Source organism: Oncorhynchus gorbuscha, linkage group LG03 (genome assembly GCF_021184085.1).
Source record: "Oncorhynchus gorbuscha isolate QuinsamMale2020 ecotype Even-year linkage group LG03, OgorEven_v1.0, whole genome shotgun sequence".
Classification (NCBI taxonomy): Eukaryota; Metazoa; Chordata; class Actinopteri; order Salmoniformes; family Salmonidae; genus Oncorhynchus; species Oncorhynchus gorbuscha.
The window spans coordinates 37,538,819-37,610,907 of NC_060175.1; the positions used below are offsets into that span (position 1 = coordinate 37,538,819).

The following is a 72,089-nucleotide window of genomic DNA, read 5'->3' on the forward strand; positions in this document are numbered from 1 at the left end:
GTGTGTGAGGTGTATACTTTGTTTCCAAATGGATTTGTTTAAGACTACCAAGAAACACTGTGTGACACTGATTTACCGCCCAATGCAGTGGAATGTTAACCAACTAAAACAGTTCTGTAGGAATGAGGTTTGTGCAGTAAGCTATAGGCCCAATACATTGTCCCTGCATATTGGCTATGCTTGAATTGCCCTGCCAATGATGTTCTTCTACAGCCATTTTGAAAGTATATTTAAAAAGTGTTTGGTATATGATCACAGTCATAATAGATACATTTTTGTATTACTTGTGTGGCACAGCTGACTGACCATAATAATTTGCTTTTTCGTTTTTTTTTTACTGGACTAATGGTCTTGGTGGAGATGGCTGCCATTTTATGGACTCCTAATCAACTGTGCTATTTTTATTTTTTTTTGCATTGTTTGTAACTCATTTTGTACATAATGTTGCTGCTACCATCTTTTATGACCGAAAAGAGCTTCTGGACATCAGAACAGCATTTACTCACCTCAAACTGGACAAAGATGTTTTATTTATTGAGCGACGCAAAGGATATACCACTTCGTCGAGACAAGGCCTAAATCCCCATAATCCGCATGAAGAATAGACAGAGAAAAGGGGGGCTGAGGGCGGGGCCTCCGCATTATTGGCCAACATGTAATCATTGGTAAACAAACTGGATGATCTACGATTAAGAATATCCTACCAACAGGACATAAAAAACTGTAATATCTTATGTTTCACCGAAACGTGGATAAACGACGACACGGATAATATAGAGCTAGCTGGCTTTAACCTGTTGTGACAACGTAGGCAAACTTAAGTCCGTTTTACCTCATTTCTACCAGCATGTCACATGTGCAACCAAAGGAAATAAAACTTAAGACCACCATTACTCCACACACAGAGACACATACAAATCTCTCCCTCACCCTCCATTTGGCAAATCTGAACATAATTCTATCCTCTTGATTCCTGCTTACAAGCAAAAACTAAAGCAGGAAGTACCCGTGACTAGCTCGATATGGAAGTGGTCAGATCACGTGGATGCTAAGCTACAGGACTGTTTTGCGAGCACAGACTGGAATACGTTCCAGGGCTTCCTGACGGGCCTCCCCAGGTGGGAAGGTTAGGCAACAACACATCTGCTACACTGGTCCTCAGCACTGGGGCCCCTCAGGGGTGCGTGCTTAGTCCCCTACTTTACTCCCTGTTCACGCACGACTGTGTGGATAAGCACAACTCCAACACAATCATTAAGTTTGTTGACGACACAACCGTGGTAGGCCTGATCACCGTGGTAGGCCTGATCACCAATAACAATAAGATATAGGGAGGAGGTCAGAGGCCTGGCAGTGTGGTGCCAGGTCAACAACCGTTCCCTCAATGAGAGCAAGACAAAGGAGCTGAATGTGGACTATAGGAAAAGGAGGGCCGAACAGGCCCAATTTACATAGACAGGGCTGAAGTGGAGTGGGTCGAGAGTTTCAAGTTCCTTATTGTCCACATCATCAACAAACTATCATTGTCCAAACATACCAAGACAGTTGTGATGAGGACATGACAACACATTTTCCCCCTGAGGAGACTGAAAAGGTTCGGCATGGGTTCCCAGATCCTCAAACAGTTCTACAGCTGCACCATCGAGAGCATCCTGACCGGTTGCATCACCGCCTGACATGGCAACTACTCACCATCTGACCGTAAGCCGCTACAGTGGGTAGTGTGGACGGCCCAGTACATCACTGTTGGCAAGCTTCCTGACATCCATTACTTACTGTATATACTAGGCTGTGTTTGAGGAAGGCCCAAAAAATGGTCAAAGACTCCAGTCACCCAAGTCATAGAATGTTCTCTCTGCTACCGCAAGGCTTAACAGCTTCTACCTCAAGCCATAAAGACTGCTGAACAATTAATCAAATGGCCACCAGGACTAGCTACATTGACCCCCCCCTCTTTGTTTTTACACTGCTGCTACTCGCTGCTAATTATCTATGCATATTCACTATACAAATTACCTCGACTAACCTGTACCCCCGCATATTGACTGTATATAGCCTCAATATTGTTATTTAAAAAATAAATAATAAAACAAATATTTTCTTAACTCTATTTCTTGAACTGAACTTTGATTTGATTTGCATCTGGCAGCCAGTCTGAGAGGAGGGAGCAACGAAGACGCTGGGAGACAGGAAGCAGGTGCAGAATATTTAATGATAAGAAAAGGCTGTTAAGCAAAATAGTAGAAGCGTACTGAACGTGAACACAAACCAATACTTCTTGATGACTTAGGCTACAGAGGGCTAAATAAAGGGAGAGTAATTAAGGTGATGGCTGGTAGTAGACCGGGGACGTCATGCAACGGAGCGGGGGTAGGTGTGACAGTAAACCCCCCAGCCGCAGGACGACGACGGCCAGGAGGACAGCCTGAGGGCGAGGAGCGGGCCGGTCCGGATGGTGTAGTATATGATGTAGGGTATGTAAACAAAGTGGCATAGTTAAAGTGGCTAGTGATACATGTTTACATAAAGATGCAGTAGATGATATAGAGTACAGTATATACATTTTTTTTTTACCTTTATTTAACCAGGCAAGTCAGTTAAGAACACATTCTTATTTTCAATGACGGCCTGGGAACAGTGGGTTAACTGCCTGTTCAGAGGCAGAACGACAGATTTGTACCTTGTCAGCTCGGGGGTTTAGTCCAACGCTCTAACCACTAGGCTACCCTGCCGCCCCATATACATATGAGATGAGTAATGTAGGGTATGTAAACATTATATTAAGCAGCATTGTTTAAAGTGGCTAGTGATATATTTTCCATCAATTTCCATCAATTCTCATTATTAAAGTGTCTGGAGTTGAGTCAGTGTGTTGGCAGTAGCAACTCAATGTTAGTGGTGGCTGTTTAACAGTCTGATGGCCTTGAGATAGAAGCTGTTTTTCAGTCTCTCTGTCCCTGCTTTAATGCACCTGTACTGACCTCGCCTTCTGGATGATAGTGGGGTGAACAGGCAGTGGCTCGGCTGGTTGTTGTCCTTGATGATCTTTATGGCCTTCCTGTGACATCGGGTGGTGTAGGTGTCCTGGAGGGCAGGTACTCTGCCCCTGGTGATGCATTGTGCAGACCTCACTACCCTCTGGAGAGCCTTACGGTTGTGGGCGGAGCAGTTGCCGTACCAGGGGGTGATACAGCCCGACAGGATGCTCTCAATTGTGCATCTGTAGAAGATTGTGAGTGCTTTTGGTGACAAGCCGAATTTCTTCAGCCTCCTGAGGTTGAAGAGGCGCTGCTGAGCTTTCTTCACGACGCTGTCTGTGTGGGTGGACCAATTCAGTTTGTCCGTGATGTGTACGCCGAGGAACTTGAAACTTACGACCCTTTCCACTACTGTCCCATCGATGTGGATAGGGGGGTGCTCCCTCTGCTGTTTCCTGAAGTACACAATCATCTCCTTTGTTTTGTTGACGTTGAGTGTGAGGTTATTTTCCTGACACCACACTCTGAGGGCCCTCACCTCCTACCTGTAGGCCGTCTCGTCGTTGTTGGTAATCAAGCCTACCACTGTAGTGTCATCTGCAAACTTGATGATTGAGTTGGAGGCGTGCATGGCCTCGCAGTCGTGGGTGAACAGGGAGTACAGGAGAGGGCTCAGAACGCACCCTTGTGGGGCCCCAGTGTTGAGGATCAGCGGGGTGGAGATGTTGTTACCTACCCTCACCACCTGGGGGGCGGCCCGTCAGGAAGTCCAGTACCCAGTTGCACAGGGTGGGGTCGAGACCTAGGGTCTCGAGCTTGATGACGAGTTTGGAGGGTACTATGGTGTTAAATGCCGAGCTGTAGTCGATGAACAGCATTCTCACATAGTTATTCCTCTTGTCCAGATGGGTTACGGCAGTGTGCAGTGTGGTTGAGATTGCATCGTCTGTGGACCTATTTGGGCGGTAAACAAATTGGAGTGGGTCTAGGGTGTCAGGTAGGGTGGAGGTGATATGGTTATTGACTAATCTCTCAAAGCTCTTCATGATGACGGAAGTGAGTGCTACGGGGCGGTAGTCGTTTAGTTCAGTTACCTTAGCTTTCTTGGGAACAGGGACCATGGTGGCCCTCTTGAAGCATGTGGGAACAACAGACTGGGATAAGGATTGATTGAATATGTCCGTAAACACACCAGCCAGCTGGTCTGCGCATGCTCTGAGGGCGCGCGGCTGGGGATGCAGTCTGGGCCTGCAGCCTTGCGAGGGTTAACACGTTTAAATGTTTTACTCACGTTGGCTGCAGTGAAGGAGAGTCTGCAGGTTTTGGTTGCAGGCCTTGTCAGTGGCACTGTATTGTCCACAAAGCGGGCAAAAAAGTTATTTTGTCTGCCTGGGAGCAAGACATCCTGGTCCGAGACGGGGCTGGTTTTCTTTTTGCAATCCGTGATTGACTGTAGACCCTGCCACATACCTCTTGTGTCTGAGCTGTTGAATTGTGACTCTACTTTGTCTCTATATTGTCGCTTAGCTTGTTTGATTGCCTTGCTGAGGGAATAGCTACACTGTTTGTATTCGGTCATGTTTCAGGTCACCTGGTTAAAAGCAGTGGTTTGCACTTCCAGTTTCACGCAAATGCTGCCATCAATCCACGGTTTCTGGTTAGGGAATGTTTTAATCATTGCTATGGGAACGACATCTTCAATGCACTTTCTAATGAACTCGCTCACTGAAACCGTGTATTTGTCAATGTTGTTGTTGGAAGCAATGCGGAACATATCCCAGTCCACGTGACCGAAGCAGTCTTGAAGCGTGGAATCAGATTGGTCGGACCAGCGTTGAACAGACCTGAGCGCAGTAGCTTCTTGTTTTAGTTTCTGTCTGTAGGCAGGGAGCAACAAAATGGAGTCGTGGTCAGCTTTTCCGAAAGGAGGGCGTTATATGCGTCGTGGAAGTTAGAATAGCAATGATCCAAGGTTTTACCAGCCCTGGTTGTGCAATCGATATGCTGATACAATTTAGGGAGTCTTGTTTTCAGATTAGCCTTGTTAAAATCCCCAGCTACAATGAATGCAGCCTCTGGATATGTGGTTTCCAGTTTGCAAAGAGTCAAATAGAATTTATTCAGGGCCATCGATGTGTCTGCTTGGGGGGGAATATATATAGCTGTGATTGTAATCGAAGAGAATTCCCTTGGTAGATAATGCGGTCGACATTTGACTGTGAGGAATTCTAAATCAGGTGAACAGAAGGACTTGAGTTCCTGTATGTTGTTGTGATCACACCACGTCTCGTTAACCATAAGGCATACGCCCCCACCCTTCTTCTTACCAGAAAGATGTTTGTTTCTGTCAGCGCGATGCATGAAGAAACCAGCTGGCTGTACCGACTCCGTTAGCGTCTCTCGAGTGAGCCATGTTTCCGTGAAGCAAAAAACGTTACAGTCTCTGATGTCCCTCTGGAGACTGTAACGTTCTTTGCTTCACGGAAACATGGCTCACTTGCCTTGTGTCATGATATATGTATGAAAATATCCTCAACTGACCTTTTGTACTGTTGCATCATATGAAACCTTTTATAACAAATATAAAATGCTGGACTATAGAGCTAAATTTAAAAAATGTTGCTTCACTCCAAAGAAATACTGAATGGAGTGTACACCTCCATTCTCTACAGAAAGTGAATGGGCCTCATCCTCATACTGGAGTCAAACTCACACAGTGATTCATTAGAACAGAAGTTATTTGAAAGTTTAACAAAGGACATCACATGCTATACTGAACAAAAATATAAATGCAACATGCATCAATTTCAAAGATTTTACTGAGTTACAGCTCCTATAAGTAAATCAGTTCATTTAAATAAATCAATTTTGCCCTAATCTATGGATTTCACATGACTGAGAATACAGACATGCATCTGTTGGTCACAGATACCTTTAAAAAATGTAGGGGTGTGGATCAGAAAACCAGTCAGTATCTGGTGTGACCACCATTTGCCTGATGTTGTATGCAGGCCATGGAAGAACAGGGACAGCTTCCGAGATCCTTGTGACATGGGGCCGTACATTATCATGCTGAAACATGAGGTCATGGCGGCGGATGAATGGCACGACAATGGTCCTCATCTCGTCACAGTATATCTGTAAATTCAAATTGCCATTAATAAAATGTGATTATGTTCATTGTCTGTAGCTTATGCCTGCCCATACCATAACCCAACCACCACGGGGCACTCTGTTCACAACATTGACATCAGCAAACCGCTCGCCCACACAACGCCATACATGCTGTCTGCCATCTGCCCGGTACAGTTGAAGCCAGGATTCATCCGTGAAGAGCACACTTCTCCAGCTTGCTTGTGGCCATGGAAGGTGAGCATAACCCCACTGAAGTCGGTTAGGACGCTGGACTTCAGTACACATGGAGTTGTGAAGCTGGTTGGACATACTGACAAATTCTCTAAAACAACATTTGATGCAGCTTATGGTAGAGAAATGAACATTACATTCTCTGGCAACAGCTCTGGTGGACGTTCCTGGAGTCAGCATGCCAATTGCACGTTCCCTCAAAACTTAAGACATCTGTTGCATTGTGTGACAAAACTGCACATTTTAGAGTGGCATTTTATTGTCCCCGGCAAAAGGTGCACCTGTGTAATGATCATGCTGTTTAATTAGCTTCTTGATATACCCCACTTGTCAGGTGGATGGATTACCTTGGCAAAGGTCATTTGTTCCTAGGCCGTCATTGAAAATAAGAATTTGTTGTTAACTGACTTGCCTAGTTAAATAAAGGTAAAATAAAAATAAATAAAAGGAGAAATGCTCACTAACAGGGATATAAACAAATTTGTGCACAAAATTGTAGATAAATAAGCTTTTTGTGCGTATGGAACACTTCTGGAATATTTTATTTCAGCTCATGAAACATGGGACCAACACTTTACATGTTGTGTTTAAATTTTGTCCAGTATATTTATTATTGGTACTAGAATATGAATGGAAGGGTTAAATGGAGAGCAGGTGACATGATGAGTATAGCAATTCTCAGCAGGGGATGCAATCCCTGTCATAACACTGGTAAGCTGAATTCATAAAACTACAGAGTTCTCATTGTGACAGAGACAAACACACAGACTATGTCTCTGTCTCTGTCTCGCTCTCTTCATGTCCCTCGCTCCCCCACTATCTCTTGTAAAGTAGGGTCCACTTGTCCAATAAACCCCCCAGAGCAACTCATTTAGAGAAAGAACTGAGAAAGTAAGGGATGAAACAGAAAAAGCAAGGGATAAAAAAATTACTTCTCTGCCAGAAGAAATTACATACAGTTTAAGTCGGAAGTTTACATACACCTTAGCCAAATACATTTAAACTCAGGTTTTCACCATTTCTGACATTTAATCTTAGTACAAATTCCCTGTTTTAGGTCAGTTAGGCTCACCACTTTATTTTAAGAATCTGAAATGTTAGAATAATAGTAGAGAGAATGATTTATTTCAGCTTTTATTTCTTTCATCACATTCCCAGTGGGTCAGAAATTTACATGCACTCAATTCGTATTTGGTAGCATTGCCTTTAAATTGTTTAACTTGGGTCAAACGTTTCGGGGAGCCTTCCACAAGCTTCCCACAATAAATTGGGTGAATTTTGACCCATTCCTCCTGACAGAGCTGGTGTAACTGAGTCAGGTTTGTAGGCCTCCTTGCTCGCAAACAATTTTTCAGTTCTGCCCACACATTTTCTATAGGATTGAGGTCAAGGCTCAATGTGATGGCTACTCCAATACCTTGAAATTGTTGTCTTTAAGCCATTTTGCCATAACTTTGGAAGTAGGCTTGGGGTCGTTGTCCATTTGGAAGACCCATTTGCAACCAAGCTTTAACTTCCTGACTGATGTCTTGAGATGTTGCTTCAAAATATCCACATAATTTTCCTGCCTCATCATGCAATCTATTTTCTGAAGTGCACCAGTCCCTCCTGCAGCAAAGCACCCCCACAACATGATGCTGCCACCCCCGTGCTTCACGGTTGGGATGGTGTTCTTCGGCTTGCCGGCCTACCCCTTTTTCTTCCAAACATAACGATGGTCATTATGGCCAAACAGGTCTATTTTTGTTTCATCAGACCAGAGGACATTTCTCCAAAAAGTACGATCTTTGACCCCATGTGCAGTTGCAAACCGTAGTCTGGCTTTTTTAATGGCGGTTTTGGAGCAGTGGCTTCTTCCTTGCTGGGCGGGCTTTCAGGTTATGTCGATATAGGACTCGTTTAACTGAGGATATAGACACTTTTGTACCTGTTTCCTCCAGCATCTTCACAAGGTCCTTTGCTGTTATTCTGGGATTGATTTGCACTTTTTTCACCAAAGTACATTCCTCTCTAGGAGACAGAACGCATCTCCTTCCTGAGCGGTGTGACGGCTGAGTGGTCCCATAGTGTTTATACTTGCATACTATTGTTTGTACAGATGAAAGTGGTACCTTCAGGCGTTTGGAAATTGCTCCCAAGGATGAACCAGACTTGTGGAGGTCTACAATTTTTTTTATCTGAGGTCTTGGCTGATTTCTTTTGATTTTCCCATGATGTCAAGCAAAGAGGCACTGAGTATGAAGGTAGGCCTTGAAATACATCCACAGGTCCACCTCCTCCAATTGACTCAAATTATGTAATTTAGCCTGTCAGAAGCTTCTAAAGCCATGACATATTTTTCTGGAATTTTCCAAACTGTTTAAAGGACCAGTCACCTTAGTGTATGTAAACTTCTGACCCACTGGAATTGTGATACAGTGAAATAATCTGTCTGTAAACAATTGTTGGAAAAATGACTTGTGTCATGCACAAAGTAGATGTCCTTACCGACTTGCCAGAACTATAATTTGTTAACAAGAAATGTGTGACTCCAACCTAAGTGTATGTCAATTTTCTGACTTCAACTAAGTCTTTAAATAGCAAATTCATTCATGGAAATTAATTTAGCCCTGAGCATTTTCTTTCTTTCTTTCATTCTCTCTCTCTCTCTCCCTCTCTCTCTCTCTCTCTCTCTCTCTCTCTCTCTCTCTCTCTCTCTCTCTCTCGCTCTATCTCTCTTTCTCACTCTACCAGGATGACACAGACATAAGCTGTTGAAAGACAAGTTGAAGCTAATCAGATAACCCTGATTTTATTTATTTATTTAACCTTTATTTAACTAGGCAAGTCAGTTAAGAACAACTTCTTATTAACAATGACGGCCTACCAGAAAGCAAAATGCTTCCTGCAGGGATGGGGCTGGGATTAAAAATTAAAAATAATGTACAATATAGGACAAAACACACATCACGACAAGAGAAACAACACCACACTACAAAAGAGAGACCTAGGATGACAACATGGCAGTAACACATGAAAACACAGCATGATAGGAACACAACATGACAACAACATGGTAGCATTACAACATAGCAGCAGCGCAACATGGTAGCAGCACAAAACATGGTGCAAAAATGATTGGGCACAGATAACCCAGAATCTTCTCAGGTCAGCTATCATGTGAGTCAGGCTTCACAGTAGGCTATGGGATGTAGGAAGAAACTTGATTATGCACATTACCAATGGCTTTCTTGCACTGCCCCCGTGTGATTTCAGTGTGATTTCATTGTTGTGTGCGTTCATCTTGAAAAAAGAACATTCACGTACAGGATCGGACAGTTTCTATGGATGGTTTGTAATATCATTCTCTAACCAGTAGATAGCAGTACAACACCGGCAGATTATATTACTGATCCAGCAACTGCTGTGGCTGGCCTGGATCTATTTCTGCCCCTAGCCACTTTACATAGCTCTTAGTCCAGGGGTACGAAATTCCTGGTGTTGGGACCTGGCTTTCATCCACTAATGTCACAAATTGCCACAGTTCGCTGGCCTAAATTTGTAAGTGATTTGAGGCAGAAGAAATGTGAGGGTATTTGTGCATCGTGAAATGGAGTAGCTGTTCCCTGTAGTTGAAGAATTCATAAAGGCTGAAGTATGAAATGGCTCTGGATGCAAGGCATGGTGGCAGAGAGGATCAATTACATTTTCTTATGTACCTGAGGTTTACAGAAAGCTGAAACAATGAAATATCTCTGCTCTGGCATGTTGGGTAAATGACAAACTGTTTATTTTTGGCAACCTTGTAAACAACCTTTAGCAACCTTACACCCCAAAATCAATGTTTCCCCCCCCCCCCTCCGAGAAATCAGAAGACCTTTAGAAAGATTGGCATCTAATTCCATCCATTTTAGGTAAGCTTAAACTCAGATGCTGGATCAATGCAGAATGGACAAAAAGCATAATAAGGGATGATGTCGAGGGGAGAAACTATCTCACCTGGTTACCATGGAAACATGTCTTCTCCTTATTCCAGTATCATCCCTAAGCCCAGAGAGACAGAGGTCCGTCTGATCTCACACAGAAGACAGACAGCATACATTTTTTAAGCTGCTTCACCTGATACATTTACAACCCACAGGTAGCATGCACACACCTTCCATACACACCTGTGACGTTCTGACTTTTATTTCCTTTGTTTTGTATTCATTATTTAGTATGGTCAGGGCGTGAGTTGGGGTGGGCAGTCTATGTTTGATTTTCTATGATTTGGGGATTTCTATGTTTCGGCCTAGTATGGTTCTCAATCAGAGGCAGGTGTCATTAGCTGTCTCTGATTGAGAATCATACTTAGGTAGCCTGGGTTGCACTGTTTGTTTGTGGGTGATTGTCTATGTTGATTGCTTGTTTCAGAACAGTTCGCATTAGCGTCACGGTTGTTATTTCATTTATTGTTTTTGTATAGTGTTTCAGTGTTTTCTTTATTAAAATTAATGATGAACACCTACCAAGCAGCATTTTGGTCCTCCGATCCTTCTCTCCTCTCCTCTTCAGATGAAGAGGAGGATGACCGTGACAACACCACACAATGCTTCTGACTACTCTGAAACACCCCTCAATGTTTGTCATGTATAAGTTAATTAATTGTTGATTCAATACTATGTTTAAATCCCTGTGTTTCAACATTATTTTCTACAACTGTATCTTGATCATGGATCTATTCTTTGCTGTTACTCAGTGCACTACATATAGCAGTTATAATAATATTGGTCACCCCTGCACCAGTGTCGCCCAGTTCTCAGCTCTACACAACTTCAAACTCTTACTGAAAACATTTCACACACACACACACACACACACACACACACTGCTCGTTGACAACACTTCCCTTTCCAAACCAGCACTGAACATAATCTACAATTTGAGCAAAGCCCTATTCTTCTTTACTACACGTGTACTACACTTTAAATTAGATCAGCTTCAAAATGTTATCACACAGAGGGAATGTGCTGTTGGAACTACGCAAGAACTATGTACAGTTTCTTATTTGGTGAATTATAGTAGTTGTATCAAAAGCTTAAATAAAGATGTTTGACCCTTGGGACCAGCTTGGAAGGATTCACTTCACTTTTTGGCAATGTACTATATTCATATTATTTTTCCAGGTCCTGTGTTACATCTAGCTGTGGGTAATGTATCGCTATTTTACATAATTCATAGCATATCTCAGATTCATCCATGACTGGTGCACAACAATGATTGACACCAGAGGTTAGAGAAATGAAAGGTGAGAGAGCAGAGGTCCATTTGCCCTTATAATAGTATGACTTTACAACAAATCAAAGCAAATCCAATTGTATTGGTCAATTATAAAGTTTAGCAGATGTTGTAGCGGGTCCTGCTAAATATGTGTTACTAGCTCCTAATGGTAAAGTAAAATGGCTGGCCCTCTATTCTTCCACTGATTCCTGGGGCTGTTATTGGGAACTTTCGTGCTCAACAATTGAGCTTATTCATTTTACACACAAGCACAATTCAACCAAATCTGGCATGGGACAAATCAAATAGAACAACTAGGTCTGTGTTTAGTGATGTGGAACGTAAAAGATGCAGATAGAAATGGAATGAATGGAGCTTACATGATTCCCTATTCTATGAGAAATACCCATATTTGTTCTACATCTGAATGACATTGTGCAACGTTACATCCCCCTGAACAGGCCCTTGACCCTGAGTTATCGAAACCTCTACACATAGCCCTTTGTGACATTCCCACTGGGCACAAAATGATTAAATCAAGTAGTTGTTCTATGCAATTGGTGAATGTCAACGTATTGTGTTGTGGAATCTATGTGGAAAATATATTTGATTCGAAAAATGTCCTCAACTGTTGTTTTTAGGGTAAAATTTCAACCACATGATTACATCATCATGGTAACCAATTTTCAGCACAGACAAACTGTCACGCCCTGGTCGAAGTATTTTGTGTTTATCTTTATGTATTGGGTCAGGCCAGGGTGTGGCATGGGGTTTTTGTATTGTGGTGTTTTGTCTTGGGATTTTGGTATATAATGGGATTGTAGCTAGTGGGGTGATCTAGCAGAGTCTATGGCTGTTTGGAGTGGTTCTCAATCAGAGTCAGGTGTTTATCGTTGTCTCTGATTGGGAACCATATTTAGGCAGCCATATTCTTTGGTTGTTTTGTGGGTGATTGTCCTTATTCTGTGTTAGTTTGCACCAGTTTAGGCTGTTTCGGTTTTCATTACGTTTGTGGTTTGATTCGTGTTACGTTGTTTTATTAAACATGGATCGCAATCTACACGCTGCAGTTTGGTCCGACTCTCCTTCACACCTAGAAAACCGTTACAGAATCACCCACCATAAACGGACCAAGCAGCGTATCAACAGGCAGGAGCAGCCCAAAGAGGAGATGCGTAATAAGGATTTCTGGACATGGGAGGAAATCCTCGACGGGAGAGGACCCTGGGCTAAACCAGGGGAGTGTAGCCGCCCAAAGGTGGAACAGGTGGAGGCAGCGAGGAGAGCAGAGTCAGCCGGAGAGGAGCCGGCGATATGAGGGAACACGGTTGGCAAGGAAGCCTGAGAGTCAGCCCCAAAAATTTCTTGGGGGGGGGGGGACTCAGGGAGAGAGTGGCAGTGTCAGGAGTCAGACCTGAGCCAACTCTCCCTGTTTATCGTGAGGAGCCAAGGAGGAGACCAGAGCCGGTGTTGGAGGTGAGCGAAGCAGAGACTGTGAAGGAGTTAATGGGGAAATTGGAGGAGAGAGAAATGAGGGAGTTGCTGTGTTGGTGCTTTTTGCATGGAATTCGCCCGACGGAATGTATCAGGATTTGATGGCACCTGGGTCAGCGCTCCATACTCATCCTGAGGTGCGTGTTAGTCGGCTGGTGAAGTTGGTGCCAGCCTCACGCACCAGGCCTCCTGTGCACATCCCTAGCCTTGCACGTCCTGTGCCAACACTGCTCTCAAGATCTCCAGTACGCCTTCACGGTCTAGCCCATCCTGTGCCACCTCCACACACCAGCCCTCCGGTAGCAGCTCCCCACACCAGGCTTCCTGTGCGTGTCCTCGGCCCAGTACCACCAGTGCCAGCACCACCCATCAGGCCTACAGTGCCCCTCGCCTCGCCTGCGCTGCCGGAGCCTCCCGCCTGTTAAGCACAGCTAGAGCCTTCTTCCTCTACAGCGCTGCTGGAGTCTCCTGTCTGCATGAAGCAGCCAGAGCTGTCAGTCTGCAAGGAGCTGTCAGTCTGCAAGGAGCTGTCAGTCTGCAAGGAGCTGCCAGTCTGCAAGGAGCTACCAGATCTGCCAATCTGCAAGGATCTGCCAGTCTGCATGGAGCTGTCAGTCTGCATGGAGCAGCCAGAGCTGTCAGTCTGCATGGAGCAGCCAGAGCTGTCAGTCTGCATGGAGCAGCCAGAGCTGCCAGTCTGCAAGGAGCTGCCAGTCTGCAAGGAGCTTCCAGTCTGCAAGGATCTGCCAGATCTGCCAATCTGCAAGGATCTGCCAGTCTGCATGGAGCAGCCAGAGCTGTCAGTCTGCATGGAGCAGCCAGAGCTGTCAGTCTGCATGGAGCAGCCAGAGCTGTCAGTCTGCATGGAGCAGCCAGAGCTGTCAGTCTGCATGAAGCAGCCAGAGCCTCCAGTCTGCAAGGAGCTGCCAGCCTGCAAGGATCTGCCAGAGCTGCCAATCTGCAAGGATCTGCCAGTCTGCATGGAGCTGTCAGTCTGCATGAAGCAGCCAGAGCCTCCAGCCTGCAAGGAGCTGCCAGCCTGCAAGGAGCTGCTAGTCTGCAAGGATCTGCCAGAGCTGCCAATCTGCAAGGATCTGCCAGTCTGCATGGAGCTGTCAGTCTGCATGGAGCAGCCAGAGCTGTCAATCTGCATGGAGCAGCCAGAGCTGTCAGTCTGCATGGAGCAGCCAGAGCTGTCAGTCTGCATGGAGCAGCCAGAGCTGTCAGTCTGCAAGGAGCTGCCAGCCTGCATGGAGCTGCCAGCCTGCATGGAGCTGCCAGCCTGCATGGAGCAGCCAGAGCTGCCAGCCTGCATGGAGCAGTCAGAGCTGTCAGTCTGCATGAAGCAGCCAGAGCTGCCAGTCTGCCAGGATCCGCCAGTCTGCCAGGATCCGCCAGTCTGCCAGGATCCGCCAGTCTGCCTAAGCTTCCTCTCACTCCCGAGCTTCCTCTCACTCCCGAGCTTCCTCTCACTCCCGAGCTTCCTCTCACTCCCGAGCTTCCCCTCAGTCCCGAGCTGTCCTTCAGTCCCGATCTGCTCCTCAGTCCAGTGGGGTTCTGGGTGAGGACTAGTAGGCCATGGTCGGCGACGAGTGTGGACTATTCAGGGACGCGAGGAGAGGGGACTGGGACATGACTTAGTGGGGTCTGCGTCCCGCGCCGGAGCCGCCACCATGGACAGACGCCCACCCGGACCCTCCCTGTTGTTTTGAGTTGCGTTCGGGAGTCCGCACATTAGGGGAGGGGGGGGGGGTTCTGTCACGCCCTGGTCGAAGTATTTTGTGTTTATCTTTATGTATTGGGTTAGGCCAGGGTGTGGCATGGGGTTTTTGTATTGTGGTGTGTTTTTGTCTTGGGGTTTTGGTATATAGTGGGATTGTAGCTAGTGGGGTGATCTAGCAGAGTCTATGGCTGTTTGGAGTGGTTCTCAGAGTCAGGTGTTTATCGTTGTCTCTGATTGGGAACCATATTTAGGCAGCCATATTCTTTGGTTGTTTTGTGGGTGATTGTCCTTAGTGTCTTGATGTCCTTATTCTGTGTTAGTTTGCACCAGTTTAGGCTGTTTCGGTTTTCATTACGTTTATTGTTTTTGTTGAGTTTGTGTTTTGATTCGTGTTACGTTTTATTAAACATGGATCGCAATCTACACGCTGCAGTTTGGTCCGACTCTCCTTCACACCTAGAAAACCGTTACACAAACCTTGTATAAAATATGCTGAATTTGTACCTTTGAAACAACGTTAGATCTTCAACATAATACCCACTATAAAAATAAAAAATTGTCTGGGCAGCACCTCCTACTAGAGAGTTGATAAATCTACAGCTACCCCATCAGTCTCCCATTCCTGCTTAGCCTTGATATTTGTCACTGACTATTACCAAAGTTCTATTGTGAGAATGATTGTTGAACAATCTACACTTAATAGATTAACTGTTGCTATCGAAGTCATTCTAAACAGTAGGTTCAACAGAGCAAATGAAATATAACCATACTTTATCAATCAATTATTCTATTTAAGCCTATACAGCATTTGGGAAGTCATCAACAGCTATTGTTTCAATTCAACCCAGGATTCAACTAAAAATAGACGATACATATAGGCCAATGGCTTCAAGCTTTGGTTGATTTCAAATGTAGTCTTCAAGTTAATCATTAATATGTTGGATTCACGTCTCCATCTCAACCTAAAATCTATGTTAAAGAATGGTTTTGGATCAAATCAAACTATAGAAGTGCATTTAAAGTTTGATTTGATTTCATTCTATTCTTTAACTTAGATTTTTGGTTGAAATGGAGACTTGAATCCAACATGTCAATTATTCATTTGTAAACAAACTGGAAATAAAGCCACTAAGTGGCACATATGGAGCTATCCAAGCAGAAAATACATCTCTTTCAAAAGCGTATATTTTATTGCGTTGACGACAAACGCATTTTAACGTCACTTTTGCAATATGGTACACAGCCTATTAAATTGTCAACAAGTTAACAAATGATACGATGGTTTCACGTCTCCATCTCAACCAAAAATAAAAGTAAAAAATAGGATTAAGCCAGTGGCTCAGATGTAACCATTCAAGCAGTAGATACATCTCCTTTAAATGTTGTTATTTAGTTGCATCGTCAACCAAACACAATTCAATTTGACTTTTGTAAGACGGTAAATAGCCTAATCTTATAGGGATACTTCAGGATTTTGGCAATGAGGCCCTTTATCTACTTTCCCAGAGTCAGATGAACTTGTGGATACCATTTTTATGTCTGTGTCCAATGCTAACTAGCATTAGCGCAATGACTGGAAGTCTAACATTAGCAATTGCACTAGCGCTAGTTAGCAACTTCCTTCAAACTGCACGCAGAGACATAAAGACTATCATAGTTCATCTTACTCTGGGGAAGTAGATAAAGGGCCTCATTGCCAAAATCCCGAAGTATACCTTTAAGACTGTCTTAGAAACTAATGTAACTGTATTTATATAACCTTAAAATGAGTAGCACATCATTGGCTACATTTTGAGGATACTGGAAAAATAAATGACTTATGTAGTCATAGTGTGCATGTTCAGGGTCGCAGGGGGGTGAAAATCTTCACAATTGCTATAATAATCTGCACAGAATCTCAAATGGCATTGAGAACTTTCACCATGTACTTTAATAATCTCAATTGCAATCCAGGCCATTTGGTTGAGCTATAATTTGAGGCACAGTGACAACACCTTAAATTGTTGTATAAATTAAAATATCTGACATTATACTCCCATTTGAACTTTGGTGTGCTTTTAAATGGTTGAAAGCACAGTGTTAACACATTTTGCTGACAACTAAACCAAAAATCCGACATATATTTTCCATTCCAATTTGTGTGTGCTGTTAGCTGGTTCAAAGCATAGCGATAACACATTGGGAATTCAACAAACCTTAGGCAGTTTTTTTAAGTGGGTAAAAATAAGTTGAAATCTCATTAATCAACCGATCTACCAAATATTACCCAATTCTCCACATTGAAATTACGTGGTGTGCCCATTGGGTTGTTAGTGATGGACATCGGCTATTTAAAATCCCCTTTTCCCAGAAAACAGTCCATTCTACTTGTGCATCCTCCGTGGAGTTCTCTTTATTCTAATTGTTCTCTATTGAAATGAATTACATTATCATTTCTAGTACTCTGTGGCTGTGTAGCGGAGGCTAAATGCAGGTAATGGAGGCCTTCAAGCGATTAACGGATTCACGTCCTTGGAGATCCACAATAATTCCAGCTCCTCACTTTGCTATGGAGGGAGAAAAACATATACGTGAAATAGATACTACACATATTCTAACAATCAAACAGTCTCAGCACAATCCTCTCATCACGAGACAATCTCTTCAAAGGTCAAGGAGATTTGTCAACAAAAGCTATGAATAAAGACAGTATCAGAATACCCCCCCTCCAAGCTGTATTGTCATCAGTATAAAATTAAGGCATTTATTGTAGGCACAGTCCATGTCCCTCACCTTCAAATACTGACAGGGAAAGCTATACTGTTGATGTAGCCTAAAACCTGATGTATATTTTTCTGTTTCAAATTCTTTGCATTTAACATCAGATAGTTGTTTGGAAATTCTGATACTGGCGGGGAGGGTATTACTATGCACTATTATTCAAACAGTAGAACCAAATTTATACCTGACTGTCTTCTGTGCAATTAAGCTTACTATTTAGTGCCTGGGGATACAGTGTCAGCACCCCAAGCCCTCCTCAGTGGAAAATAAAATAATTACAAATGCATAGCCTTCTATAGACACTCATGTAACTAACTACATGATGGCAGGCCGCGCATATTTCCCAATAGAAAGTTACATTGTGGTCATTTCGAACACAAATTCGGGCAACTTGCATCCACACCGAGGGCCTCTTTTTGTTTTCTTAGCAGTGCATTCTCAACCTATCTTTGAAAGGGGGAGGGTAAATGGGTTGAACCACTGGGTTTGATGAGCAACTTAAACATCCAACCAAAAAGTAAATTATCATTCAAACTGCCCAATGGAAGCTTTGGAGTGTTGATGCTCTCCTCTCAGCGGCGACGATGGGCGGTCTTTTATGCCAAGGGCCACTCCGTTAGGTTGCGCATAGGCTGCAGTTTCAGTTTGTTTTATTCACCATTTTGAGTAGCTGAAGGTAAAAAAATAAACTAAAATCGCGTTTGGAAGACAAATCGTTGTCTTAGATTTAGTTTTACGCTGTAGCCGGGGCGTTGGAGTTGGAAGGTCTCGTTGCGCACGTTGGAGTTGCAGAGCGGGACGATTTTGTTTTTATTTTTCTAGATTTCCTTTCCCCTTTCTTACATTCTTAACCTCTACAGTATTTCTGCAAAATGTCAAGACCAGTGAGGTAGGTTTTTCCTAATATGTCCTCCGCTGAGGCTGTACGGTGTGCACGTTGCCTTTCGCAGGCAACACGCACGTCGCTACCATGTTGTGCATTTTAGTCGCCGTTGCGTTTATTTGATTAAACATTTATGTAAATGATTTTTTTTCTTGTCGTGCACGCACTTGATAGCATGATTCCTTACTATGTGGAATGTTCGCCATGGTTAGGTTGAAATGTCTGTATTGCGCGTACCTTGGCGTGTGTGCGTGCATCTGGTGCAAATCATGCCTAAAAAACGATCCAACGCGAACATCATTTGGTGCACTAACCTTGTGTTTTGTCTGATTTACCATTGTTTTATATGTCCCTGGACTGTGGCATGGCCTGGTATTTTGCGTGAAATGGGAAGGAGACAGACTGGCGAATATGGCTACCCATTCATCCACGGGAGACTCTTGAAAAGCTCATAAAAACCAGGGCTAGAGGTAGACATCAGCTCATGGGATGTGCTATTGTTAGCGCGCAGCCTTGCGACGTCTGCACTAACTACATTTAAAATGCAATTGTCGTATATTTTGATAGTCTTTATTACTAGGGAACAATTACATTTAAAAAGGCCGAAGACCGCCTTGTTGGTTTTCAGTGAAATCGCGGTAGGAGAAGGGGAGAGCGGAGGAACTACATGTTCACTGATGGCAGTAAATGAACACTGGAAGTGTGTCAGAGGGGGCGGAGTGGCTTTAGAAGTCACCACACCCCCCATGCCTAGCTCTTCACTGCCTGAAAAGACCGAAAGGGTCGCAATTGAGCGAAGGAAAAAAATCGTCTTTGTATCTCAAGATAACCACCAACAAATGGACGATACTTGTTGATACAATGTAGCATGCTATCGGAAACGAAGCACGCGCCAGCCGAATGTTGCAACACTAACCGCAAAGAGCCGATTTAACTCAACGGTTTATGATTTAACTCAACGGTTTATGATGATTTGTCACATACAATTACGTTTTAATATATATAAAATACATATTTCGGGCCCCAATTACACTGAACAATGTCGTGTGTAACTGCGGGCTATTTTGGGTGCTGAAATCAGTCGTTTGTACATTTGTGACACCGGTCTAGTCTGCCCACACTAGTCGCCGCTCAATTCCGTCGTAAATCGTGGAGTTTATTTGGCTTCCACACACAATGAAACCGATATTGCGCCCAATGATATGCAACAAAAAAAAGTAGCAATGTGGCGTCGCAGGTAACCCAGGCTCTATTCCTTCCAGGTAATTCGCGGGTCCCAGTCCCTCGATATTTTGTCTCATTACGGTCACTGTTCTAGTGGTGGTCAGCTTTCGGTCTGTCTGTTGCAAGGTGGCGACAGGGCCTGGCCTTGCAATCTAACCGCTTGTAAAATTTCTTATTGCCCGGAGTACTCTTCCTCGCTCGCGTTAGCTAAATTAACCATGTGTGGGACTGTTAGCCAATACTACTACAATAAGGGTGCTTCCAGTCACTATTGTGTGTTGGGAGGTCAGGGTGGTGGCAAAATATTGAGCATGGCCTGTGGTCAGCAGTGTGTCACCTGAAGTGCAGATGCAAAACTTTGGTTTTAGAAGTGGGGGGCATAACCTGACAGGGGTCCTCCCTCAGAATGTTCTTGGGCATCTAATATGACTATTTTGCTGTCACATTAATTGTAATTAAGCGTATAATATGTTTCTGAACACTTCAACATGAATGTGGATTCTACCGTGATTACAGATAATCCTGAATGAATCATGAATAATGATGAGTGAGAAAGTTATAGATGTGGGCTCCTGAGTGGTGCAGCTGTCTAAGGCACTGCATCTCAGTGCAAGAGGTGTCACTACCGTCCCTGGTTTGAATCCAGGCTGTCACATCAAGAATTTGTTCTTAACTGACTTGCCTAGTTAAATAAAGGCTACATTTATTTATATTTAATACCCCCTGTAGAGCTGTTTTTCACACCATCACAATACCAGGGGAGGTTAGAATTTGAAGGGGTATGATATTTGTGCATCTAACTTTCTCACTAATTGTCATTCACGATTCATTCAGGTTTCTCGGGTAATCATGGTAGCATCCACATTCATGTGTGTTCAGAAGTGTTTAGGAACATTCTTATTTACAATAAACATGACTCCAAAATGACAATACATTATTTACCATTAATTTCTACTGGACACAAAATAATCTGAAACAACCAAAAACAAACAGCAAATGCATCCAACAAATGTGTGGAGTCTCAAGCTTGATGTAGTCATTGTGTGCTATGAATGTGGGACCAAATACTTTTTACTACTTTTAATACACATACAAGTGGATTTGGCCGAATACTTTTGGTCCCTTAAAATGGGTGGGGACTATGTACAACAAGTGCTCTAATTTCTAAAGGGTCTCCCAATACAGATGAAAATACCCCCTCAAATTAAAGCTAACAGTCTGCACTTAAACGTCATTGTCATTGTTTGATTTCAAATCCAGGCTTGGGGTATGAAGAAAAGAAGAAAAAATTATTAGCTGTCCCAACAATTGAGGGTACTGTAATTCATTATAGGCCTAATAGTACTGTAGAGCTGTTTTTACTTGTGCACGCTATATAGCTGGATTGCCCTGTCCTGCCCCTAGGGATCCACCACCCTGCAGCGCCCCAACTCAGCACACCCCACTCAGCTTTAGGATCTTAGTGAAACATTCATTAACCAACAGTACGGCAACCCCCCCCCCCCCAGGGCCGTGACTGGGCAGCCCAGCAGTTAGGGATTGCCTGAATAGGTATCTCCACTTAAGTGGGCATGTTTTCTAAATGAACTCCTTTTGTTGTACAGTATTTCATATAAGGCACCCAGACCATATGAAAGTTGCACAGTATACCTTTAATCTTGTAATGAATCAAATCTAGTGATGCATTACATTTCTGCCATCCATTGTGGGAGGATAACCAACCTTCCAATTAATGGTAATGCATTTCTGAGCCACTATAAATGCTAGATTACACTTCTGATAAGTCTCCAGTATCAACATTTCCAAGCAAACAAAAATGGTGGGAAGGGAGAATCTGTAAACATGCTGAATTCAGCCAGCCTTCACAAGAGCATAACATATGCAGATATATGTCCCATTTTTGTGTTTTACACCTCCAGCAGAGGAATTACATTTGAGTCCATGATATTCAGTTTCATTGGCATATATGAATCAAGTCCATTTGTATTTGTCATATGCGCTGAATACAACAGGTAGACCTGTTGGCCTGTAGACCTTACAGTGAAATGTTTACTTACAAGCCCTGAACCAACAATGCAGTTTTAAGAAAAATACAAACAACAAAAAATAAATAAAAGTAAAAAAATTATTAAAGAGCAGCAGTACAATACCAATGCCCAGGCTTTATGCAGGGGGTACCGGTTAGTCGAGGTAATGGATGGTCTTATAAGCTCAGACATAAATGACTGCAGTTTATGAACATAACTGGGCATTCCAATACATCTGTATCCATTCATTATCATTAATAGTCTTCCTCACATTTTTGTTTTGTGTAATTGGAAAAGGCCTATCAACCATTGATACAGTTTGGAAATCAACTTTTGTCAGACTGCCTGAAACTATTTTAAGTATTTAAATCTTCTGGCTTGTCCACTGTTAGACGCAAAGAGAGAATAAAGTGGCGAAGTGGTCTAAGGAACTGCATCTCAGTGCTAGAGGCGTCATTACAGTACTACACTACTACCCTGGTTCGAATCCAGGCTGTATCACAACTGGCCATGATTGGGAGTCCCATAGGGTGGCGAACAATTTGCCCCGCGTTGTCAGGGTTTAGCCGGGGTAGGCCGTCATTGTAAATAAGAATTTGTTCTTAACTGACTTGTCTAGTTAAATGGAAATGTAACTGATTGAGGCAAAAATAATAGTGATTGAGGCAAAACAAATAGCTAAAGTTAGTGAGCTAGCTAGCTAACATTAGCCAACTTTTGACTTGCTCTAATGGTACACCAGCTGGTGAAAACTAGCCAAGTTAATTTACTTCTGTTGAAACAGGACAAAACAAAGGCTACAAAACATTTCCATGCACACAACAGCTGTTAGCTGCTAGCTATCTGTCAGGTAGCAGAGATTTAAAGCTGAACTGGCTGTGGTAGCTACTAGCTAGCAAACTAGTTAATTCACTTCAGACAGAACTTCAGTCGAGAGGGATTGAAACATGTAATGCATTAGTTAATGTTACATGTCAGTTACACTACTAACTCCGCACTGGAAATAAATACTTTTTCCCTGTTATGTCAAACAGCAGTTACCTTGCCAGTTACATCAGTCAAATAAAAGTAGCCAGTTTTTGTTCTGCTTGCCTTTACAAGTCAGAGAAAACACACACAGACAACAGCTGCCATTCGCACATTCTGTGGTGTCCATCTTAAATCCAGGCAGCTCATACTGCCAAACAGCCTATCCGACCACTCTTAAGGCACAGATGCCACGTTTTGTATTACAGTGCAATGATAAAACTGGGGGGGGGTCAAACTTTTAATTTCAGTGTGTGTATGCGTGCGTTCAACCATTCCACTCATCCACATTCCCAAATGAGCCCTTGAAACTGGAGAAGTGGGACACCAGTTTCCTAAAACTCCCTGTCTGTGTGAGGGAGCTTGATTATTAAAACGTATGCAACACATGCTGCTGATAAATGGTTGACCGCTGAGTGTGGTAGAATAGAGGGAGCTGAGATTTGATAACCCGATTGCTCCTGAAATCTTTGGCTGCATTCTGACACATATATTATCCTCTTACTGGAGATAAGAACCATTTAGAGTTGGGCATTTTATATGAACCAGATGGGGTTCATAGTGTTATGTTTGTCTAATCTCTAATCTGAAGACTTCTGTTCGTTTCTAGGGCCAATGCCGATCACACAATCAGTGGGCTAGCATGGTCTTGAGTCGCCAACACAAGATATTATCAGGCCAATATTTCAGCTAGCACAGTATTGTTCAGAGCAGCATGATTTTGTGAAAAGCGTGTTCGTGAATTAGTAGAACGAGGTAGGCCTACATAGCTACCATTATATAATTGGGCCCATCTGGACTCGCATAAAGCATTGGACATTCAAAAGATATTTATCTTTAATCAACCCTGTGTGTTGAGATTGGTGCAGATGAATAGCCACATTAGACTATTAATTTGTACCCTTTAGCCTTATTGTGTCCTCTGTGAGGAGAGGGCTGAGTAAGATGACTGGGTCACTCTGACAGCATGTAACCTGTACGGTAGTGAACGGCTGTGATGATTATTATTTCTGCATGTTTTGTCCTACAACGACAGTCTTCCTAACTGACTAGAAACAGGAAAGGGAATTTCTGATTGGCTGTTTGTTTACTTCACAGGAACAAGAAGGTGGTGAATTACTCCCAATTCCAAGAGTCTGATGATGCAGGTGAGAGGGCAAGTGTGTGTGTGTGTGCAACTGCAACCCCTCTCCCCTGTAGCTAAACTGTGAGTGTGTAACCCCCTTTCCCTTCCCTTGTAGATGAGGAGTATGGGAGGAACTCAGACAAGCCTAAGAAGCCTCGTGCGGCTCCTCGTGAGGTGAAGCGCAAGCGTTCAAAGAACTCTCAGGAGGACAGGTGAGCCCAGAGAACAGCAGCACAAGGCTGAATCCTAACTCGCACTTCAGTGAACATCTCACGTTGTCGTCAAGCATGATTTCGAAATACGAGTTGAGGGCTCAACTCAAGATTAAGTGGTCGCATAATATCCGGCCTTGATGTGTAACTGTATCTGCCTCCTTTGGTGCTTGTTGCTCAGTTGTTGTTTTTGGTTTCAGTGAGGATTCTGATGAAAAACTCTCAAAATCCAAAAATGATTCAGCAGGTAAGCCATTCTGGTTGATTAACAATATTATGTTTGTTAAATCTTCATTTCTGATAAATGTATGATGCTAAGGTTATAGGGGTTTGAGCTATTGAAAGGGGACTAGGGATAGGAGATATTTTGGGACCGTACTAGTGGTGAATGTTTCTGTTTGGGTGCAGATGACTTTGGTAGTGATGAAGGCAACGACTTTGGAGAGGAGGATGATGAGGATGGAGGGAGTGACTTTGAAGCTAAACGAGGGAAAAAGGGAAAAACAGCCAAGGTGGCAAAGCCCACTAAGAGGACACCCAAGAGAAAACGACCTGCAGGTAAGACTCATGCACTGAGGTGTGTGTGTACCAGTTATAATGACTGTGTTATAACCTGACTACTTCTTTCTGTGTGTAGATGACAGTGATGAGGAGGTGAGTCGTAAGGTGCGTACGGTGCGCCAGGCTGCCACCAAGGCCGTGTCCAAACAGAGAGAGATCCTGCTGGGAGACGGGGGCAGCGAGGACGAGGAACGTGAAGACAAAGAGGAGGCCTTCCCAGACCGTAAGTCAACCACTCTACACTATAGTCCTACTGACACAACCACAAAAATGTACACTGAAACTTAGTTATCCACACAGCACTGAGCAGATCTACATGGATCGTAAGTCAACCACTCAGTATTACATTGAGCGTATATCAACCACAGTGCTTTACAAACTATAAATAAACCACATGAATGGCTTTCATGGAGCGTAAATTAAACCAATATGGAAAGTGACATTTGTCAGGTGAAATGACCAATAATCACAAGCTCGTCCTCCTCTCCTCTCTAGCTGATGAGTCGGGCAGTGATGAAGACTTCATGGTTGAGGATGATGATGATAGTGACTACGGCCGCTCCAAGAGCAAGAGGAGCAGCAAGAAGGTGATCAGACGGAGCAGGCCGGAGAGGAAGGAGAAGAAATCCCCCAAACCAAGACTAAAGGCCACCGGTAGGACTGCTCACTATGAATCAATCACCCATATCCTTCAGAACAAAAAGCATAGGTTGTTGTACAGGCTGTTTTTCGATAAAGTTTTTGTATCCTCCCAGCCTCAAAACATAATTGAATGTGTATCCCTAACTGTGTGTGTGCGCCTCTCCTCTCCCAGTGACCCCCAGCCCAATGAAAGGAAAGGGTAAAGGTCGCTCAAGCCCCGCCAAGGCCCCGGAGAAGAGCTCGCCCAAAGAGGAAGAAGAGGAGGAGCCAGAGAGCCCTCTGGAAGAGGAAGAAGAAGAAGAGGAGGAGGAGGTGGTGAAGAAAGACTCCTCCCCCGCTCCCAAGAAAACTAAGGAGGTACCTGGGAAGGAGAAGAAGGAAAAGGAAGACGCAGAGGAGGAGGAGGAGGAAGAAGAGGACGGTTCGGAAGAGGACGCACCCTCTGGGGAAGACTAGCCCCACAGAAGTTCCACCTCTCTCCCCTTCCACATCTTTCTCTCTTAACCTTACGTTTTTTGTTTTGTTTCTCTTGGTTTAGAGGGTTTTATTTTGGTTTCCGTGGTGGCCTGGCTCAATGGTTTGAACCTTGTGGTGTTGTTGTTTAGTGTTAGTTTTTATCTTCCCCTAATGAATGAATGACTGACTGACTGACTGACTGACTGACTGACTGACTGACTGACTGACTGACTGACTGACTGAGGACAGTGTCTGTGCATGAGAACATGTATACCACCATATGGCTGTGAGGGATGGAAGGAAAGAACATGTGAGATTTGACTCTCTGTCCCATCCACCCCATCACTGTCCGCTCTGCTCAGCTACACCTCCACTGGCTCACCTTTCCTCGCATTTCTCATCTCCTTCTCTGCAGTGACTGCATTAGTCTTTCCTACACAAGTCTGTGTGAATATAGTTTGCCTTTCTGAGAGCTCAGTGCTAGTATGGATCCGTCCTCGACAGTCGCTTGGTGTGTAGTCGTTAGTTTTCTCTCTGCAGGTGTGTGTGTAAGTGGGCCTTCTATAAAAAATACACTTTCTACTGCCATTTTCTTTCTACTCCTGTCTCCGTCCCCTCTCCTCCTCAAGTAATCTCTGGTCTGACATGACTGGAATAGGTACAAGCAATGTAGTGTAACCCTTGCTTTTGCCTATCCAGTAGTGTTAGATCAGGGATTACTAATTGAGCCCTGGGTTTGCTCAGCCAGTCTGGGTTAGGGTCTCCCTCTCCATCCTGGTTTGTCAGTGGACTGCTGGTGTTCAATCAAAGCACTTTTTTCACTGTGCATCACTACCCATTGGTTCAGTCGGAACCCACCGCTGACGAATCAGAGAGGGCCACACTGGAGACTCTTGAGGGAGGATATGATGTCTGTGTTTCCTGTCTATTTCCCTGTATCTAGATTGCCCTCACTGAGGTACTCGGCCAACTAACCCCATAGCACTGTGCAGACAGACACTGTGCTTTTGAAACTCTCTCAAACACAACACGTTTTAGCAGGAAGGTTTTTATGGTTGTTATTTTAATGTTAATTTAGTTGAATTAATGCTCTGTTATATTTCCCCCTACTCTGAGGTTATGCCCTGGTCCTGTGTCATGTGGTGATTGAGGGGTCATGGAAGCAGGTCCTGGATCAGCCCTCCGAGAACCTCTTCTTCATGTGTCTTTACCGTGTGCTGGTATTACTACAGTGCAAGGGTGTGATAGAGCACACGCTCAAGGGGTTTGGTGTTTCCTCACCCTATGCCCTCTTCCTTTGGTTTGTGGTTCAGAGATGTTAGATGCTTTGAATGCCTCTGCTGGGCATGATACATACACACAGAACATCCTCTCTTGTTCAACCCTTTGTGCCAGGCATCCCCAAGCTTTTTTTTAAATGAATTGAGAGTGGGTTTTTTTTTTTTTTGAGTCCCCAAATTGATTTTAGTTTTTGTTGGTTTGCGTTACTTCTCTATTCAGATTTTTTTTGTAATGTTTGTTTTTTAAGAAAAGAAATAAAATGTATCTTGATTTTAAAGAAAAGTTGACCCTATCCATCTGTTTTTCTGCTGTGTTATAACTGTCTGGGAGAGCAGACCCAGCCATCCCTCCTTTCTGTTCCACTCACTTCCTTTCTCTCATTCTATTCTCATCTCCTGCTCCTTCACTCAGTTCATACTCACTCCCTCTTTCACAGAAGCTTGATGCCAGCTAATGTTTTGCTCCACACCTCTGCTCTCCTCCACAAACAAGAAACACTAGCTGTATTTCCCCTACTCTGCCCTGCAGAGATCTGATATGACTGGATAGGTGACAACAATATGAAGGAATATAGGTCAAACCACTGCTTATGCCTTCCTGGTTGTTTCTGATCTGCAAATGGTGCAGAGGTGAGAGACAGCATGATATGAGTGCTGTTTTTCAACTCCTCCCTGGGTTGAAAAACTTTTGAGCCAAACCTATGGTATCAAAAAGTGTTCTTGGTCTATATGGATTCATTATTGTTTTAGCTGAGAATGAACTCTACCAGTTATTAAAATGAGTTTGGATGCTTAAAGATTGAATCTGTTTCTTCTTGCCTTATTTTCCTTTGGTCCTGCTGAACTAGAGGAGGCACTGTGTATGGTGTGATACATGTGGATTGGAGGGGATTTTATTGTGTTTAGGGTGAATACTAAACCAATCCCTAGCCCCCTACTCAGACAATCCTGTAGATCTTAAATGATTCCACCCAGTCTGCAGTACTGCCTAGGGCATTAGGGGTCACTTTGAACTTCAGCAAATGACTGCTCTGCCTCTGGTGATGACCAACCGAAGCCATAGATCTGACATAGAAAAAGAGGATGAGGAGGGGGGTGTCTGACATGTAATCAAATAAAAGACCTAGCTGACCAAGATCAAAGCTTTCATACCAGGGGAGGACTGTATGTATATATTTTGTTAGCCTATCCTTCAGGCCCAATGATGTGTTCTGACCAATACCAGATCACTCAAGACCCCAAGACTGCAAACACATGCCCTAGAAGCTGTTTGAGCAGACCCAAACTGACCCTGGTTCTGGTGCACTTTCACTGTTACCCTCCTGACTGCAGTGGATACGTTTATTTGCCTAATTCTGAACTGACCCCTAGCCCTTTGACCATATTGAGTATACCTATTCAATCCTTTTCTACACAAAGGCCTTGGTGTTAGGAGTTCATTTAGATTGGTCATCTTAGTATAGGGCTTCTATCATATTCCTGAATGTCACTGAATGCTTGTACTGTATGGGGTTTCTGTGTTCAGGCAGCAGGGGCTCCAACACAGGAATATGAGATCCATACTGCTGGGCTTTTTTATGCTCGATAACCGAATGACTGTCACTGGTGTCCCAGGTCTGAATCAGGCCCTTAGTAGAGGGGAAGGATGAAAACAAGCAGTGCTCTGGACCTCCAGGCCCAGATTTGAATCCCCCTGTTTAACATGAAGACATAACCATGATATATTATGGATTTGCTCTTACTTTCCTATGCTTTCTTCAGTATCCCTGCATTTCTATTGCTTCATTAATATTTTCTATGTAGCTTACATTTACATCGCTAGTACAATTTAAGCAAAATTGTGATTCTTACAGGTGATGGAGCCGAGAAGCTTTTGTCAGTGGTGTGGAAAGGGAACGTTGAACTGTTGAATCTTTTGCATGTTGTGGAAAAGTGAGCAGTGATGATGATGAAGAAAACAATATTGTGGTCTTAAAGTATTAACGACAACAATGATGTTGACGATGTTTTGGTTTCCCCGGCTTCTAATAAAGGCAACCTACTTTTTATATGGATTTAACTAGTTGTTTTCTGATGTCGACCTCTGTGTTTTATGTGAGAGTGATGTGGGGCTCATAGAGTCATAAATACCCACAAAACCTAGCGGTCAAACAATGAAATGGTTCCCATCATTTTTCCACCATTCATTTTTCCCATAGGGGATTTTAGAAACACTTACAATAAGGCCTGTGTTTTTTGTAGGCTTACCCTGGTGTGACATTTTGATAACCATGTAAATGTCTCACGGACAAGGTGACTTTTATTAATATATTTGCCTGTATTTACCCGACACAAATTAAATGCTAATTAGCTGCTAATGTGGCTATCATAAAGAACTACAAAAGTCATGATGATCTGGACGAGACTGCCAAATCGAGCCAAAGGTAAGATTCTCTGGATGTTTTAAATTGAAACAATACCTTTTAGCAAAGTTGTCAGCTAGAGATGCTGTGCAGGAGGGAGCTTGCAGGGATTTGTAGTCTTGCATGCCTACTTTTATGCTAATTAGAATGTTTGAATCTAAGAGTAAATAGTGCCAAATATTTTTATAAAAGTCACCTTGTCTGAGAGATTTACACGGTTATCAAAACATCACACCATGGTAAGCCTGCAGGAAACATTGCCCTTATTTAAATGTTTTCTAAATTCCTTATAGGATAAATCAATGGTGGAAAAACGATTGGAACCATTTCCCTGTTTGACCGCTAGGTTTTATGGGTATTATGAACCTTCACTGCGGGGCTCTATTCCAGGGGACTTTTCCTCCAAGGGCCCAACCTCGGCACTACACACTGTTTCCATGCAGTCTACGGGTGCATCACAGTAATCTAGTCTAGTGGCCTCATTCCCTTCCTTAACACTCATTTGTAGTCACAGAATAGGTGAAAACAATATGGTAGAATCCCACTGGAAATATTACTTGTCTAGTCATCAGTACAGATGAAGGGAAGGAGAGGAGACAAGAAGAGCAAACCACTGTTGAGTAGACTATTGACATGCACACTATCAATAGACTAGAATCCTCTATGCCCTGCCAATCTGAATCATTCAACTTGATTGAACAATAATGAAACACAAACATCTGATTGGCAGCTGCAAATTCGTTGGTGGACATTTCACATCAATAGGACTGGACATAAAGAGGGCATTCCACTATACAGAAGCTCTGCTTTTGCAGACAATGTACCGGTATGTCAATCATTCTGTTATCATGGCCTATCAATATCAAATGTTTTGTGCATATTGAAATGGAAAGTATTTTGTTATCTAACTTACTTTTTACCCCCAATACAATTGCAGTAGACAGTCAGGCAGACTGTTACATATTCATTTGACTCAGCTACAAAACTTGGAAGCATCTCCAAGTACGCACACAGTCTCCACGACCTCTGCAGAATGAAGCTGCAGGTTCAACCACTGGAGTTTAAAAGGTACAGTAACCTGAAACGCATCTCTAATGTTGTAGAGTTTGATGCGGTGTGGATATACTGCACTTCAGTCAGTCAGTTAACCTAGAGCTCAAACAGTCTTATCATTTTACTGGCAGCGATTTTGTTCTTCATTAGTTTTGATGTATTGTTTGCGATCTTGGTTTGTTAGGCACGGTTTTATAATGCTTTAGCCTATACACTGTAGAAAACATTAAGAACATCCCACTTTTGTAGGCCCGTGGACCTTATTTTTTTAGGGGAGGGGGCCTCAGTTGTGTTCTCAACTTACTGTTGAGAGTTAGAATAATAGAATACACAAGGTGCAATTTCAAAAATGTGGTTGTGCATCAGTAAACATTTTTTTTTACTGGATGTGGGTACGCAGACCCACGAGCCACTGTGGCCCCTCAGGATGAGTTGTGTTTTTTTGTTGCACTCACCCCCATCAAAGTTGCCCTCCCCTTCATCTACACTGATTGAAGTGGATTTAACAAATTACATCAATAAGGGATCATAGCTTTTACCTGGATAGTCTGTCACGCAAAGAGCAGTACACTCAGTGTATAATGTCTTGACATTACGATTTCCAGAATGAGCTCTTGTCTGTGAATGAGGAACTAAAAACAGGTGTTTTATAACAACTTTGTGAGCAGACAAGGTGGGCTAGTATTCAAAATGAATGTGAGTTGTGCTCATTTCACACGTAGGCTACAGAAAGTAGGCCATAACTACAGTCATGTGGACTATTATAGGCTATACAATTTTTCCATATGAATGTTTGCAAATATGTTGAGATGAGTGAAATGTTTTGCTCACACAGTGGCTCGGCCATCCATCATCTCTGCTTTTCCTAACTCTCAGATTTTTCAGTCTGTCTTGATTTAATGGCATTTAACAGTAACAGGGCTCAAACCAGGGACCCTCTGCACACATCAACAACTGACACCCACGAAGCACCGTTACCCATCACTCCACAAAAGCTGCTGCCCTTGCAGAGCAGGGGGAACCACTACTTCAAGGTCCCAGTGCAAGTGAAGTCACCGGTTGAAACGCTATTAGCGCGCACCATCGCTAACTAGCTAGCCATTTCACATCGATTACACTAGAGAGTGCCAGACCTCTGTCCTTTCTCATATAGCCAGAATGTCACAACTCAGAAGATGCACTTTGGACTACAGTGGTGTATCTAAACACTTCACTGCACATTGGGGGCTGATATACTGGCCTACGTTCACACTGGTGAAACCTCAGGGTGCTGTGAACAAGAGTTATCCCTCTTTCCTTTTTGTGTGGAGGGGGTAAACACACACACGCAGACATGAAGAGGCCAGCCGTTGCTACACCCATGATTCCAGTTAACTGACTTTGTTTGTTTGTGTGACTGACCTCATGTGCTGATTCCCCTTCTCCTCTTTAACACTGTAAATGCCTAATTCAGCATTTTTAATTGCTGGCGCATGAACACTTTGATGTGTTTTTCTCCTTCAAAGTGCTTGTTTCAGCTTGAGCACTGTCATGATTTGCCCTACTACATGACTCATTTCTCTGCTCATGTTAAGCATTTCTTGATTTTCCTGACATGAACATTATTCATGTCCATCTGGGATTTCTGTGCCAGTCAAAGGTAGTTGTGGCTCAGAGCTGTGTTTCTTTTGTAACATAATAACTATTAAATCCCTCTCATTTTGGATTTATTGAAGCAGTGACCTCCGACTGACTGTCCTAGTGGTTTAGGTTACTTACCTGTTGTTGTCACTGATACGCTTCGCTGGCAGGTGTGGGACCGGGATGTGATTCTCAGCTTTGTGGCTGCCTCAGTAAACATTCACTCCGGGCATGCTGTGTAGTGACTGACTGACAACTGCTTTACCTCTCTACTGGGATGTAATCAGGTCTTTAAACTGAGAGTCAGACACAAAGAGTCTGTCTGTTTTTACAACAGTGGTCACCAACCCTGGTCCTGGAGAGCTACAGGGTGTGTAGGCCTTTGTTACAGCCTAGCACTAGTCAAACAATCATTATGACCTTGATTCTTTGAGTCAATTGTGTTGGGCTGGAACAGAAGTTGTGTTGGGCTGGAACAGAAGTTGTGTTGGGCTGGAACAGAAGTTGTGTTGGGCTGGAACAGAAGTTGTGTTGGGCTGGAACAGAAGTTGTGTTGGGCTGGAACAGAAGTTGTGTTGGGCTGGAACAGAAGTTGTGTTGGGCTGGAACAGACGTTGTGTTGGGCTGGAACAGAAGTCTGCACACCCTAAAGCTCTCCAGGACTAGGGTTGGAAACCATTGTCCTAAGCGATGTGTTCCTAGGAGTATGTGTCCTGAGAAGTGTGTTTTCTACTATTAGTGAAAGCTGCTGTTCTGCTTTTGGCTGACACTGTCTTGTGGTGGTTAGCCCAGTCCCTACAAGTCAATTCTCCAGGACATGTAATGGGAATGCTGATATTCCAGTTCCCAACCTGAGCCTGAGCCTGGCACTTCTGACAGCTCCCACGTCAGCTGAAGACAGGTGTGTTACCTCACCACAGGTGTGTTACCTCACCACAGGTGCGACACACATCACAACAGGTGTGTTACCTCGGTCAATTTCTGATTACGCCTATAATTGCGTGGCTTATCGGAAACGACACGCACACACACACAGGACTTACTTCCTTCTGAGAGTTGACAGACAAAGGCACATGAGGAGTGGACAGAAACAGCTCTACGAGTGACCCAGAGGAACGTTAGACTGTGAGTTTTGTAGTGATGGATTAGGCCATACTTAACAGAATTAAAGAGGTGTTAGCTATAAAAATGTCTTTATTCATTTAATCATTTAAGTGTGGGAATTAGAAATGTCAAGATGTTTTTTAATAAATAATTGATTTACCTGTAAAAAATAATGAAATGACAGAGAGCTTACTGTGAAATCTTATTATATATACGCTACCATTCAAAAGTTTGGGGTCACTTAGAAAACGTAGAAAACGCTTTTGAGAGAAAATCAAAACATTTTGTCCATTAAAATAGCATCAAATTGATCCGAAATACAGTGTAGCCATTGTTCATGTTGTAAATGACTATTGTAGCTGGAAACGGCTGATTTCTTATGGAATATCTACATAGGCTTATACAGAGGGTCATTATTGGCAACCATCACTCCTATGTTCCAACGGCACGTTGGACATGACAGGACGATGTATATTCCTCATTTAATTGGTCAAGTTGTCTCAATTGTGATGCCAAGTCTTTATAAGTCAGTTTCTTGTTCCTGATATAAGTCCGATAGCTTTATCTAGGCACAGTACACTAGGTATCCACGTATTGTGTCAGGGTTTGATTGCATTGTGTGTGAGGTGAGCTGGCAGCCAGGCTGAAAGAGGAGGACACACCTCAGTGTACACACTGTAGGATATCTCACACAAACAATCTTATCTCTGTGAAATGTCAACGGCGTATTGAGCATACCTGCAAGCTTTTTATTTTCAAAGCCTTTTATATTTAATTCAGCTTGTGTCATGCTGATTTAGTTTTTTTGTGATCCTCAGAAACAACTTTGCAGACGACCATGTAAAACCCTCAAATGTTACTTTGAAAAAGCAGCACCGCACTGTCAACAGGGCTCCCGAGGGCCCCCAGAGTGGCGCAGCGGTCTAAGACATTTTAGTGCAAGAGGCGTCACTGCAGTCCCTGGTTCGAGCTCAGTGCTTATTATTGAAAAAGTCTAAATCTGACTTTTGGCATATAATGTTAATGATATGTTAGAGAAAGGCCATACTGAATGAGTCAGAGCATGAAGAATCCTATTTGTCTTGGTAAAATGCATTTTATAACATAAGGAAGTGAAATTTAATCTACTGATGAAATGACTGAGCTGATCCACAGAAGTACACACACACACACACACACACACACACACACACACACACACACACACACACACACACACACACACACACACACACACACACACACACACACACACACACACACACACACACACACACACACACACACACACACACACACACACACACCTTTATGGGAGAATAAAGGGAGACTGAAATAGATTGCTGACGCTCCCACATTGGATCAACTGTGAATCCTGTCCCTCGGTTCTTTAAAGCAGACATTTCTATCTGCACAATGTGTTGAATGTTAATGGTCGGATGACTGAAGGTACATAAAACTGGCAGGGTGTATGTACACAGTGATTTATTTGATTCCTTCCTGGAAAGCTACAGAATATTCCAGCTCACCTGAAGTGTCTTATTTGAATATATCACATCTTGGAATCTTAATCAATCGTTTTCCATCCTGTTTTCCCTGCGAGTTACAGGATGAGGCAGATAGATAAATGGAACCCTGCTTTCCCCCTCTTCTCTGTCATAAGTGTTAAGCTGTAGCTTAACTCCACACCTGTTTATAACCAGTTTATTCCGGTGGTTACTAAAGTTTCAGCATTTGTGACCAATCTAATGCCCACCAATGAGTCCCAAGTCCAGGCCCACTAGTCGGGAAACACATGTATAAATGATTGTAGAAATAATTTGGAAGCTTGTTGCGTCCAGTATGACTTATGATATTGGATCCTTTTTCATGTTGTGACTATTCATGTTAGCCTGTTCTCCCTTACTTCTCTCAGGGCCCATGTTTCCATGTGTGGATTTCTCTGTTGATTGGCAGAGTTGAGTTAACTACACCTACACTCAGCAGGCATGACCACAAGACTGGAACCCTTTATCTTCACTGACCCTTCTCTACTACCTCCATAGGACAGAGAGAAATAGACGGAGCTAGACATACAACTCTCCCACTATCTCTGTCTGCCAGAAGTGCAATGTGAGTACAGACAACACTATACATGGGGAAGCCATCCAGTCAGCTATCTTGTCTGTTATCCACTATCTTGAGTAAAGAGACATTGGGACCTCCGGACAGCAGCATGGGACACAAACACCAGCCTCCTTTCACTCTGCCCCACGTACTCATTTACATACGCAGGTCACTCAAGGACTACCCCCTGTAAGCCTAGACCCTTAGATTACATGGATAGAGAAGAGCATGCTGTTCTGTCCAAACAGTCACTATAAACTCCTGTATCACAGTTGTCTCAGAAACTGTGTGGGAGAGAGACAGAGAGTAGGGGATAGACCAGAGTGAGATAGATAGATATAGAGGTATAGACAGAGGAAGCATCTTGGAGTCATGCAGGGCCGTGTGTGTCAGCTGTTGCTGGTGAATGCTTTGACCTGTGGTCTGGAGGTGTGTATGGCTGCAGGGACCTTCTACATCCCCCCTCTACTGTTGCAGGCCGGCATGGAGGAACGCTACATGACCATGGTGCTGGGTGAGGCAACACTCTATGACCATATTGTCATTCTTGAATGACTGTAGTGTGAACACTGTATGACCATGGTTTGAATAAATTATTTGTTCTTCAGCTCTGAAGTAGATCTCCTTCTCTTCCTTCCTGCTCTCTCTCTCTCTCTCTCTCTCTCTCTCTCTCTCTCTCTCTCTCTCTCTCTCTCTCTCTCTCTCTCTCTCTCTCTCTCTCTCTCTCTCTCTCTCTCTCTCTCTCTCTCTCTCTCTCTCTCTCTCTCTCTCTCTCTCTCTCTCTCTCTCTCTCTCTCTCTCTCAGGAGTGGGTCCAGTTCTGGGTTTGATCTTCGTGCCCATGATCGGTTTGTATAGTGACTCGTGGCGTGGACGTTTCGGTCGGCGGCGGCCATTCATCTGGCTCCTTTGTGTGGGGATTCTGCTGGGCCTGCAGGTGATGCCCCAGGCCTCTCACCTAGCTGCCTTGCTCTACCCACAGCACCCCCGCTGGCTGGAGAGGGTCCTGCTGGCGGGGTCAGCCTGTCTGCTGGAGTTCTCTGGGCAGGTAGAGCAGAAAATATATTGTTAAATAGTATAAATACACTAGTTCTGTATCTGGGTTAGGCCATTATTGTAAATACAATAGAGTTGAAGTGAAGTAGTTTATGGGCCTGTAATTGCTGTAGTTTACTGGAATTTTGCTTAGATAGCACTGTGATATAGAATGTTTCTGACTATATTTGAATTCTTTATTTGAATTCAAACGGTCTTTTTTGCTCCTTACTGTGTGTGTGTGTGTGTGTGTGTGTGTGTGTGTGTGTGTGTGTGTGTGTGTGTGTGTGTGTGTGTGTGTGTGTGTGTGTGTGTGTGTGTGTGTGTGTGTGTGTGTGTGTGTGTGTGTGTGTGTGTGTGTGTGAGTGCGTGCATGCGTGCGTGCGGTGTTTATAGAAGCTAAATGACTGTTGTGATCCACAGGCCTGTTTCACTCCGCTGGAAGCTCTGATCTCAGACCAGTTCCCAGGAGAGGAGGAGAGCAGAAGGGCCTTCTCTGTCTACTCACTGATGATCAGCCTGGGAGGATGCCTGGGGTAAGGGACCTCTCTGTCTCTATCTATTGCTCTCACTCGCTCTCTCTCTCTATTCCCTAAAGATCAGCCCCAGGTGCTGCCTGGGGCAGGGTAACTCTCCATCTCTCTGAGATAGTGAATTGGACAGAGATCATATCAAAAATAGACCAGAGTCCTCCTGTGTCCTCTCGGTCTCATCCTAGGTACCTGCTGCCAGCCCTGGACTGGAGCCATGCCCCGACAGCAGCCTACCTGGGCGGCCAGGAGGCCTTCATCTATGCCCTGCTCACCCTCATCTTCCTCACCTGCCTCCTCAGCACAGTCTTCATCTCAGAGGAAAGATACACCAGAGGGGGAGAGACAACTAGGAAGGATCTTAGTGTTAGCTCCGCCCTGAGCCGATACTGTGCACACTCCTTGCTGCCGCGGCCTCAGTGTGTGCGGCTGGCGGTGGGGCGGAGTGTGTCGCTGTGTGTGTCGGCGCTTCCACGCATGTACAGTGTGTGTATGCACGTGCCGTCAGTCATACGCAGGCTGTTTGTAGCCGAACTGTTCAGCTGGATGGCTCTGATGAGCTTCATGCTGTTCTACACAGACTTTATGGGAGTGGGGCTGTACCGGGGAGTACCCAACGCTACACCTGGAACACAGGAGAGACTACGATACGATGAAGGTAGGATTTTCAGACTTTTACTTGATTATTATCTTTTCATTTACCACAATGTTTGCAGCAAATTTGTCTTCTCCTTTTTTCCTTTTCACTCATTATCTTAAACCCTTTTAACATTTTCATATTAGATTGTAAATGCATCCATTTCAATACACTCATACACCTACTTTCCCCCGTATCTCCCCAGGTGTGCGCATGGCGAGTGTGGGTCTATTCCTGCAGTGCCTGACCTCAGTGGTCTGCTCCATCCTGATGGAGCGTTGGATAGTGTTGCTAGGCACCCGGGCTGTGTATGTTAGCAGTGTGGTCCTGTTAGCGTTAGCTACAGCTGTGATGAGTTTCTCAAAGAGTGTAGTGATGATCACTGTCATGGCCGCAGCTACTGGATATACCTTCTGTGTGCTGCAGGTCCTGCCCTACACCCTGCTGTGTCTGTACCACTCTGACAGACAGGTGAGACAGATTACCACTACATGTTCTGACAGGGAAGTGATCACAGTAGATAAACCCAATCACACCCTCTTCTCTCTATCGCTCTCTCTTCTCCATCTCTCTCGCTCGCTCTCTCTCTCTCTCTCTCTCTCTCTCTTTCTTTCTTTCTTTCTTTCTTTCTTTCTTTCTTTCTTTCAGGTCTTCTTCTCCAGTTCCAAATCCAGACCTTCTCACCCAGGAGATAGTGATGACCACATCCCCTCCAAGCCCCTTGTTCCCCCTGACTTCATCCACATCCATGGCAACAGGTATCCACAGGGGGTCAATCTCCCCGGGGATCCCCTTCTCTCTTCCTCCTCCACCTCCCCCCATGTGTCCCTTCCCCTGGAGAGAGGAGAGCCCATACCCCTGCCCTCTCCGCTGGAGAGAGAAGGGAGCCCATACCCCTGCCTCAGAGAGGGATGTGTCTAGACATGGCTATCCTAGACAGTGCCTACCTGCTTTCACAGGTAAACACTAAAGCTAGATTCTACAGGTTAGACCAGTTGACCAGTGAACAGATGAGTGTGTGTTATTTGCCTCAACAATAATGGTTATTCTATTGTGTTCTGTTCTCTGGCCAGGTGCTGCCTGCTCTGTGTCTGGGCTCCATAGTGCAGCAGTCTCACAGTGTCAGTGCCTATATGGCCTCAGCCTGCTCCCTCAGCATCATGGCCATGCTCTGCTCCACCTGTGTCGTCTTCACACGCAGTGACCTCCACAAGCTCACAGGGTCAAAGGACAGCGCTCCAACACTGACGGGGCTAAACAGTTAACCCATTGTGGATGTATCTGTGTTGTGGAATTACAGATTTCTATTGATTTTATCTGACCATTATCATCGAATGGATTCCGGAATCCTGTAGAATCCGGTATGGAATCCTGTAGATTTCAAAATATGCCACCTGACTCCTCAAATGCATCAGGTGTTAAAGAACCAAGGGTGGATGATTGCAGTCTTGATATCAGCACCTCTAAGACTGCCTGAAAGGACAGGTACTTCTTGTTTAGTGTGCTGGCACAACCAAGAAAGTAGGTAAATCCTGGGAAACACTGTAATGGACAGTAAAATAGTTTTCCTTTCTAGATTGGTCACCATATATGCTGGTTACAGATGCTTCAAGATATCAGGGGGAATACTGAGACAGGCTACTGTTCCTCTGACACAATAAAGGAGGATAAATTGATACTGCTTATTGCCATGTCTGAAATGTATTATGTTTGCTATTGGTTACTGCAATCTAACATGTTTCAAAGTACACTTTGTTCACTGCTAAAATGTTGCATGATTGCTATCTAAGGCCATGAAAGTATTCTGAAGCCTGTTGTGCATTTGTGTACAGTAAGTTTACTAGATGTATATGTGGATGTATGTATTTATGTGAGCCCCAGGGCCAGAGGGAAAGTTGGAGTATGACTCCCACTCTGCTATTTGCATTGGGGTTGAGGGGTAAGGAGGAGAGGTGATGTGTTTTTGTGTGTTCCCCCCCCCATGTTTCCATGGTAATGATAAATCCTGGTGTGTGTGTGTTTGGGGGGGGTCAGGGGACTCCTCTCAGTGTGTCTGATCCAATGACGTATATAAATCCTCGACTGACGATGCTATGTATTGGCAATTGAGAGGCTTTGAAGCCAGTAGGCCATATTGGCATTCCCCAGTAGGAGCAGTCCTCCATAGAGATGACTGGAATTCTACAGTATTTCAATTAAATGTTTCAAGGACAAAATGACATTACATTTAAGTATTTTTTGGGGGGGACAGTAATATTAGTACCAAAAAAAACTTTACGGTAAATGTTTTATATATTTTTTTCATTTTTTATCTATGTTCAGCGCACATAATATATTTAAAAGTATGCATTCAGGTGTCTGTAATAGAATAAACACGTCAATTGAGGAGTGCCATGATGGCTGTCCGGTGGCTTCTATACAGCACCAGGGTTTTTAAACATCATTGGTCTGATCCGATCCTGCTGTGCTCTGTTGCTAGGGAAGCTATCTGGATCCACTCTCATAAGGAGTGCCATATGTAACATAGTACAGTTAAATACAGTACAATATGAATATAGGCTAAAACTGCTTCTCTAATAGAAATCACCAATCACACTTGTAGGTGACTTTGGCTAGCGTAGAAAACTTGTCAGGTTGGAGGAATAACGTGTAACTATTTAAGACATTGGCTCGACTCTGTTGTGGCTTTAGATTTTTTTTTAAATGAACAGCTAAGAAATTACCTCTACCTTTTCAAACCGCTGCCTCGTCTCTTGTCTGTTTTGCAAGTGTTCCCGGAAGTCTCTTGATGTTGAGCTTCTGGGTTTAAAATCTCTGTGGTACAGTACTAGCAGAGACTCGTCTTCAATCTCACTTGTCTGTCATGTACAGTTGAAGTCGGACATTTAAATACAAATACATTTAAACTAAGTTTTTCACAATTCCTGACATTTAATCCTAGAAAAAAATCCCTGTCTTAGGTCAGTCACCACTTTATTTTAAGAATGTGAAATGTCAGAATAATAGTAGAGAGATTGATTTATTTCAGCTTCTATTTCTTTCGTCACATTCCCAGTGGGTCAGAAGTTTACATACACTGTAACAGCCATTGGTGGAAGAAGGTGAGGACCAAGGTGCAGAGTGGTATGTGTCCATATTTATTAAAATGAACACGGAAATAACAAAAATACCAAAGAGAAACGACCGAAAACAGAAAATAATCACCCACCAAACATAATAGAAAACAGGCTACCTAAATATGGTTCTCAATCAGGGACAACGATTGACAGCTGCCTCTGATTGAGAACCATTCCCCGGCCAAACACAGAAATAGCAAATCATAGAAGAACTAACATTGACAACCCACCCAACTCACGCCCTGACCATACTAAAACAAAGACATAACAAAAGAACTAAGGTCAGAACGTGACAGTACCCCCCCACCCCCACCCCCCCCCCTCCAAAGGTGCGGACTCTGGCAGCAAAACCTGAACCTATAGGAGGGTCTGGGTGGGTATCTGTGCGCGGTGGCGGCTCTGGCGCGGGACGTGGACCCCACTCCACCATAGTCTTTCTCCGCCTCTTTACCCGCCTCCGTGGCCTCTTAAGAGCGGCGACCCTCACCTCGGACTGGGGACCCAAGCCACGGGTCCCGACTGGATGGGAGACTCCGGCAGCACCGGACAGACGGGAGACTCCGGCAGCACCGGACAGGCAGGAGACTCCGGCAGCTCCGGAGAGAAGGGCCATTCCTGCAGCTCCTGGCTGACTGACGGCTCTGGCAACTCCTGCCTGACTGACGGCTCTGGCAGCTCCGGACAGACGGGAGACTCTGGCAGCTCCGGACAGACGGGAGACTCTGGCAGCTCCGGACAGACGGGAGACTCTGGCAGCTCCGGACAGACGGGAGACTCTGGCAGCTCCGGACAGACGGGAGACTCTGGCAGCTCCGGACAGACGGGTGCTCCGGACAGATTTTCTACTGAGTTAGGCCTCTCTTCCTTTTCCTCTCTGCTGTCATTCAGAAACTCATTCCAGAGTCTGCCCGCCAGCTGGAAATCTTTGCCAATGGGTGTACGTGTGTGTGTAGGTTACCTGCCACCCCCATCTGAAGCATAGGTTACTGTAGCCTACTGATGACATTACAAGCGTAGACAAATTCAGAAATTAGGGAAAGATGTTTAAATAGAATGGATTGACCTTATCGACGCTAGGTAAGGATACTATATTTATCATGTTTCACATTAGATTTTTTTATTTTATTCTAGTGCTGCTCTGCACACACAAGCTTCCCAGCTAGCACAGAACGTTATTGTAACATTATCTAAAGGTTCTTCTTTTCATTTTAGAAAAATAAGCCCCCCAACAATAAACCAAAATTCTGGGAAAGTTATTTTTTACTAAGAACCAAAGGAGAACCTTAAGTGAACGTTGCTATTTTGGTAAATTAGTAACAAATTGTTTTCTGAGAAAGTTCAAATAACCTCATTAAATAACGTTATTATTTTGGTGAATTAGAATTTATATGTAGGCCAAATGGGATTTGTGGTTCCCGTTTGGTCTTTGGAAGAAAAAACGTTCTAGGAACGTTCTGGAAATGTTCGGTATTGAAGATCCATTGGATCAAACTGCTGAAAGAGGAGATAAAGTGTGTGGAGGTGAGTGTCCATCATTTCGTAAATAGCTTGCTAGTTTTTTATTCCCCCTCAAAAAACTTGATTTGAACTCTACTTTCCAATTTATTTACAATACAAACGGTCATGTGACACCTTGGTCACCATAGCAAATGTTGACCGTTGGGGAAATGGCTGCCAGGCAGTTGAGCTTGTTTCAAGTACTGCTAATATTAGTATTTGTACAGGTAAGGAGTCAGAGAAACATACAAATCTACCACGTGTTTATATTAACATGTTAGGGGATAATACAGTTATTTTTTAACATGTGTATGTAGATTTCTTTTTTTATGCATAAGTTAGCTAGCTAAGCTAGCATGTTCTCCAGCTGCATTGGCTGCTAGCTAGGTCTGACCATAAAACTATTTTTAAAACTTATTTCCATGGAGAGTGACAATTGACGTCTGATAAACCTCTTGCCATGTCATAAATTGGGTTATAATTTGAGTATTTTGAAACGGATGGCGATAGATTTGACTTGTTGATTGACTAGGCTACTTGGCTAGTACCTGACGATGGTAACCAAGTCACATGACCCATCATGTAAATACAGTGCATTTGGAGAGTATTCACTTTTTCCACATTTTGTAACGTTACAGCCTTATTCTAAAATTAATTTTTAAAAAAAAATCCCTTATTAATCTCCATACAATACCCTATAGTGAGAAAAGCAAAAACAAGTTTTATACATTTTTGCCTATTTTTTATTTTTTTAATGAAATTTGTTCCTACAATCCGGTCTCTATAACTACCCTTATGTATGTTTTCTACAGAAGAGTGCCAACTTAACTTTTAAAAAGTTAATACAAATCAAATCTAATGGATTTGTCACATGCGCCGAATACAACAAGTGTGTAGATTGTACCGTAAAATGCTTACTTATGAGCCCATTCCCGGCAATGCAGTTAAAAAGTAAGAAAATGAACAATAAATATTAAGTAAAATAGTTACACAATAAAATAACAATAACAGGGCTATATACAGGCTATATACAAGGAGTACCGGTAATGAGTTAGTGTACTGAAGAAAGAGGTACTTGTGTTGATTTATTGAGGTAATATGTACATGTAGGTTTGGTTAGGTGATTGAAGTACTATGGACATCTAGCTATGGGTAAAAAAGCAGAATGTCTGGGTAGCCGTTTGATTAACTGCTTGGCAGTCTTATGGCTTTGGGGTAGAATCTGTTCAAAAGCACCTAGGTCCCAGATTTGGCACTTGGGTACCAGTACCGCTTATACCGCTGATTGAGTGTAGTCTGGCCCAGGAGTGTGATGGTGAACGGAAAGGCACTGGAGCGACGACCCGCCCTTGCTGTCTCTGCCTGGCCAGTTCCCCTCTCGCCACTGGGATTCTCTGCCTCTAACACTAATACAGGGTCTGAGTCACTGATTTACTGGTGCTCTTCCATTCTGTCCCTAGGAGGGGTGCGTCACTTGAGTAGGTTGAGTCACTGAAGTGATCTTTCTGTCCAGGTTGGCGCCCCCCTTGGGTTGTGCCGTGGTGGAGATCTTTGTGGGCTATACTCGGCCTTGTCTCAGGATGGTAAGGTGGTGGTTAAAGATATCCCTCTAGTGGTGTGGGGGCTGTGCTTTGACAAAGTGGGTGGGGTTATATCCTGACTGTTTGGCCCTGTCCGGGGGTATCGTACAACTGATATGTACTCCTGATGTGCTGACCTGTTGCACCCTCAACAACCACTGTGATTATTATTATTTGACCCTGCTGGTCATCTATGAATATTTGAACATCTTGGCCATGTTATAATCTCCACCTGGCATAGCCAGAAGAGGACTGGCCACCCCTCATAGCCTGGTTCCTCTCTAGGTTTCTTACTAAGTTCTGGCCTTTCTAGTGATTTTCTCCTAGCAACTGTGCTTCTACACCTCCATTTCTTGCTGTTTGGGGTTTTATGCTGGGTTTCTGTATAGCACTTTGACATCTGATGACGTAAGAAGGGCTTTATAAATATATTTGATTGATTGCTTACCGTGCAGATGACACCGCCTGGTATAGAGGTTCTGGATGACAGGGAGCTCGTGCCCCAGTGATGTACTGAGCCGTATGCACTACCCTCTGTAGTGCCTTGCTGTCAGATGCGAGCAGTTGCCATACCAAGCGGTGATGCAGCCATTCAAGATGCTCTCAATGGTGCCGAGAGGGCAGGAGATGCTGTGTGGATAAAGTTGAAGTCAGGTCAAAGGAAGGGAGGGCGTTGATGAATGAGAAACAAACCGGGTGGTCTCGAGCACATCTCTGTCCCTTAGGTAATAGTTACAAGAGAGAGAAATAATTAATGGCAGCACATCCAAGATCACAAAGTACATCAGCTGCAGTATTCTAAACCTGGCACTTAAAAAAATTCAAATTGTGAAATTTGATAGTCAGGAGTCTGTGTCGACTCCAAAATGCCTTTGTTCCATTAATCTGTACTTTCTCCTGAAGTGTTCATTCAGCACTCCAACTGAAGATGGGCATTCAAACTGAAGATGGCGCCGAAAGACATGGTAGCTTTGCTTCTAGCTCCTAAGCAACTTTGAAGTTTTTAACCCAGAATATTTTTTATTTCACAGAGTAATGGCTCTCTCTGGATATACTGTCCCCGTGCATACAGACAGCTGGGTTCTCAGTACATTGCGCAGACAGGAATAAGGAACTCTCTTGGAAGAAGAAAGGCGGTGGTGTATGTTTCATGATCAACTACTCATGGTGTGATTGTGATTGTGATAATCTACAGGAACTCAAGTTCTTTTGTTCACCCGAATATCTCACGATAAAATGTCAACCGTATTACCTACCAAGAGAATTCTCTTTGCTTATAGTCACAGCCGTGTGTATTCCCCCTCAAGCAGATTCCACAACGGTCCTCAAGGAACTACACTGGACTTTGTTCAAACTGGAAACCATGTATCCTGATTTAAGGTAACTGGGGATTTTAACAAAGCAAATTTGGGGAAAACACTACCGAAGTTCTATCAAGACATTGCCTGTAGCACTCGGACTACAAAAACTCTCAAACATTGTTACTCTCCCTTCCAGGACAGCTACAAGGCCCTCCACTGCCCTCTCTTCAGAAAATCAGATCACAACTCCATTCTGCTCCTCCCTTCCTATAGGAAGAAACTCTACCGAAGTTCTATCAAGACATTGCCTGTAGCACTCGGACTACAAAAACTCTCAAACATTGTTACTCTCCCTTCCAGGACAGCTACAAGGCCCTCCACTGCCCTCTCTTCAGAAAATCAGATCACAACTCCATTCTGCTCCTCCCTTCCTATAGGAAGAAACTCAAACAGGAAGTACCCTTGCTAAGGTATATTTAGAATACATGCTTCAAGATTGTTTCAATCACATGGACTAGGATATGTTCTGGGTTGCCTCAGAGAATAACATTGACGTATACACAGACACAGTGACTGAGTTCATCAGGAAGTGTATAGGGGATGTTGTGTCCACTGTGACTATTAAAACCTACCCAAACCAAAAAAACGTGGATAGATGGCAGCACTCGCGCAAAACTGAAAGCACGAACCACTGCATTTAACCACGGCAAGGTGACTGGAAATATGGTCAGATACAAACAGTTTAATAATTTCCTCTGTAAGGCAAACAAACAGGCAAAACGTTAGTACAGAGACAAAATGGAGTTGCAATTCAACGGCTCAGACAAGAGATGTATGTGGCAGGGTCTACAGACAATCACGGATTACAAGGGAAAATCAGCCAAGTCGTAGACACCGATGTCTTGCTCCCGGACAAGCTAAACACCTTTGCCCGCTTTGAGGATAGCACAGTGCCACCAACATGGTCTGCTCCCAAGGACTGTGGGCTCTCGTTCTCCATGTAAGTAAGACATTTAAGCGTGTTAACCCTCGCAAGGCTGCAGGTCCAGATGGCATCCCTAGCCACGTCCTCAGAGAATCCACAGATCAGCGGGCTGGAGTGTTTACGGACATATTCAATCTCTCCCTATTGCATTCTGCTGTCCCCACTTGCTTCAAGGTGTCCACCATTGTTTCTATACCCAAGAAGGTAAAGATAACTGAACTAAATGACTATCGCTCTGTCGCACTCACTTGTGTCATCATGAAGTGCTTTGAGAGGCTAGTTAAGGATCATAACACCTCCACCTTACCTGACAGCCTAGACCAGGCCTGGGCAATTCCAGTCCTCAGGGGCCTGATTGATGTCATGCTTTTCCCCCATCGCTAGCAAACCCAGCTGATTTAAACTAATTGCATTCTAAACTGAACATCATGATGAGTTGATCATTGGAGTCAGGTGTGTTAGCTGGGGCTGTGGCAAAAGTGTGACACCAATCAGGCCCCCGAGGACTGGAGTTGCCCAGGCCTGCCCTAGACCCACTTAAATTTGCATACCGCCCCAATAGATCCACAGATGGATCAATCGCCATTGCACTGCACACTGTCCTCTCCCATCTGGACAAGAGGAATACCTATGTAAGAATGCTGTTCATTGATTATAGCTCAGCCTTCAACAGCATAGTACCCTCCAAGCTCATCATTAAGTTTGGGGCCCTGGGTCTGAACCCCGCTCTCTGCAACTGGGTCCTGGACTTCCTGACAGGCCACCCTCAGGTGGTGAAGGTAGGAAACAACACCTCCACTACACTGATCCTCAACACAGGGGCCTCACAAGGGTGCGTGCTCAGCCCCCTCCTGTACTCCATGTTAATCGATGAGAGAGTGGCCACTCATGCCTCCAACTCAATCATTTAAGTTTGCAGACAACACAACAGTAATAGGCCTGATTAGCAATGATGAGACAGCCTACAGGGAGGAGGTGATGGCCCTGGTGTAGTGGTGTCAGGAAAATTACCTCTGCCTTAACGTCAACAAAATGAAGGAGACAACCGAGAGAGCAGGCCGCTAATTCAGATCAACGGGACCGCAGTGGAAAAGGTGAAAACTTTCACGTTTCTCGGCATATACATCAATGATAATCTGAAATGGTCCACCCACACCGACAGTGTGGTGAAAAAGACACAACAGCGCTTCTCAACCTTAGGAGGCTGAAGAAATTTGGCTTGGTCCCTAAGACCCTTACAAACTTTTACAGATGTACAATTGAGAGCATACTGTTGGGCTGTATCACCACCTGGTATGGCAACTGCACCACCCGCAACCATAGATCTCTCCAGAGGGTGGAATTTTACCCCCTTTTTCGTGATCTTGACTCATCGCTGCAACTCCCCAACGGGCTCGGGGGAGGCAAGGATCGAGTCATCCGTGCGAAACATGACCCGCCAAGCTGCACTTCTTAACACCCTCTCGCTTAACTTCTTATGGCTGCAGGGGCAGTATTGAGTAGCTTGGATGAAAGGTGCCCATATCAAACGGCCTGCTCCTCAGTCATAGTTGCTAATATTTGCATATTATTATTAGAATTGGATAGAAACACTCTGAAGTTTCTAAAACTGTTTGAATTATGTCTGTGAGTATAACAGAACTCATATAGCAGGCAAAAACCTGAGAAATTCCACTTCCTGATTTTTTTTTTCTGGAGGTGGCAGATTTTCAACCAAGCTCTCATTGAAATTACAGCGAGATATGGATGAGTTTTCACTTCATATGCCTTCCACTAGATGTCAACAGTCAATAGAACTTTGATGACTCTAATGTGAAGGGGGGTCAAATGAGACAGGAAATCATCACCACAGCCATGAGTGGACCATGTTTCACCAGGCGCGTTCACAGGGGAAGGACTTGCGTTCCACCACTCATCTGAAGTCATTCTAATTCTCCGGTTGGAACGTTATTCAAGATATATGTAAACAACATTCTAAAGATTGATTCAGTACATTGTTTGATATGTTTCTACTGACTATTACGGAACTATTTGACATATCGTCACGTTATAGTGGACGCGCTTTGTGACTTTGGAATTGTTTACCAAACACGCTAACCAAAGTAGCTAATTGGACAAAAATAACAGACATTTTCGAACAAATCAAGCATTTATTGTGGACCTGGGATTTCTAGGACTGCATTCTGATGAAGTTCATCAAAGGTAAGGAAACATGTATCATGTATTTTCTGGTTTCTGTTGACTCCAACATGGAGGCTGATTTGGCTACTGTTCTGAGTGCAGTCTCAGATTATTGCATGGGTTGATTTTTCCGTAAATCTGAAATCTGACACAGCGGTTGCATTAAGGAGAGGTATATCTATAATTCCATGTGTATAACTTGTATTAACATTTTATGATGAGTATTTCTGTTGAAACGATGTGGCTATGCAAAATCACTTGATGTTTTTGGAACTAGTGGATCTAACGCGCCAATGTAAACTTTATCAAACAACATGCATGTATTGTGTAACATGAAGTCCTATGAGTGTCATCTGATGAAGATAATTCAAGGTTAGTGATTCATTTTTAACTTTATTTCTGCTTTTTGTGAATGCTATATTTTGCTGGAAAATGGCTGTGCTTATTGTGGTTTGGTGGAGACCTAACAAAATTGTTTGTAGTGCTTTCGCTGAAAAGCCTATTTGAAATCGGACACTTTGGTGGGATTAACAACGAGAATAGCTTTAAAATGATATAAGACACATGTATGTTTTAGGAAGTGTAATTATGAGATTTCTGTGGTTTGAATTTGGTGCCCTCTATTTTCACTGGTAGTTGTCATATCGATCCTGGTATTGGGATTGCAGCCATAACAAGTTAACCCAGAAGCACCAATGTGTCAGAGGAAACACTGCTCAACTGACGACCGAAGTCAAACTGCAGGCGCCCAGCCCGCCACGAGTCGCTAGAGCGCAATGATCCAGGTAAGGCACCCCCAGCCAAACCCTCCCCTAACTTGGACAATGCTGGATCAATTGTGCGCCTCCCTATGAGACTTCTGGTCATGGCTGGTTGTGACACAGTCTGGGATTGAACCCCAGGCTTTAGTGACGCCCCAAGACTGCGATGCAGTGCCTGAGTTCGCTGCACCACTCGGGATGCCCAAGATTCTACCTTTTATTCGTATGAGTTCCCGATATGTTTGTATGTTAAGACCTACTGCATAAAAGTATCATGGACACTATTTAACTTGGATAATCACAGATCAAAGCCAAATTTCGTAGTGTATTTTGGTGATGTTATGCTGAGGTTGTTATTGACTAAGAATAGAAAACATTTAAATTAATTTTACTGTTAACTATACCCTTTGTACTCGACATAAAGTTATTACAGTATTCCAAACAACCGTGCTGATGAAGCTGGAAACACTAATCTAGAACCAAGTGGAACTACTGGCAATTCAGCGACAGCTGCTAGCAGCTGGAGTGCAAGACCTGCAAAACGGAGTCCTGCATAGATCTTGTAGGACCAAGGAGGAGGTAGAGGACCTTGCAAGAGTCTGAAAGAGGCCATCACAAGACATAAAGAGATGGTATATATCTTAATCTTTGAAAATGTTCCAAGAACTTCCCACAGCAATCTGTTGTAAATCACAGTATTCAGGATGATGGGATAACTGCCTCTCAATTTTGTCTGTCATTTTAGATCCATTACTTCCATTCCCTGGGGGGGAAGGAGAGAGAAGCGTTTTTTTTCCCAGGACCTGGTGATTTGCGGGTTAATAACCAGTATATTCAATACTAACCTAAACTGAGTGTACAAAACATTAAGAACACCTTCCTAATATTAAGCTGAACCCTGCCCCCCCCCCCCCCCCCCCAACCCCTTTTGCCCTCAGGACAGCCTCAATCCATCAGGGCATGAACTCAAAACAGGAAACTGTTGAGCGTGGAAAAACCCAGCGCTGCAGTTCCTGATACAAACCGGTGTACCTAGCATCTACTACCATACCCCGTTCAAAGGCACTTACATTTTCTGTCTTGCCCATTCACCCTCTGAATGGAGCACGCACACAATCCATGTCTCAAGGCTTAAAAATCCTTCTTTAACCCATCTCCTCCCCTTCATCTACACTGATTCGAGTGATATCAATAAAACACTGAAATATCACAGGATTCAGACCCTTTCAGTACTTTGTTGAAACACCTTTGGCAGCGATTACAGCCATGAGTCTTCCTGGGTATGAATGACTCTACAAGCTTGGCACACCTGTATTTGGGGAGTTGTCTCGTTCTTCTCTGCATATCCCCTCAAGCTCTGTCAGGTTGGACGGGGAGTGTTGCTGCACAGCTTTTTTCATGTCTCTCCAGAGATGTTCGATCTGGTTCAAGTCCGGACTCTGGCTGGGCCATTCAAGGATTTCAGAGACTTGTCCCGAAGCCACTCCTGCGTTGTCTTGGCTGTGTGCTTAGGGTTGTTGTCCTGTTGGAAGGTGAACCTTTGCCCCAGTCTGAGGCCCTGTGTGCCATGGAACAGTCTTTCATCGAGGATATCTCTGTACTTTGCTACGTTCATCTTTGCCTTGATCCTGACGAGTCTCCCAGTCCCTGCAGCTGAAAAACATCCCCACTGCATGATGCTGCCACCACGATGCTTCACTGTAGGGATGGTGCCAGGTTTCCTCTAGACATGGTGCTTGGCAATCAGGCCAAAGATAATCTTGTTTCTCATGGTCTGAGAGTCTTTTGGTGCCTTTTGGCAAAGCGGGCTGTCATGTGCCTTTTACTGAGGAGTGGCTTCTGTCTGGCCACTCTGCCATAAAGGCCCGATTGGTGGTGTGCTGCAGAGATGACTGTCCTTCTGGAAGGTTCTCCCATCTCCACAGAGGAACTCTAGAGCTCAGTCAGAGTGACCATAGGGTTTTTGGTCACCTCCCTGACCAAGGCCCTTCTCCCCCGATATGCTCAGTTTGGCCAGGCTGCCAACTCTAAGAAGAGTCTTGGTGGTTCCAAACTTCTTCCTGAATGATGGTGGCCATTGTGTTCTTGGGGACCTTCAATGCTGCAGAAATGTTTTGGTACTCTTCCCCAGATCTGTGCCTCGACACAATCCTGTCTCAGTGCTCTACGGACAATTCCTTCGACCTCATGGCTTGGTTTTTGCTCTGACATGCACTGTCAACTGTGGGACCTTATATAGACAGGTGTGTGCCTTTCCAAAATATGTCCAATCAATTGAATTTTACCTAAGGCTCAAACGTTTTTGATAATACAGTGCCTTGCGAAAGTATTCGGCCCCCTTGAACTTTGCGACCTTTTGCCACATTTCAGGCTTCAAACATAAAGATATAAAACTGTATTTTTTTGTGAAGAATCAACAACAAGTGGGACACAATCATGTAGTGGAACGACATTTATTGGATATTTCAAACTTTTTTAATAAATCAAAAACTGAAAAATTGGGCGTGCAAAATTATTCAGCCCCTTTACTTTCAGTGCAGCAAACTCTCTCCAGAAGTTCAGTGAGGATCTCTGAATGATCCAATGTTGACCTAAATGACTAATGATGATAAATACAATCCACCTGTGTGTAATTAAGTCTCCGTATAAATGCACCTGCACTGTGATAGTCTCAGAGGTCCGTTAAAAGCGCAGAGAGCATCATGAAGAACAAGGAACACACCAGGCAGGTCCGAGATACTGTTGTGAAGAAGCTTAAAGCCGGATTTGGATACAAAAAGATTTCCCAAGCTTTAAACATCCCAAGGAGCACTGTGCAAGCGATAATATTGAAATGGAAGGAGTATCAGACCACTGCAAATCTACCAAGACCTGGCCGTCCCTCTAAACTTTCAGCTCATACAAGGAGAAGACTGATCAGAGATGCAGCCAAGAGGCCCATGATCACTCTGGATGAACTGCAGAGATCTACAGCTGAGGTGGGACACTCTGTCCATAGGACAACAATCAGTCGTATATTGCACAAATCTGGCCTTTATGGAAGAGTGGCAAGAAGAAAGCCATTTCTTAAAGATATCCATAAAGTGTTGTTTAAAGTTTGCCACAAGCCACCTGGGAGACGCACCAAACATGTGGAAGAAGGTGCTCTGGTCAGATGAAACCAAAATTGAACTTTTTGGCAACAATGCAAAGCGTTATGTTTGGCGCATCACCCTGAACACACCATCCCCACTGTCAAACATGGTGGTGGCAGCATCATGGTTTGGGCCTGCTTTTCTTCAGCAGGGACAGGGAAGATGGTTAAAATTGATGGGAATATGGATGGAGCCAAATACAGGACCATTCTGGAAGAAAACCTGATGGTCTGCAAAAGACCTGAGACTGGGACGGAGATTTGTCTTCCAACAAGACAATGATCCAAAACATAAAGCAAAATCTACAATGGAATGGTTCAAAAATAAACATATCCAGGTGTTAGAATGGCCAAGTCATCCAGACCTGAATCCAATCGAGAATCTGTGGAAAGAACTGTGGAAAGAACTGAAAACTGCTGTTAACAAATGCTCTCCATCCAACCTCACTGAGCTCGAGCTGTTTTGCAAGGAGGAATGGGAAAAAATGTCAGTCTCTCGATGTGCAAAACTGATAGAGACATACCCCAAGCGACTTACAGCTGTAATCGCAGCAAAAGGTGGCGCTACAAAGTATTAACTTAAGGGGGCGGGCTGAATAATTTTGCACGACCAATTTCTCAGTTTTTGATTTGTTAAAAAAGTTTGAAATATCCAATAAATGTCGTTCCACTTCATGATTGTTTTATATATTTATACAGTTTTATTACAGTTATATATAATATATATAACTGTATATATATATATATATATATATATATATATATATATCTGTATATATATATATATATATATATATATATATATATATATATATATATATATATATATATATAAAATACAGTTTTATATATTTATGTTTGAAGCCTGAAATGTGGCAAAAGGTCGCAAAGTTCAAGGGGGCCGAATACTTTCGCAAGGCACTGTATATTGGATTGTTTTATTTATTTTATGGTTTTAAACCGTTTGTAATTTTATCAAGGGAAAGGTTAAGTTGTTACACAACTTAACCTAGCAGGTTGTAGTGCCTTACATAATTTCATTTTTATTTGCAAGCTTCTCTCTCCTTCCTTTTATCTTGTGAATAAAATATTTTAAACATCAAACATTCGTTTTCATATGTAAACTAAATTATTTGAGTTTGATTGTACGTTATGTTTGATACAGAAGTTATTCATAAGGACTCGGCTGGAATCAGATTACACCCCCCAAATCCACACCAACACAATGAAGGGATTAAAAACACAGCAGACTGGATCATTGTGGCCAATATCCTGAATCTCCAGCAGAGGTCCCCGTTGTATTGCTAAAACACTCCCAAACATGATAACGGAAGTAGGCTCTTGTCTTGCAATGTGGTCTTCAATGTGCATTTCATATTATTCTGTACGTAAATCCGTTAGTATGATCTGTTATGTCTGATATGGTATGTATTAATTTGTGGATGTCCATCATCCATTTCATATGATATGTTATGAATTACAATTCGTATATGTTCGAATTGTAATTTGTACAATTTGCTAGGGATTTGAAAAAGTAAAATATGTTACGAATAGGAAAAAATTATGATATGTTATGAATTCCAATTTGTTGCGGCTAACGTTAGCTAGGTGACTAATGCTAACATGTTTAACAGTCTGATGTCCTTCAGAAAGAAGCTGTATTTCCCTCTCTTGGTCCCAGCTTTGATGCACCTGTACTGACCTCGCCTTTTGGATGATAAATGTCCCAGTGTTGAGGATTCACGGGTGGAGATGTTGTTTTCTACCCTCACCACCTGGGGGCGGCCCATCAAAGTCCAGGACCCAGTTGCACAGGGCGTGGTTCAGACCCAGGGTCTCGAGCTTTAATGATGAGTTTGGAGGGTACTATTGTGATTGCGTCGTCTGTGGACCTATTGGGGCAGTAAGAAAATTGGAGTGGGTATAGGGTGTCAGGTAGGGTGGAGGTGATATGGCACTTGACTAGTCTCTCAATGCACTTCATGATGATGAAAGTGAGTGCTACGGGGCAATAGTCATTTAGCTCAGTTACCTTAGCTTTCTTGGGAACAGGAACAAATGTGGCCCTCTTGAAGTATGTGGGAACAGCAGACTGGGATAGGGATTGATTGAATATGTCCATAAACACACCAGCCAGCTGGTCTGTGCATGCTCTGAGGACTCGGCTAGGGATGCCGTCTGGGTCGGCAGCCTTGAGAGGGTGAACACATTTAATTGTTTCACTCACGTTGGCTGTGGTGACGGAGAGCCCGCAGGTTTTGGTAGTGGGCCGTGTCAGTGGCACTGTGTTGTCCTCGAAGCAAGCAAAGAAGTTGCTTAGGTTGTCTGGGAGCAAAACGTTGGTGTCTACGACGGGCTGGTTTTCTTTTTGTAATCCATGATTGACTATAGACCCTGCCACATATGTCTTGTGTCTGAGCTGTTGAATTGCAACTCTACTTTGTCTCTATACTGATGATTAGCTTGTTTGATTGCCTTGCGGAGGGAATAGCTACACTGTTTGTACTCGGTCATGTTTCCGGTCGCCTTGCCATGATTAAAAGCAGTGGTTCGCGCTTTCAGTTTTGCGTGAATTCTGAAAAGTTGCTAATTAGCTAAAATGCTCAAATTGTCTGTGATGATATTTGAACATGCAATCTTTGGCATGCTAGTCATTCGCTTTATACACCCCCAACCACCCCGACGGTTGCTAGATATTTGCTTCATACACCCACCCACTCACACCGACCAACCACCCTCCTTTCCTTTATACCTAAGTAACCTTCTAACTTATGTAACCATACCAAACGTGACACATAATAATTTGAGTATCCTGGATTTACATTAACTATGTTATGTCTAGTCTATGAGACCAGTCTGAGTCTAATGTGTATACATGTGCTCTCCGCAGGGCTGACAGACACTCCAACATTTGGTTAACCATGAAAAAGGCTATAATTCTTCATCCTAATTAAGCAATGCATAGGCTATAATTTAACAAAAAGTCCATCGTACCACCTGCTACAGTTCAAAACTCTGCCATCTTGTCAGTTCATGACACATGGTTTCTGAATGAGCCACGTTGTAAGTACGATATAATTTTGAAAACACTGGATACATAACTGTGGTGGCGTTAATTCTAATTTTCCCGGTGCCATAGGGACAGTCGGCCTAGATTAATGACGTTTCCAAAATAATGGGGGAAAAATAGCGTCCATCAAGCGGAAACCAATTAAATCTCTTGTTTTAGGGCGAGCCTCCGTAACCTTAGCCAACCAAACAGACGGAATTGGATCCTTGCCTCTGAGCGTACAGAAATGCAGTCATGTGATGGGCTCATAAAGAATGCCAACATGGAGCCTTGGCAATGACGGGATCTCTGCAACAATAACACGACGGACAAAAAACTTCGAGGACCGTGTATTTCGAAAGCTCTTAATATATTTCATGATAATAGACGGTAAGTTCGCCATTACTAATGTTAGTTGTTCTTTTCGTTTGCGCTGGATGCTTAGATTTGTATTTATAGAACCCTCCGAACTTGAGACTCGTGAATTCCTGTCTGGCTGTTGCAGTCAGGTGGCTTGCCATGCGCCTCGCCTGCCCATGCGCTGAGTTTAAAAGCAGTTGAAGTTTTAAATAATACTGTTTGCTGACGCCGAATAACGTTTATCGATTGTATAACATTATTCACTTTGGTGTAATTACGCACTTATTACAGTCCTGCACCATGTTGTTTAGCGCCCGAGACCCATATGGGCGTCATGTGGGAAGTGTTTACGCTGGAGGCGTCATTGTGCACAATGTATCCATTTAATTATCCCGCGTGTTGCTTTATTGTTATGATGGTCGAATTAATGAAATCAAATGACACATTAGGTTTATTATTTTTAATTTGGTGGTAGATCTATTTGCTCTGTTTTAGCACATGTGTTTAGGCCTTGATACCATTCGAATTAGATGTTTGGCCTAATCATTTGTTGATTGTTAGCTTTCAGCCTATTATTACCTAGCTCTGGAGAACCCAATGGGGGTATACACATTTTACAGCCGGCCCCACTTTTGGGTTCTCAGTTGATGGTATGGACCACAGCTGGCTCTATGTGAACACTACAATCCCAACACTCTGGCTGAACGCAAATACGCTTCACTTGCAGTATGGTTTTGGAAACCTTTGGAACTTAACGTTAGTATAAGCGAGAAAGAATCTTTCAAATCCAAAAGATACACGTTTATGCTGGTTTCACAAACCACCTTGGTTGACACATCCTCTCACCTTGCACTCGCATTTCCATTGGACCATTCCACATTTCCGCTGTTCCTTCAAATACAGCTAGGTGCAATTTTCCTAAACAGCATATCAGTATTAAATATTGCATTCTTATTCATGTTTAACCGTTCACATTTTTAACTACGCTATCCCTCACATTTTCTGTGCAGGTGTAGTGAGAAGCGTGGTTCTCTGCTCAACTTTCCTGTGTATCTGGACTGTATCAATGGTGTCGTTACGCAGCAGAGCGCTGGTCTCTGATAATGACCTCTTTAGGGACAGTGTTCGTCTGATCTCCCTGGAGCTTGAGGAGGGAGAGGGGAGTGAGGGGAGGAGCGAGGGGGATAGCTTTGCCTCCGGTTACAGCCCAGATGCTGGGGACATTGGTGCTCGGCTCAGCTTCAGCCCTGGAGAGGAGGAAGAGGAGGAGGATGATTTTACCCCCATAGAGCGGGATAGGGAGAAGCGAGAAGAAGGCATGCTGCAGAACCCCAGGCTGCCTGACTTCAGCCCCCGCCTGCCCTCGCCCTTCTCTCCCACCCTTGAGGACATCGAGGAGTTCCTCAGGGAGAAGATGGAGCTAGTGAGAGAGGGGGTTCTCTTCTCTAGTGAACCCATGGAGGAGCCTGCTCCCTCCCCTTCCAGCTCCATTGAACATACTCTCTCCTCCCCAGGACGACAAAGTGACCCAGGGACCAGCGCTGCCCTGTCACCCCCCAACCCACAAACCCCCAACATCCCTCACACCCACAGCCCAGCAGCCCCGTGCCCCTCCCCATCCTCCTCCAACCCCTCAGTGCTCTTGGGAGCACCCTTGGTACTCCAGGTCCAGTCGCTGCCGCTGGCCCAGCCTCTCCCCCAGACAGGCTCTACTCCTGGGCCGTCCAGTGGGCTGAGACTGGCCCACCTGGTCTTGGGGCTCCACGGAGGGCAGAACTTTACCCTGCTTGCCTCACAGGTGCCCTCTGCCCCAGCCACCCTTCTCAACGTAGCCAGCATGGACGCCGGAGTTCCAGACCAGAAGTACGTGAAGATTGCCCCTCTACCGATTACCGTGAGGATTGCCGGGGGGCTTGCTGGGGCAACGGTGGTTGGGGGTCACAGTGGAGGGGCCGTGGTGAAAGCTGTGGCCCCACATAAGGTGAACAGACCCCCTCCTACAGAGACGCTGAGGGTGCACAAGTGTTCTCATCCAGGCTGTGAGAAGATGTACACCAAGAGCAGCCATCTGAAGGCCCACTTCCGCAGACACACCGGAGAAAAGCCCTACACCTGCAGCTGGCCTGACTGTGGCTGGAGGTGGGTTATATCATAACAATGCTAGTCAACATGCAGAAAACACAGGAAGCTTAGGTTTGTTTAGTTCATTATCATATAGGCTAGTTATTAACATGTGATAGGATAATTAAACAGAGAGAAGAAAGCCTGTAATGACTAGTTCAAAATGAAGTGGGTGTAATGATGACAGTAGAAAACATGCTCTATGCCCCTTGTTAGGATGTTGACACAGTATTCCACTGTAATTATTTTGCAAAGCTGAGCATAAAGAAAAATAATATCTGTCTGTGGAGGTAGGGAGTAGAGCTTTTATAAGACAATAGAGGCTCTGCTAATATGAGATATTACAACACGCTCACAGTTTCTAATATCCCTATAAGCAACTGCAGTGAGCTTCCTAAGGGAAACGTTAGGGTTATTGAGGTAGTTGGAGGATGTGAAAGGATATGCTTATAATGTTTGTACACGGAGTTTACAAAACATTAGAAACACCTGGTCTTACCATGACATAAACTGACCAGGTTAATCTAGGTGAAAGCTATGATCCCTTATTTATGTCATTTGTTAAATCCACCTCAATCAGTGTAGATAAAGGGGAGGAGAGGGGTTAAAGAAAGACTTTCAAGCCTTGAGACATGGATTGTGTATGTGTGCCATTTGGAGTGAATGGGCGTACAGTACAAAAGATTTATGTGCCTTTGAACATGGTATTTTAGTAGGTGCCAGGCGCACCAGTTTGAGTGTGTCAAGAACTCCAACACTGCTGGATTTTTCACACTCAACAGTTTCCCGTGTGTATTAAGAGTGGTCTGCCACCCAAAGTACGTCCAGCCAACTTGACACAACTGTGGGAAGCATTGGAGTCCACATCGGCCAGCATGTTGACTCCCTGTGGAATGCTTTCGACACCTTGTGGAGTCCATGCCCCAATGAACTAAGGCTGTTCTCAGGACATAAGGGGTGCAACTCAATATTAGGAAGGTGTTCCTAATGTTTTGTACACTCGGTGTGTAATGTAAATACTGTTTGACCCACCATTTAGTGTTCCTATTTTCCTCAGAGTTGAGTCTGAGCGCTAGTCTGGGGTCTATCAAACAGTGGGAATAACCGGTCTCCTGACACACTTAGCTGTAACCGACTGAATGTTTAACTCAAACATTTCGAATTCAGAAAATTATCAAAACACCAACTTGTTTTATCGCAGGGCTTTGGGTGTTGACCTGTGCTCCTCTGTCTCTGTAGGTTCTCTCGTTCTGATGAGCTGTCTCGTCACCGGCGCTCCCACTCCGGGGTCAAGCCTTACGAGTGCTCTCTGTGTGAGAAGAAGTTTGCCCGCAGCGACCACCTCTCCAAACACACCAAGGTGCACCGCAGCCCCCGGCCTGGCAAAAACATCAGAACTACCGTCTGACCCAGCCAGCCCAGTCTGGATCCTGATGCCACCCACCCACCTTCACTCACCCTTAACCCTGTTACAGCACTTGACCAGGACGGCAGAATTATAAGAACTTGCATCCAGAATTCAGAGCAGCCTGGTCCCCTACCTTTACGCTGGCTGTGCTTGCCCAGCCCAACCCAGCTCAGTACAATCTCAACCTCACCATGGGCTGACAGACTCATGAGACTCATCCACCCAGCCCTACCCCGCGGAGGCCTTGCCAGAGAGTCTGGGTCCTCATCAGGACTCTGGTGATATAAAAGCAGTCCTTGGCCAGAATGTAGGGCAGGGTTTCCCAAACTTGGTCCTGGGGCCCCCCCTGTGTGCCAATTTAGATTTTTTTTTTCCTACACAGCTGATTAAAATAATCAAAGCTTGATGATGAGTTGGTTAGTTTAATCAGCTGTGTAATAATAGGGCAATAGGGCACTGAATCTGATTCAGACCCTAACCGGCCTCTGCCGCCTCCCCTCCCTCCTGCAACCGGAGCAGATGAGGGCTTGTCCTGGTGCTACACAGTGAGCTAACAGGTAACGGCCATTTCAGGGATGTGATTGTTCAGCTTAAAGAAGAAGTTCACTTTATTTGAACCAAATCTGTATTTTGAATGTAAATGGCATGTTGTAAAAGTGCCCAGACACTCGATACTGTGTCATTCTAAACTTTATCCGCAACGATATTCAATTTTGTGCGACTGAAGCGGTTTCCCCTCTGCAGATGTGCTGCTTCTCCGTGTGGAGAAGTCTTGTGGGCTACACAGAATTATCACTTGAGTTGCACAAAATGGAATATAACGTTGCGGATAAAGTTCTCGATGACACATCTAAAGGCCTGCATCACTATACTGAGAGCGTTGCTGTTTCTAAAATGATGTATTTCTGTGTTTTTGGAGCCTTTGATCATGTTTAACTGCAGAACGAGCATGAGGAATTATATCGCTGGTGGTGTAAGTTTCTCAAAAACAATTGATTGTAAAAAAGTGTCTGGGTACTTCTATAACATGCTATTTACACTACAGTTCAGAAGTTTGGGGTCACTTAAATTTCCTTGTTTTAGAAGACAAGCACTTTTTTTGTCCATTTTAAAATAACATCAAATTGATCAGAAATAGAGTGTAGACATTGTTAATGTTGTAAATGACTATTGTAGCTGGAAACGGCAGATTTGATTTTAATGGAATATCTACATAGGCGTACAGAGGCCCATTATCAGCAACCATCACTCCTGTGTTCCAATGGCACGTTATGTTAGCGAATCCAAGTTTATAATTTTAAAAGGCTAATTGATCATTAGAAAACCCTTTTGCAATTATGTTAGCACAGCTGAAAAATCTTGTCACGATTAAAGAAGCAATAAAACTGGCCTTCTTTAGAATAGTTGAGTATCTGGAGCATCAACATTTTGTGGATTCGATTACAGGCTCAAAATGGCCAGAAATAAAGCACTTTCTTCTGAAACTCGTCAGTCTATTCTTGTTCTGAGAAATGAAGGCTATTCCATGCGAGAAGTTGCCAAGAAACTGAAGATCTCGTACAATGCTGTGTACTACTCCCTTCACAGAACAGCGCAAACGGCTCTAGCCAGAATAGAAAGAGGAGTGGGAGTCCTCAACTGTCAGCTTCATTAAATAGTACCCGCTAATGATCAATTAGCCTTTTAAAATAATAAACTTGGATAAGCTAACACAATGTGCCATTGGAACACCGGAGTGATGGTTGTTGATAAGGGGCCTATGTAGATATTCCATAAAAAATCTGCCGTTTCCAGCTACAATAGTCATTTATAACATTAACAATGTCTACACTGTATTTCTGATCAATTTGTTGTTATTTTAATGGACAAAAAATGTTTTTCTTTCAAAAACAAGGAAATGTCTAAGTGACCCCACACCGTTGAATGGTAGTGTACATACAGATTTGGTTAAATAAAGTGAACTTCTCCTTTTAAAGCGGATTTCAGGCCTAAATCGCATCCTGCTCAGCCCCCCCCCGCCATACATATACACACACCTCGTTACCCTGAGCAGATGACAAATTTGTGACAGGCAGTTGCTCACTGTATAACACTGTTTTAAATGTAATGTAATTGTGTTTAAAACCCTATATTGTCACACATTCTATTCTACATATTTAATTGTTCTATGAATCTGCTTCATGAGTTACTCTCTCTTCAAAACAGTTTTAGAGGGCAATGCACCATAAATAACCCAGCTCATTCTAGCCTGTAATCTGTGCTATTAGCCCAGATGAAAGTACTGTGTTGATATGTGAGTTTAGAGATTCGCTCAGAGAACAGGTGATGAGTCTAAATCTCTTAAATATCCCCTCCTGCTCCCCACGGTGCTAAACTTCTGTCCCAGTCACATCCCTACCTGACCCTACAAGGGCCAATCCAGTAGTTTTACCACCGCTTCCCTGACCTCGTGCCTCCTCCCACTCCACTAAAGACCTCGGGGCTGCAGACTGGTGTCTGTTGGTTTTCACCATGGTACTTCACTGTTCCATTATGTAATAACTGGTTCGTTAAGAATCCACTCACACCCACCTGGTTTCCCAGGTTTGCATCAGATGCTGATTGAAGGGTAAGAGAGACTGAGTGAAAACCAGCAGAAATCATAGCCCTCCTGGTCCATGCTCTTAAATGACTGGAATGAGTCAAAAAAATATATATATATTGCCAAACCTAAAGTCCTATTTGACTTTTGTCACCTTTTTGTGCTATCTGCTCACAAACGGTATGATGTAGAACCTATAAGCTATTTTACTTTATTTCTATGTCTTTAAAATCAATGTTGAAATTACAAAAGTGACTCGACTTTACAATGCAAAGTAACCAATTTTGTAAGGAACTGCTTAGTCATTTACAGTAGTAGAGGTTAGTATGTTAGGCCAGCAAGCAAAGCTAATCATTTACAGTAGTAGAGGTTAGTATGTTAGGCCAGCAAGCAAAGCTAATCATTTACAGTAGTAGAGGTTAGTATGTTAGGCCAGCAAGCAAAGCTAATCATTTACAGTGTAGTAGCCTACTCAACCTGAAAAGAGCAGCTGATCTTTGTCCAATCTGTATCCATCAAATATCACATTTACAGAACATGTAGGAGCTCCTATCCCGAGACAACCCCCCTCCCAGTCAGTATATTAAGCTATCCAAGGGTGTCTGTGCTTGATTCTCTCATGTAGCGTATCTTGGTGAATCTGTAGAATGCTATTGAGGGGTTATCAGGTCAACCAGACAGGAATGAATTATGAGACCCACTCTAACATTAATGAGTTAACCCATCACATCCCATCAAGATGAGCCCTTTGTTCTCAAGTGCACTTACTGTATGTTAGCAGGAGGTGCAGCAGGAGGGGGTTTAGCATGGATAAATGCTATGCCAAGGACTGGAGGGCTCTTATGGGTATGTAGGCTGTATCTATGGGTTTGAGTTTAAAATGGTAAAAGGTGCTTTTTCAACAGGCTACTGCACTTAGGAAATCATATAGAGAACTATGGACTTTTCAGGGTAGCAGTCTTGGCCAACATCCCTTGAGGGAACTGTACTCACATTTGCCACCCATCACATTGGTTCAGAACTTTTGCTAGAAACACATGTTGTGTTGCCTTTGGATGGGTTACCTCAGAATTGAGCACTTCATCAACAGCATCACTGGTAATCATCACCATCAAATGGCCTATTACACAGTTTGTTCTTTGAGCATGACTAGTTCGAATAGATCACAACCACACAATCCCACTCAGACGTCTGACCCAGCTGTGTGTCCATGGCTGGTCTAGTCCCTCTGATTCAGTCCTGTTGTGTGTTCCCCTTCCTGCCTTACCTTTAACCATGGGGTTCTCTCTCCCAATAACTATATCATCCAAAGTATACACACACTCAACTGTACTGTATGTTTGCTAAAATACAGGTTCTATTTTTTCAAATACCAGAAAAGCTATTTTCCTATGTATGATAATAAAGGATAAGAAAATTGAAGCATCATCCTCATTTTTATTTGAGTCATCATGGCTTCTGTTTTGTGGATTTCAAGACACAAAATGATCCATGCTTTCATTGGAAAGATCCAAAGATTGTAAAAGCGTTTATTTTTCTTTTCTTCAAACAATGGTGAGGATTGTGACAGTGGGTAGGTGGTGGCACAGCAACCACAGTGGTAGGCCATTCCTACAAGACAATGCCTGGGAAGAGAATGCCGTAGGCTCCAGTACTGTGAATGATGGCATATTTCTACCATTGATTCCGCTGTTACAGTGTGAAGGAATGTGGGTGTTCAATATTAGAGAGAGAGAGGAATTCTCTCTGCACTTCAGAAGCCAGCCTGCCTGTAAAACTGGAATGTCTGGCTCTGTGTGGAGCTGAGTTGTTCTGGGAATGTCTAGGGAGAAGTCTGGGTTGCATTTCATTTTTTCTTTTTTTAAATAGCATCCCCTGCCCTTTTCATTCCCCTTCACAAACCTAGGATATCTGGGTAGCTGTAAGCCTCCATCACTCACCCTAGGGCTTTTGTCAATTGGTTTTGCCTAACTCATGCGTCCTCTCTCCTCCGTCTTCTGGCCTCTTTTTGGACAAAGGTCAAAAAGTCGAGGAGAGGGAAAGTATGTGAAAATGTGCTTGAATGAAATGAGACTCCTCCAACCGCACGTCGTTAGCCAAATAATGTTTACAGGGTGGAATCCCAAATTGATGGTTATCAAAACAAATGCAGCTAATTGTGCATTTTTGTTTTGATATTAAGATAAGTAGCATATCATTTTTAAATGTTAGCATGTTTTTCTACTTCGAGAAACAATAGTTGATTGAAAAGTGGGTCAGAGAGGAAGAGGTGAAGCGAGAGTCCCAACTCTGCCAAAAGTCTGTATTTTCCAGCAGGTGCCATTTCTTTTCCTTTGCTAACCAAGCGAGGAGGTTTTGTATAGCGGTCAAGAAGTGTTGAATTTGGTCAACAAGAAATGTAATGGCTTATTTGCTCGAATATAAGTTTTGTAATGCTTAGGTTGTTAAGAGTGTACTGATATGTGTAGGACATGTGGCCAGGGGCACAACTTTGGTTTTAAAAGTGGGGGGTGGGCATAACCTGGCGGGGAGTTTGGGGGTCCTCGCTCAGACTTTCCTTGGGCATCTAATACCAATTTCCACACAATCTAATATTACCCTTTTGGGGTCATTTTTGTTGTAAACAAGAATAGAATATGTTTTTCTAAACACATACATAAATGTGGATGCTACCATGACTACAGTTCCTTCGGAAAGTATTCAGACAACTTACAGCCTTATTCTAAAAAAATTTTTTTTTAAACATCCTCAGTAATCTACACCCCATAATGACAACGCGAAAAAAGATTGTTTGATTTTTTTGCTAATTTATGACTAATAAAAAACAGAAATACCTTATTTACATACACAACTGTTCAAAAGTTTGGGGCCACTTGGAAATGAACTTGTTTTTGAAAGAAAAGCCTTTTTTTGTCCATTTAAAATAACATCAAATTGATCAGAAATATAGTGTAGACATTGTTAATGTTGTAAATTACTGTTGTAGCTGGAAATGGCAGTGTTTTAATGGATACCATCACTCCTGTGTTCCAATGGCACGTTGTGTTAGCTAATCCAAGTTTATAATTTTAAAAGGCTAATTGATCATTAGATCAATTTGATCATTAGAAAACCCTTTTGCAATTATGTTAGCACCGCTGAAAACTGTTGTTCTCATAAAAGAAGCAATAAATCTGGCCTTGCGACTAGTTGAGTATCTGGAGCATTAGCATTTGTGGGTTCGAATACAGGCTCAAAATGGCCAGAAACAAATACCTTTCTTCTGAGAAATGAACGCTATTCCATGCGAGAAGTTGCCAAGAAACTGAAGATCTTGTACAAAGCTGTGTACTACTCCCTTCACAGAACAGCACAAACTGCATAGAAAAAGGAGTGGGAGGCGAGTGGGAGGCCCCGGTGCAAAACTGAGCAAGAGGACAAGTACATTAGTGTCGAGTTTGAGAAACAGATGCCTCATAAGTCCTCAAATGTCAGCTTCATTAAATGGTACCCGCAAAACACTAGTCTCAACTAATCAACTAAACTAATCCAAGTCTATAATTTTAAAAGGCTAATTGAACAGTGAAGAGGTGATTCCGGGATACTGGTTGTCTAGGCAGAGTTGCAAAGAAAAAGCCATATCTCAGACTGGCACAATAAAAAATAAAAGATTAAGATGGGCAAAAGAGCACAGACACTGGACAGAGGAACTCTGCCTAGAAGGCCAGCAAAATCTGCCACTCTTCACTGTTAATCACTTAGCCTTAAAATTATAAACTTGGATTAGCTAGCACAACGTGCCTTTGGAGTGATGGTTGCTGATAATGGGCCTCTGTACGCCTATGTAGATATTCCATAAAAAAATCTGCCATTTCCAGCTACAATAGTAATTTACAACATGAACAATATCTACAATATCTGTATTTCTGATCAATTTGATGTCATTTTAATGGACAAGGAAAGTGCTTTTCTTTCAACAACAAGGACATTTCTAGATCCTTTGCTATGAGACTCGAAATTGAGCTCAGGTGCATCCTGTTTCCATTGCTCATCCTTGAGATGCTTCTAGAACTTTATTGGAGTCCACCTGTGGAAATTCAATCAATTGGACATGATTTGGAAAGGCACACACCTGTTTATATATAAGGTCCCACAGTTGACAGTGCATGTCAGAGCTAAAACCAAGCCATGAGGTCGAAATAATTGTCTGTGGAGCTCCGAGACAGGATTGTGTCGAGGCACAGATCTGGGGCATTGAAGGTCCCCAAGAACACAGTGCCTCCATCATTCTTAAATGGAAGAAGTTTGGAACCACCAAGTCTCTTCCTAAAACTGAGCAATCGGGGGAGAAGGGCCTCGTCTGACAGAGCTCTGGAGTTCCTCTGTGGAGATGGAAGAACCTTCCACAAGGACAACCATCTCTGCTGCACTCCACCAATCAGGTCTTTATGGTGGAGTGGCCAGACGGAAGTTACTGCTCAGTAAAATGATAGGCCCTTTGGAGTTTGCCAAAAAGCACCTAAAGACTCTTAGACCATGAGAAACAAGATTCTCTGGTCTGATGAAAACCAGATTTGGCCTGAATGCCAAGCGACACATCTGGAGGAAACCTGGCACCATCCCTATGGTGAAGCATGGTGGTGGCAGTATCATGAGGTGGAGATGTTTTTCAGTGGCAGGTACTGGGAGCTTTGTCAGGATCGAGGCAAAGATGAATATAGCAAATTACAGAGAGATCCTTGATGAAAACAGGCTCCCGAGCGTTCAGGACCTCAGACTGATCCCAATCTAACATCTTTGAAGAGACTTGAAAATATGTACAGCAACGCTCCCCATCCAAATTGACAGAGCTTGAGAGGATCTGCAGAGAAGAATGGGAGAAACTCCACAAATTCAGGTGTTCTAAGCTTGTAGTGTCATACCCAAGAAGACGCAATGCTCTAATCGCTGGCAAAGGTGTTTCAACAAATTACTGAGTAAAGGGTCTGAATACTTATGTTAATGTGTTAACCTGTTTTTGCTTTGTCTTTATGGGGTGTTGTGTGTAGATTGATGAAGAAAAATCATGTTGAATATATTTTAGAATAAGGCTGTAACGTAAAAATGTGGAAAAAGTCCAGGGGTCTGAATACTTTCCGAAGGCACTGTTTGGACAATCCTGAATAAATCATGATGAGTGAGAAAGTTCTAGACGCACAAAAATGCTATCCTCCCCTGTTATTGTAATGGTGATAGGTTAGCATGTCTTGTGGGTATGATATTTGTGCGTCTAACTTTCTCACCGATTATCATTCACAATTCATTCAGGATTATCCATAAACATGGTTGGATCCACATTAATGTAGAAGTGTTTAGAAAAATATGATATTCTTATTTACAATAAATGTGACTCCAAAATGACAATACATTATTTACCATTAATTTCTACTGGACACAAAATAATCTGAAACAACCAAAAACAAACAGCAAATGCATCCAACAAATGTGTGGAGTCTCAAGCTTGATGTAGTCATTGTGTGCTATGAATGTGGGACCAAATACTTTTTACTATTTTTAATGCACATAAGTGAATTTGGCCGAATACTTTTGATCCCCGAAAATGTACAGGGACTATTTACAACAAGTGCTCTAATTTCTAAACGGTTCACCCAATATGGATAAAAATACTCCCTCAAATTAAAACTCATTGTTCGATTTAAAATCCAAACTTGGACTATCGAGCCAAAATAATTTTAAAAATCCCAATAATTATGGAGGGTACTGTAATTCATATAGGCCTAATAGTACTGTAGAGCTTTTTTAAAAACTTGTGCACACTATATAGCTGGATTGCCCTGTCCTGTCCCTAGGGATCCACCACCCTGCAGCGCCCCAACTCAGCACACCCCACTCAGCTTTAGGATCTTAGTGAAATATTCATTTCTGGATTCAGGTGTATTAGACCAAGGCCAGAGTGACAACAAACAGTATGGCAGACCCCCAGGGCCAGGTCCGAGTAGCCCAGCAGCTAGGGATCACCCCTGATGTAGGCATGTTTTCAAAACAGACTCCTTTTGTTGTACAGTATTCCATATAAGGCATCCAAACCAGTGGAGGCTACTGAGGGGCGAACGGCTCACAATAATGGCTGGAATAGAGTAAATGGAATGGCATCAAGCACACGGAAACCATGTATTTGATACTGTTCCACCTATTTCCCTCAGGCCATTACCACGAGCCCGTCCTCCCCAATTAAGGTGCCACCAACCTATAAATGATAGGTTACACAGTTTCTTCTGCTAAGTCTCCAGCATCAACATTTACAAGCAAACACAAATAGGAAGAAGGGAGAATCTGTAGACATGCTGCAATAAAATAACATATAACATGTGTAACATACTCTACCAGAATTCAGCCAGCCTTCACAAGAGCATAACATATGCAAATATGTCCCGTTTTGTGTTGTACACCTCCTGCAGAGGAATTACATTTCTGAGTCCATGATATTCATATTATCTTCTATGGATGGTCTTAAACTGCAGTAATTTATGTCTGAGATTATATGAACATAACTGGGCATTCCAACATACAGTGCCTTGCGAAAGTATTCGGCCCCCTTGAACTTTGCAACCTTTTGCCACATTTCAGGCTTCAAGCATAAAGATATAAAACTGTATTTTTTGTGAAGAATCAACAACAAGTGGGACACAATCATGAAGTGGAACGACATTTATTGGATATTTCAAACTTTTTTAACAAATCAAAAACTGAAGAATTGGGCGTGCAAAATTATTCAGCCCCCTTAAATTAATGCTTTGTAGCGCCACCTTTTGCTGCGATTACAGCTGTAAGTCGCTTGGGGTATGTCTCTATCAGTTTTGCACATCGAGAGACTGACATTTTTTCCCATTCCTCCTTGCAAAACAGCTCGAGCTCAGTGAGGTTGGATGGAGAGCATTTGTGAACAGCAGTTCAGTTCTTTCCACAGATTCTCGATTGGATTCAGGTCTGGACTTTGACTTGGCCATTCTAACACCTGGATATGTTTATTTTTGAACCATTCCATTGTAGATTTTGCTTTATGTTTTGGATCATTGTCTTGTTGGAAGACAAATCTCTGTCCCAGTCTCAGGTCTTTTGCAGACTCCATCAGGTTTTCTTCCAGAATGGTCCTGTATTTGGCTCCATCCATCTTCCCATCAATTTTAACCATCTTCCCTGTCCCTGCTGAAGAAAAGCAGGCCCAAACCATGATGCTGCCACCACCATGTTTGACAATGGGGATGGTGTGTTCAGGGTGATGAGCTGTGTTGCTTTACACCAAACATAACGTTTTGCATTGTTGCCAAAAAGTTCAATTTAGGTTTAATCTGACCAGAGCACCTTCTTCCACATGTTTAGTGTGTCTCCCAGGTGGCTTGTGGCAAACTTTAAACAACACTTTTTATGGATATCTTTAAGAAATGTCTTTCTTCTTGCCACTCTTCCATAAAGGCCAGATTTGTGCAATATACGACTGATTGTTGTCCTATGGACAGAGTCTCCCACCTCAGCTGTAGATCTCTGCAGTTCATCCAGAGTGATCATGGGCCTCTTGGCTGCATCTCTGATCAGTCTTCTCCTTGTATGAGCTGAAAGTTTAGAGGGACGGCCAGGTCTTGGTAGATTTGCAGTGGTCTGATACTCCTTCCATTTCAATATTATCGCTTGCACAGTGCTCCTTGGGATGTTTAAAGCTAGGGAAATCTTTTTGTATCCAAATCCGGCTTTAAACTTCTTCACAACAGTATCTCGGACCTGCCTGGTGTGTTCCTTGTTCTTCATGATGCTCTCTGCGCTTTTAACGGACCTCTGAAACTATCACAGTGCAGGTGCATTTATACGGAGACTTGATTAAACACAGGTGGATTGTATTTATCATCATTAGTCATTTAGGTCAACATTGGATCATTCAGAGATCCTCACTGAACTTCTGGAGAGAGTTTGCTGCACTGAAAGTAAAGGGGCTGAATAATTTTGCACGCCCAATTTTTCAGTTTTTGATTTGTTAAAAAGGTTTGAAATATCCAATAAATGTCGTTCCACTTCATGATTGTGTCCCACTTGTTGTTGATTCTTCACAAAAAATACAGTTTTATATCTTTATGTTTGAAGCCTGAAATGTGGCAAAAGGTCGCAAAGTTCAAGGGGGCCGAATACATTCGCAAGGCACTGTATCTTGCCAGATACATCAGTCAAATAAAAAGTAGCCCGTTTTTGCACTGCTTGCTTTTACAAAACAGAGAAAAGCACAACACAGAGATATTACCTGCCGGCTGATACCGCCAAGATCCAGCCGGCTGATACCGCCAAACAGCCTCACCGCTCTGAGGTGGCTGCATTTTCTTTAACACAGTGCAATGACAAAACTGGGTGGGGGAACAAAATACAATTTCAGAATGTGGTGGGGTCATGTCCCCCTTGTCCCCAGTGAAGGTTGTGCCCCTGCACATGACAGCTTTGTGAAAAATCACTTTATATCAGAGTTGTCTTGAGATGACTATGCATATTTATGACACAAGGCAAGTAGTAAGCATCTCTCTCCATTGATCGCAGGTGGTTGACGTCAACAACCCACATCAAATATATAAATGTATTACACTAATTAGAGGTAGCCTATCCACCAATCCAAAGAGAGAAATAGGTCGGAGATTGACAGCCCACCGTGCTGCTTTGTGGACAACGGCTCCCATTGTTAGGGTGGAGAGACAAGTATCTTGTCAGTATACCCATGATCTTTGTGGGGGTGTGGCAAATTTCAAAACTCTTCCCCGAAAGACCACTTAACTGTGGAGGAGGATGAAACCAAGATTTGGAGGGGGCGGAGCACAGACTTTTGTCTAAATTGAGAAAATGCCCTAGTTCCCGGCGTATTGCTCTCACCTATCCAGTCTTTTCAGATCTGTGAAGGGAAGTGAACAAGAGTTATTCCAGTTATCAAAAACCTGCACATCTTTCAAGGCCCAGTGCAGTCAAAAATGTGATTTCCTATGGTTTATATATATTTCCACTATGAGGTTGGTATAATAGTGTGAAATTGTGAAAATTATGATAATGGAGCATCTATTAGCAACATGGTGACATTCAACGATACGTTTCAACCGGAATATAGCGAAGAGGATTCAAAACAAAGAGATTTAGCTCACATTAGAAACTCAGGTCCAGCTGATGCCAGCACCAAGAGGGTAGATGACAAACATGTCATGACTGGAGTTGGGTAGTTAGTTAGCCTGGCACCTGCTAACTTGTTCGCAAACATGTGTAACATCAGCAGCTGTAACTAATTTGACTAGCTAGCTATTCAACATCATTGACGAGGGTTGACATTGATTATGACCATGGACGAATTTCAATCTCACAGAATTATAGGCATGACGCAAGATAGGATTCCCAACAGATGTAAATAACAAGTATGGCATACCTTTTCTTTGACATAAAGTAATCCAACAATATGTGCACCGCCATCGTGTCTATTTCCAGTCTTCTCACTCATTGATTGAGACAGGTCTCTGTCGTCATGACATGCAACAATATGGGATGGACACCCAGCTGTCTCGATCAATGAGAGAAGACTTGAAATAGACAAGATGTCAGCAAAGATCTTTGGGTAAATTAAACGATCTGGTGTAACAATCAGTAGCTACAGTTCTCTGCACTTGTGTGTCTCTACACCTGAGACACAATCAGACACACTGAAGTACACTTTTCATTTTACACTAAACAAAAATATAAACTCAACATATAAAGTGTTGGTCCCATGTTTCATGAGCTGAAATTAAAGAACTCAGACATTTTCCTTATGTTCAAAAGCTAATTTCTCTCAAATTTTGTGCATAAGTTGGTTTACATTACTGTTATTGAACATTTCTCCTTTGCGATGATAATCCATCCACCTGACAGGTGTGTCATATCAAGAAGCAGATTAAACAGCATGATCATTACACAGGTGCACCTTTTGCTGGGGGCAGGCATACGCTACGGACAATGAACACAATTGTATTTTATTGGTGGCAATTTGAATGCACAGAAATACTATGACGAGATCCCGAGGCCCATTTTTTAAAGATATCTGTGACCAACAGATGCTTATCTGTATACTCAGTCATGTGAAATCCATAGATTAGGGCCTAATTGACTGACGTCCTCATATGAACTGCAACTCAGTAAAATCTTTGAAATTGTTGCATGTTGCATTTATATTTTTGTTCAGTATTGTCAGGCCCTGGCCATAGAGAGGCTTTTTATTCTCTAATTTGGTTAGGCCAGGGTGTGACTAGGGTGGGCGTTCTATGTTCTTTTTTCTATGTTTTTGTATTTCTTTGTTTTTGGCCGGGTATGGTTCTCAATCAGGGACAGCTGTCTGTCGTTGTCTCTGATTGAGAATCATACTTAGGTAGCTCTTGCCCAAATGGGTTTTGTGGGTAGTTGTTTTCTGTTTCTGCACCTGTTTCGTTTTCGTTCATTCTCTTGTTATTTTGTTTTGTGTTCAGTTGAAATAAAAATAACATGAACACTTACCACGCTGCGCATTGGTCTG

General features: G+C 43.4%; 2 protein-coding genes, 2 long non-coding RNA genes and 1 pseudogene across 4 annotated transcripts; 4 read left to right on the top strand and 1 right to left on the bottom strand.

Annotated features, from left to right (window-relative positions):
• Positions 1–16,701: 16,701 nt before the first annotated feature.
• On the bottom strand, positions 16,702–18,522 carry LOC124031337. Its single transcript, XR_006838109.1, has 2 exons — positions 17,744–18,522; positions 16,702–17,345 (listed from the first exon to the last, which is right to left on the bottom strand). It is a non-coding gene; the product is annotated as an uncharacterized LOC124031337 (long non-coding RNA).
• Positions 18,159–29,050, top strand: LOC124031336 (nuclear ubiquitous casein and cyclin-dependent kinase substrate 1-like). Its single transcript, XM_046342433.1, has 8 exons — positions 18,159–18,448; positions 23,818–23,867; positions 23,961–24,057; positions 24,258–24,304; positions 24,466–24,615; positions 24,695–24,841; positions 25,114–25,272; positions 25,433–29,050. Exons 1-8 carry the CDS (start codon positions 18,432–18,434, stop codon positions 25,714–25,716), a joined length of 951 nt encoding a protein of 316 aa, XP_046198389.1. The 5' UTR covers positions 18,159–18,431; the 3' UTR covers positions 25,717–29,050.
• Positions 29,051–32,357: 3,307 nt separating this feature from the next.
• Positions 32,358–39,701, top strand: LOC124031338 (annotated as a pseudogene).
• A 15,626-nt stretch (positions 39,702–55,327) lies between these two features.
• LOC124020055 (Krueppel-like factor 15) lies at positions 55,328–60,188 on the top strand. Its single transcript, XM_046335473.1, has 3 exons — positions 55,328–55,475; positions 56,456–57,584; positions 58,806–60,188. The coding sequence occupies exons 1-3, from the start codon at positions 55,361–55,363 to the stop codon at positions 58,972–58,974; spliced, it is 1,413 nt and encodes a 470-aa protein (XP_046191429.1). The 5' UTR covers positions 55,328–55,360; the 3' UTR covers positions 58,975–60,188.
• A 600-nt stretch (positions 60,189–60,788) lies between these two features.
• Positions 60,789–62,977, top strand: LOC124020066. The gene is made up of 2 exons (XR_006835896.1): positions 60,789–61,875; positions 61,925–62,977. It is a non-coding gene; the product is annotated as an uncharacterized LOC124020066 (long non-coding RNA).
• The last annotated feature ends 9,112 nt before the right edge of the window (positions 62,978–72,089 follow it).

Bases quoted from the DNA above. Each gene is read 5' to 3' on its own strand.
- LOC124020055 (XM_046335473.1), top strand. From the start codon at position 55,361: ATGCCAACATGGAGCCTTGGCAATGACGGGATCTCTGCAACAATAACA. The intron at 55,476-56,455 runs GTAAGTTCGCCA...TTTTCTGTGCAG, and splicing joins ATATTTCATGATAATAGACG to GTGTAGTGAGAAGCGTGGTT. The intron at 57,585-58,805 runs GTGGGTTATATC...CTGTCTCTGTAG, and splicing joins TGGCCTGACTGTGGCTGGAG to GTTCTCTCGTTCTGATGAGC.
- LOC124031336 (XM_046342433.1), top strand. The intron at 24,616-24,694 runs GTAAGACTCATG...TTCTGTGTGTAG, and splicing joins CAAGAGAAAACGACCTGCAG to ATGACAGTGATGAGGAGGTG. The intron at 24,842-25,113 runs GTAAGTCAACCA...TCTCCTCTCTAG, and splicing joins AGAGGAGGCCTTCCCAGACC to CTGATGAGTCGGGCAGTGAT.